Source organism: Manis pentadactyla, chromosome 4 (assembly GCF_030020395.1).
Source record: "Manis pentadactyla isolate mManPen7 chromosome 4, mManPen7.hap1, whole genome shotgun sequence".
Lineage (NCBI taxonomy): Eukaryota > Metazoa > Chordata > Mammalia > Pholidota > Manidae > Manis > Manis pentadactyla.
This window is the reverse complement of record NC_080022.1, coordinates 129197825-129268820: the sequence shown is the minus strand read 5'-3', so window position 1 is coordinate 129268820 and position 70996 is coordinate 129197825.

The window sequence follows — 70996 nt, the reverse complement described above, 5'->3', positions numbered from 1 at the left end:
GTTATCAGGTTATCTGTGACAGAGAAGTTCGGTTGTTAGGTCACCTCTTAAATCGAAGACTGATTGTTAGGTGATCTGTAATCAGTGGAAGGCTTGTGGTGAGCAGATCTCTGACAGAGAAGTCTTGTTAAGTCATGTCTGACAGAGAAACCTGTTTGTTACAGAGCTCTCACAGAGAAGCCTGATTGTTATGTGACCTCATAAGGAGAAGACTGGTTGTTAGGTGACCTCCAATAGAGAAGCCTGGTGGTGAGGTGACCTCCAAAAGAGAAGCCTGGTGGTTAGGTGACTTCTGACAGAGAAGGTAAGTTGTTACATTATCTCTGACAGAAATGTGAAGACTGGTTGGTTACTGACCTCACAAAGAGAAGCCTGGTTGTCAGTTGATCTCTAATAAGGAGAAACCTGGTAGTCATGTGATCCGTAATGAGGATAACCCTGGTAGGTTACCTCTGACCGAGAAGACTGATTGTTAGGTGACATCTGAGGGAAAAGCCTGCTTATCAGGTTTTCCCTGACAGAGAAGCATGGTTGCTCGTTCACCTCTTATAGGGAAGACAGAACGTTAGGTGACCTGTAATCAGTGGAAGGCTTCTTGTTAGATGACTTCTCACAGAGAAGTCTTCTCCGGTGACGTCTGAAGGAGAAACCTGTTTAATACAGAGCTCTTCCAGAGAATCCTGGTTGTTATGTGAACTCATAAAGAGAAGACTGATCATTGGGTGATCTCAAAAGGAGAAGCCTGTTTGATACGCGCTCTTACAGAAGCCTGGTTGTCTGGTTATCTGTGACAGAGAAGCATGGTTTTTACGTCACGTCTTAAAGGGAAGCTGTTTGGTAGGTGATCTGTAATCAGTGGAAGGCTTGTTGTTAGATGACCTCTGAGAAAGAGGTTTGTTAGGTGATGTGTGACTGAGAAACCTGTTTGTTAAAGAGCTCTTACAGAGAAGCCTGGGTGTTATGTGACCTCATAAATGGAAGGCTGGTTGTTTTGTGATCTAATAAGGGGAAGCATGTTTGTCAGCTGAGCTCATACAGAGAAGCCTGGTTGTTACGTGACCTCTGAAACAGAAGCCTTTTTGTTAGGTGGCTACTGATGGAGAAGCTTGATTGTTATGTAGTCTCTGACAGTGAAGACTTGTTGGTAGGTGACCTCATAAAGAAGGCTGGTTGTTCAGTGATCTCTCATAAGGCTTACAGAGAAGCCTAGTTGTTATGTGACCTCATAAAGGGAGAACTGGTTGTTGGGTGATCTAATAAGTAGCAGCCTGGTTGTTAAGTGACCTCTGAAAGAGAAGTCTACCTCACAGTCTTCTGACAGAGAAGACGGGTTGGTAAGTGACCTCACAAAGAGAAAACTTGCTGTTAAGTGATCTGTAATAAGGAGAAGCCTGTTTATTATGTGAGCCCTTCCAGAGACACTTGGATGTTATGTGACCTCATAAAGAGAAGACTGGTCGTTGGGTGATGTAAGAAGGAGAAGCCTGTTTATTATGTGAGCTCTTACAGAGACACTTGGATGTTATGTGACCTCATAAAGAGAAGACTGGCCATTGGGTGATGTAAGAAGGAGAAGCCTGTTTGTTACGAGAGCTCTGACAGAAAAGCCTGGTTGTTAGGTGGCTTCTGATGGAGACGGTTGGTTGTTATGTAATCTCTGACAGTGAAGACTGGTTGGTAGGTGACCTCATGAAGAGAAGCCTGGTTCTTCGGTTATCTCTAATAAGCATTAGAGTGAAGCTTGACTATAGAGAGGCCTTGTTGTTATGTGACCTCATTAAGAGGAGCCTGGTTGTTGGGTGATGTTATGAGGAGAAGCCCCTCTGTTAGGCGTGCTCTTACAGAAGCCTGGTTATCAGGTTATCTGTGACAGAGAAGTTCGGTTGTTAGGTCACCTCTTAAATCGAAGACTGATTGTTAGGTGATCTGTAATCAGTGGAAGGCTTGTGGTGAGCAGATCTCTGACAGAGAAGTCTTGTTAAGTCATGTCTGACAGAGAAACTTGTTTGTTACAGAGCTCTCACAGAGAAGCCTGATTGTTATGTGACCTCATAAGGAGAAGACTGGTTGTTAGGTGACCTCCAATAGAGAAGCCTGGTGGTGAGGTGACCTCCAAAAGAGAAGCCTGGTGGTTAGGTGACTTCTGACAGAGAAGGTAAGTTGTTACATTATCTCTGACAGAAATGTGAAGACTGGTTGGTTACTGACCTCACAAAGAGAAGCCTGGTTGTCAGTTGATCTCTAATAAGGAGAAACCTGGTAGTCATGTGATCCGTAATGAGGATAACCCTGGTAGGTTACCTCTGACCGAGAAGACTGATTGTTAGGTGACATCTGAGGGAGAAGCCTGCTTATCAGGTTTTCCCTGACAGAGAAGCATGGTTGCTCGTTCACCTCTTATAGGGAAGACAGAACGTTAGGTGACCTGTAATCAGTGGAAGGCTTCTTGTTAGATGACTTCTCACAGAGAAGTCTTCTCCGGTGACGTCTGAAGGAGAAACCTGTTTAATACAGAGCTCTTCCAGAGAATCCTGGTTGTTATGTGACCTCATAAAGAGAAGACTGATCGTTGGGTGATCTCAAAAGGAGAAGCCTGTTTGATACGCGCTCTTACAGAAGCCTGGTTGTCTGGTTATCTGTGACAGAGAAGCATGGTTTTTACGTCACGTCTTAAAGGGAAGCTGTTTGGTAAGTGATCTGTAATCAGTGGAAGGCTTGTTGTTAGATGACCTCTGAGAAAGAAGTTTGTTAGGTGAAGTGTGACTGAGAAACCTGTTTGTTAAAGAGCTCTTACAGAGAAGCCTGGGTGTTATGTGACCTCATAAATGGAAGGCTGGTTGTTTTGTGATCTCATAAGGGGGAGCATGTTTGTCAGCTGAGCTCATACAGAGAAGCCTGGTTGTTACGTGACCTCTGAAACAGAAGCCTGTTTGTTATGTGGCTACTGATGGAGAAGCTTGATTGTTATGTAGTCTCTGACAGTGAAGACTTGTTGGTAGGTGACCTCATAAAGAAGGCTGGTTGTTCAGTGATCTCTCATAAGGCTTACAGAGAAGCCTAGTTGTTATGTGACCTCATAAAGGGAGAACTGGTTGTTGGGTGATCTAATAAGTAGCAGCCTGGTTGTTAAGTGACCTCTGAAAGAGAAGTCTACCTCACAGACTTCTGACAGAGAAGACGGGTTGGTAAGTGACCTCACAAAGAGAAAAATTGCTGTTAAGTGATCTGTAATAAGGAGAAGCCTGTTTATTATGTGAGCCCTTCCAGAGACACTTGGATGTTATGTGACCTCATAAAGAGAAGACTGGTCGTTGGGTGATGTAAGAAGGAGAAGCCTGTTTATTATGTGAGCTCTTACAGAGACACTTGGATGTTATGTGACCTCATAAAGAGAAGACTGGCCATTGGGTGATGTAAGAAGGAGAAGCCTGTTTGTTACGAGAGCTCTGACAGAAAAGCCTGGTTGTTAGGTGGCTTCTGATGGAGACGGTTGGTTGTTATGTAATCTCTGACAGTGAAGACTGGTTGGTAGGTGACCTCATGAAGAGAAGCCTGGTTCTTCGGTTATCTCTAATAAGCATTAGAGTGAAGCTTGACTATAGAGAGGCCTTGTTGTTATGTGACCTCATTAAGAGGAGCCTGGTTGTTGGGTGATGTTATGAGGAGAAGCCCCTCTGTTAGGCGTGCTCTTACAGAAGCCTGGTTATCAGGTTATCTGTGACAGAGAAGTTCGGTTGTTAGGTCACCTCTTAAATCGAAGACTGATTGTTAGGTGATCTGTAATCAGTGGAAGGCTTGTGGTGAGCAGATCTCTGACAGAGAAGTCTTGTTAAGTCATGTCTGACAGAGAAACTTGTTTGTTACAGAGCTCTCACAGAGAAGCCTGATTGTTATGTGACCTCATAAGGAGAAGACTGGTTGTTAGGTGACCTCCAATAGAGAAGCCTGGTGGTGAGGTGACCTCCAAAAGAGAAGCCTGGTGGTTAGGTGACTTCTGACAGAGAAGGTAAGTTGTTACATTATCTCTGACAGAAATGTGAAGACTGGTTGGTTACTGACCTCACAAAGAGAAGCCTGGTTGTCAGTTGATCTCTAATAAGGAGAAACCTGGTAGTCATGTGATCCGTAATGAGGATAACCCTGGTAGGTTACCTCTGACCGAGAAGACTGATTGTTAGGTGACATCTGAGGGAGAAGCCTGCTTATCAGGTTTTCCCTGACAGAGAAGCATGGTTGCTCGTTCACCTCTTATAGGGAAGACAGAACGTTAGGTGACCTGTAATCAGTGGAAGGCTTCTTGTTAGATGACTTCTCACAGAGAAGTCTTCTCCGGTGACGTCTGAAGGAGAAACCTGTTTAATACAGAGCTCTTCCAGAGAATCCTGGTTGTTATGTGACCTCATAAAGAGAAGACTGATCGTTGGGTGATCTCAAAAGGAGAAGCCTGTTTGATACGCGCTCTTACAGAAGCCTGGTTGTCTGGTTATCTGTGACAGAGAAGCATGGTTTTTACGTCACGTCTTAAAGGGAAGCTGTTTGGTAAGTGATCTGTAATCAGTGGAAGGCTTGTTGTTAGATGACCTCTGAGAAAGAAGTTTGTTAGGTGAAGTGTGACTGAGAAACCTGTTTGTTAAAGAGCTCTTACAGAGAAGCCTGGGTGTTATGTGACCTCATAAATGGAAGGCTGGTTGTTTTGTGATCTCATAAGGGGGAGCATGTTTGTCAGCTGAGCTCATACAGAGAAGCCTGGTTGTTACGTGACCTCTGAAACAGAAGCCTGTTTGTTATGTGGCTACTGATGGAGAAGCTTGATTGTTATGTAGTCTCTGACAGTGAAGACTTGTTGGTAGGTGACCTCATAAAGAAGGCTGGTTGTTCAGTGATCTCTCATAAGGCTTACAGAGAAGCCTAGTTGTTATGTGACCTCATAAAGGGAGAACTGGTTGTTGGGTGATCTAATAGGTAGCAGCCTGGTTGTTAAGTGACCTCTGAAAGAGAAGTCTACCTCACAGTCTTCTGACAGAGAAGACGGGTTGGTAAGTGACCTCACAAAGAGAAAACTTGCTGTTAAGTGATCTGTAATAAGGAGAAGCCTGTTTATTATGTGAGCCCTTCCAGAGACACTTGGATGTTATGTGACCTCATAAAGAGGAGACTGGTCGTTGGGTGATGTAAGAAGGAGAAGCCTGTTTATTATGTGAGCTCTTACAGAGACACTTGGATGTTATGTGACCTCATAAAGAGAAGACTGGCCATTGGGTGATGTAAGAAGGAGAAGCCTGTTTGTTACGAGAGCTCTGACAGAAAAGCCTGGTTGTTAGGTGGCTTCTGATGGAGACGGTTGGTTGTTATGTAATCTCTGACAGTGAAGACTGGTTGGTAGGTGACCTCATGAAGAGAAGCCTGGTTCTTCGGTTATCTCTAATAAGCATTAGAGTGAAGCTTGACTATAGAGAGGCCTTGTTGTTATGTGACCTCATTAAGAGGAGCCTGGTTGTTGGGTGATGTTATGAGGAGAAGCCCCTCTGTTAGGCGTGCTCTTACAGAAGCCTGGTTATCAGGTTATCTGTGACAGAGAAGTTCGGTTGTTAGGTCACCTCTTAAATCGAAGACTGATTGTTAGGTGATCTGCAATCAGTTGAAGGCTTGTGGTGAGCAGATCTCTGACAGAGAAGTCTTGTTAAGTCATGTCTGACAGAGAAACCTGTTTGTTACAGAGCTCTCACAGAGAAGCCTGATTGTTATGTGACCTCATAAGGAGAAGACTGGTTGTTAGGTGACCTCCAATAGAGAAGCCTGGTGGTGAGGTGACCTCCAAAAGAGAAGCCTGGTGGTTAGGTGACTTCTGACAGAGAAGGTAAGTTGTTACATTATCTCTGACAGAAATGTGAAGACTGGTTGGTTACTGACCTCACAAAGAGAAGCCTGGTTGTCAGTTGATCTCTAATAAGGAGAAACCTGGTAGTCATGTGATCCGTAATGAGGATAACCCTGGTAGGTTACCTCTGACCGAGAAGACTGATTGTTAGGTGACATCTGAGGGAGAAGCCTGCTTATCAGGTTTTCCCTGACAGAGAAGCATGGTTGCTCGTTCACCTCTTATAGGGAAGACAGAATGTTAGGTGACCTGTAATCAGTGGAAGGCTTCTTGTTAGATGACTTCTCACAGAGAAGTCTTCTCCGGTGACGTCTGAAGGAGAAACCTGTTTAATACAGAGCTCTTCCAGAGAATCCTGGTTGTTATGTGACCTCATAAAGAGAAGACTGATCGTTGGGTGATCTCAAAAGGAGAAGCCTGTTTGACACGCGCTCTTACAGAAGCCTGGTTGTCTGGTTATCTGTGACAGAGAAGCATGGTTTTTACGTCACGTCTTAAAGGGAAGCTGTTTGGTAGGTGATCTGTAATCAGTGGAAGGCTTGTTGTTAGATGACCTCTGAGAAAGAAGTTTGTTAGGTGAAGTGTGACTGAGAAACCTGTTTGATAAAGAGCTCTTACAGAGAAGCCTGGGTGTTATGTGACCTCATAAATGGAAGGCTGGTTGTTTTGTGATCTAATAAGGGGAAGCATGTTTGTCAGCTGAGCTCATACAGAGAAGCCTGGTTGTTACGTGACCTCACAAACAGAAGCGTGTTTGTTATGTGGCTACTCATGGAGAAGCTTGATTGTTATGTAGTCTCTGACAGTGAAGACTTGTTGGTAGGTGACCTCATAAAGAAGGCTGGTTGTTCAGTGATCTCTCATAAGGCTTACAGAGAAGCCTAGTTGTTATGTGACCTCATAAAGGGAGAACTGGTTGTTGGGTGATCTAATAAGTAGCAGCCTGGTTGTTAAGTGACCTCTGAAAGAGAAGTCTACCTCACAGTCTTCTGACAGAGAAGACGGGTTGGTAAGTGACCTCACAAAGAGAAAACTTGCTGTTAAGTGATCTGTAATAAGGAGAAGCCTGTTTATTATGTGAGCCCTTCCAGGGACACTTGGATGTTATGTGACCTCATAAAGAGAAGACTGGTCGTTGGGTGATGTAAGAAGGAGAAGCCTGTTTATTATGTGAGCTCTTACAGAGACACTTGGATGTTATGTGACCTCATAAAGAGAAGACTGGCCATTGAATGATGTAAGAAGGAGAAGCCTGTTTGTTACGAGAGCTCTGACAGAAAAGCCTGGTTGATAGGTGGCTTCTGATGGAGACGGTTGGTTGTTATGTAATCTCTGACAGTGAAGACTGGTTGGTAGGTGACCTCATGAAGAGAAGCCTGGTTCTTCGGTTATCTCTAATAAGCATTAGAGTGAAGCTTGACTATAGAGAGGCCTTGTTGTTATGTGACCTCATTAAGAGGAGCCTGGTTGTTGGGTGATGTTATGAGGAGAAGCCCCTCTGTTAGGCGTGCTCTTACAGAAGCCTGGTTATCAGGTTATCTGTGACAGAGAAGTTCGGTTGTTAGGTCACCTCTTAAATCGAAGACTGATTGTTAGGTGATCTGTAATCAGTGGAAGGCTTGTGGTGAGCAGATCTCTGACAGAGAAGTCTTGTTCAGTCATGTCTGACAGAGAAACCTGTTTGTTACAGAGCTCTCACAGAGAAGCCTGATTGTTATGTGACCTCATAAGGAGAAGACTGGTTGTTAGGTGACCTCCAATAGAGAAGCCTGGTGGTGAGGTGACCTCCAAAAGAGAAGCCTGGTGGTTAGGTGACTTCTGACAGAGAAGGTAAGTTGTTACATTATCTCTGACAGAAATGTGAAGACTGGTTGGTTACTGACCTCACAAAGAGAAGCCTGGTTGTCAGTTGATCTCTAATAAGGAGAAACCTGGTAGTCATGTGATCCGTAATGAGGATAACCCTGGTAGGTTACCTCTGACCGAGAAGACTGATTGTTAGGTGACATCTGAGGGAGAAGCCTGCTTATCAGGTTTTCCCTGACAGAGAAGCATGGTTGCTCGTTCACCTCTTATAGGGAAGACAGAACGTTAGGTGACCTGTAATCAGTGGAAGGCTTCTTGTTAGATGACTTCTCACAGAGAAGTCTTCTCCGGTGACGTCTGAAGGAGAAACCTGTTTAATACAGAGCTCTTCCAGAGAATCCTGGTTGTTATGTGACCTCATAAAGAGAAGACTGATCGTTGGGTGATCTCAAAAGGAGAAGCCTGTTTGATACGCGCTCTTACAGAAGCCTGGTTGTCTGGTTATCTGTGACAGAGAAGCATGGTTTTTACGTCACGTCTTAAAGGGAAGCTGTTTGGTAGGTGATCTGTAATCAGTGGAAGGCTTGTTGTTAGATGACCTCTGAGAAAGAGGTTTGTTAGGTGATGTGTGACTGAGAAACCTGTTTGTTAAAGAGCTCTTACAGAGAAGCCTGGGTGTTATGTGACCTCATAAATGGAAAGCTGGTTGTTTTGTGATCTAATAAGGGGAAGCATGTTTGTCAGCTGAGCTCATACAGAGAAGCCTGGTTGTTACGTGACCTCTGAAACAGAAGCCTTTTTGTTAGGGGCTACTGATGGAGAAGCTTGATTGTTATGTAGTCTCTGACAGTGAAGACTTGTTGGTAGGTGACCTCATAAAGAAGGCTGGTTGTTCAGTGATCTCTCATAAGGCTTACAGAGAAGCCTAGTTGTTATGTGACCTCATAAAGGGAGAACTGGTTGTTGGGTGATCTAATAAGTAGCAGCCTGGTTGTTAAGTGACCTCTGAAAGAGAAGTCTACCTCACAGTCTTCTGACAGAGAAGACGGGTTGGTAAGTGACCTCACAAAGAGAAAACTTGCTGTTAAGTGATCTGTAATAAGGAGAAGCCTGTTTATTATGTGAGCCCTTCCAGAGACACTTGGATGTTATGTGACCTCATAAAGAGAAGACTGGTCGTTGGGTGATGTAAGAAGGAGAAGCCTGTTTATTATGTGAGCTCTTACAGAGACACTTGGATGTTATGTGACCTCATAAAGAGAAGACTGGCCATTGGGTGATGTAAGAAGGAGAAGCCTGTTTGTTACGAGAGCTCTGACAGAAAAGCCTGGTTGTTAGGTGGCTTCTGATGGAGACGGTTGGTTGTTATGTAATCTCTGACAGTGAAGACTGGTTGGTAGGTGACCTCATGAAGAGAAGCCTGGTTCTTCGGTTATCTCTAATAAGCATTAGAGTGAAGCTTGACTATAGAGAGGCCTTGTTGTTATGTGACCTCATTAAGAGGAGCCTGGTTGTTGGGTGATGTTATGAGGAGAAGCCCCTCTGTTAGGCGTGCTCTTACAGAAGCCTGGTTATCAGGTTATCTGTGACAGAGAAGTTCGGTTGTTAGGTCACCTCTTAAATCGAAGACTGATTGTTAGGTGATCTGTAATCAGTGGAAGGCTTGTGGTGAGCAGATCTCTGACAGAGAAGTCTTGTTAAGTCATGTCTGACAGAGAAACCTGTTTGTTACAGAGCTCTCACAGAGAAGCCTGATTGTTATGTGACCTCATAAGGAGAAGACTGGTTGTTAGGTGACCTCCAATAGAGAAGCCTGGTGGTGAGGTGACCTCCAAAAGAGAAGCCTGGTGGTTAGGTGACTTCTGACAGAGAAGGTAAGTTGTTACATTATCTCTGACAGAAATGTGAAGACTGGTTGGTTACTGACCTCACAAAGAGAAGCCTGGTTGTCAGTTGATCTCTAATAAGGAGAAACCTGGTAGTCATGTGATCCGTAATGAGGATAACCCTGGTAGGTTACCTCTGACCGAGAAGACTGATTGTTAGGTGACATCTGAGGGAGAAGCCTGCTTATCAGGTTTTCCCTGACAGAGAAGCATGGTTGCTCGTTCACCTCTTATAGGGAAGACAGAACGTTAGGTGACCTGTAATCAGTGGAAGGCTTCTTGTTAGATGACTTCTCACAGAGAAGTCTTCTCCGGTGACGTCTGAAGGAGAAACCTGTTTAATACAGAGCTCTTCCAGAGAATCCTGGTTGTTATGTGACCTCATAAAGAGAAGACTGATCGTTGGGTGATCTCAAAAGGAGAAGCCTGTTTGATACGCGCTCTTACAGAAGCCTGGTTGTCTGGTTATCTGTGACAGAGAAGCATGGTTTTTACGTCACGTCTTAAAGGGAAGCTGTTTGGTAGGGGATCTGTAATCAGTGGAAGGCTTGTTGTTAGATGACCTCTGAGAAAGAGGTTTGTTAGGTGATGTGTGACTGAGAAACCTGTTTGTTAAAGAGCTCTTACAGAGAAGCCTGGGTGTTATGTGACCTCATAAATGGAAAGCTGGTTGTTTTGTGATCTAATAAGGGGAAGCATGTTTGTCAGCTGAGCTCATACAGAGAAGCCTGGTTGTTACGTGACCTCTGAAACAGAAGCCTTTTTGTTAGGTGGCTACTGATGGAGAAGCTTGATTGTTATGTAGTCTCTGACAGTGAAGACTTGTTGGTAGGTGACCTCATAAAGAAGGCTGGTTGTTCAGTGATCTCTCATAAGGCTTACAGAGAAGCCTAGTTGTTATGTGACCTCATAAAGGGAGAACTGGTTGTTGGGTGATCTAATAAGTAGCAGCCTGGTTGTTAAGTGACCTCTGAAAGAGAAGTCTACCTCACAGTCTTCTGACAGAGAAGACGGGTTGGTAAGTGACCTCACAAAGAGAAAACTTGCTGTTAAGTGATCTGTAATAAGGAGAAGCCTGTTTATTATGTGAGCCCTTCCAGAGACACTTGGATGTTATGTGACCTCATAAAGAGAAGACTGGTCGTTGGGTGATGTAAGAAGGAGAAGCCTGTTTATTATGTGAGCTCTTACAGAGACACTTGGATGTTATGTGACCTCATAAAGAGAAGACTGGCCATTGGCTGATGTAAGAAGGAGAAGCCTGTTTGTTACGAGAGCTCTGACAGAAAAGCCTGGTTGTTAGGTGGCTTCTGATGGAGACGGTTGGTTGTTATGTAATCTCTGACAGTGAAGACTGGTTGGTAGGTGACCTCATGAAGAGAAGCCTGGTTCTTCGGTTATCTCTAATAAGCATTAGAGTGAAGCTTGACTATAGAGAGGCCTTGTTGTTATGTGACCTCATTAAGAGGAGCCTGGTTGTTGGGTGATGTTATGAGGAGAAGCCCCTCTGTTAGGCGTGCTCTTACAGAAGCCTGGTTATCAGGTTATCTGTGACAGAGAAGTTCGGTTGTTAGGTCACCTCTTAAATCGAAGACTGATTGTTAGGTGATCTGTAATCAGTGGAAGGCTTGTGGTGAGCAGATCTCTGACAGAGAAGTCTTGTTAAGTCATGTCTGACAGAGAAACCTGTTTGTTACAGAGCTCTCACAGAGAAGCCTGATTGTTATGTGACCTCATAAGGAGAAGACTGGTTGTTAGGTGACCTCCAATAGAGAAGCCTGGTGGTGAGGTGACCTCCAAAAGAGAAGCCTGGTGGTTAGGTGACTTCTGACAGAGAAGGTAAGTTGTTACATTATCTCTGACAGAAATGTGAAGACTGGTTGGTTACTGACCTCACAAAGAGAAGCCTGGTTGTCAGTTGATCTCTAATAAGGAGAAACCTGGTAGTCATGTGATCCGTAATGAGGATAACCCTGGTAGGTTACCTCTGACCGAGAAGACTGATTGTTAGGTGACATCTGAGGGAGAAGCCTGCTTATCAGGTTTTCCCTGACAGAGAAGCATGGTTGCTCGTTCACCTCTTATAGGGAAGACAGAACGTTAGGTGACCTGTAATCAGTGGAAGGCTTCTTGTTAGATGACTTCTCACAGAGAAGTCTTCTCCGGTGACGTCTGAAGGAGAAACCTGTTTAATACAGAGCTCTTCCAGAGAATCCTGGTTGTTATGAGACCTCATAAAGAGAAGACTGATCGTTGGGTGATCTCAAAAGGAGAAGCCTGTTTGATACGCGCTCTTACAGAAGCCTGGTTGTCTGGTTATCTGTGACAGAGAAGCATGGTTTTTACGTCACGTCTTAAAGGGAAGCTGTTTGGTAGGGGATCTGTAATCAGTGGAAGGCTTGTTGTTAGATGACCTCTGAGAAAGAGGTTTGTTAGGTGATATGTGACTGAGAAACCTGTTTGTTAAAGAGCTCTTACAGAGAAGCCTGGGTGTTATGTGACCTCATAAATGGAAGGCTGGTTGTTTTGTGATCTAATAAGGGGAAGCATGTTTGTCAGCTGAGCTCATACAGAGAAGCCTGGTTGTTACGTTACCTGTGAAACAGAAGACTGTTTGTTATGTGGCTACTCATGGAGAAGCTTGATTGTTATGTAGTCTCTGACAGTGAAGACTTGTTGGTAGGTGACCTCATAAAGAAGGCTGGTTGTTCAGTGATCTCTCATAAGGCTTACAGAGAAGCCTAGTTGTTATGTGACCTCATAAAGGGAGAACTGGTTGTTGGGTGATCTAATAAGTAGCAGCCTGGTTGTTAAGTGACCTCTGAAAGAGAAGTCTATCTCACAGTCTTCTGACAGAGAAGACGGGTTGGTAAGTGACCTCACAAAGAGAAAACTTGCTGTTAAGTGATCTGTAATAAGGAGAAGCCTGTTTATTATGTGAGCCCTTCCAGAGACACTTGGATGTTATGTGACCTCATAAAGAGGAGACTGGTCGTTGGGGGATGTAAGAAGGAGAAGCCTGTTTATTATGTGAGCTCTTACAGAGACACTTGGATGTTATGTGACCTCATAAAGAGAAGACTGGCCATTGGCTGATGTAAGAAGGAGAAGCCTGTTTGTTACGAGAGCTCTGACAGAAAAGCCTGGTTGTTAGGTGGCTTCTGATGGAGACGGTTGGTTGTTATGTAATCTCTGACAGTGAAGACTGGTTGGTAGGTGACCTCATGAAGAGAAGCCTGGTTCTTCGGTTATCTCTAATAAGCATTAGAGTGAAGCTTGACTATAGAGAGGCCTTGTTGTTATGTGACCTCATTAAGAGGAGCCTGGTTGTTGGGTGATGTTATGAGGAGAAGCCCCTCTGTTAGGCGTGCTCTTACAGAAGCCTGGTTATCAGGTTATCTGTGACAGAGAAGTTCGGTTGTTAGGTCACCTCTTAAATCGAAGACTGATTGTTAGGTGATCTGCAATCAGTGGAAGGCTTGTGGTGAGCAGATCTCTGACAGAGAAGTCTTGTTCAGTCATGTCTGACAGAGAAACCTGTTTGTTACAGAGCTCTCACAGAGAAGCCTGATTGTTATGTGACCTCATAAGGAGAAGACTGGTTGTTAGGTGACCTCCAATAGAGAAGCCTGGTGGTGAGGTGACCTCCAAAAGAGAAGCCTGGTGGTTAGGTGACTTCTGACAGAGAAGGTAAGTTGTTACATTATCTCTGACAGAAATGTGAAGACTGGTTGGTTACTGACCTCACAAAGAGAAGCCTGGTTGTCAGTTGATCTCTAATAAGGAGAAACCTGGTAGTCATGTGATCCGTAATGAGGATAACCCTGGTAGGTTACCTCTGACCGAGAAGACTGATTGTTAGGTGACATCTGAGGGAGAAGCCTGCTTATCAGGTTTTCCCTGACAGAGAAGCATGGTTGCTCGTTCACCTCTTATAGGGAAGACAGAACGTTAGGTGACCTGTAATCAGTGGAAGGCTTCTTGTTAGATGACTTCTCACAGAGAAGTCTTCTCCGGTGACGTCTGAAGGAGAAACCTGTTTAATACAGAGCTCTTCCAGAGAATCCTGGTTGTTATGTGACCTCATAAAGAGAAGACTGATCGTTGGGTGATCTCAAAAGGAGAAGCCTGTTTGATACGCGCTCTTACAGAAGCCTGGTTGTCTGGTTATCTGTGACAGAGAAGCATGGTTTTTACGTCACGTCTTAAAGGGAAGCTGTTTGGTAGGTGATCTGTAATCAGTGGAAGGCTTGTTGTTAGATGACCTCTGAGAAAGAAGTTTGTTAGGTGAAGTGTGACTGAGAAACCTGTCTGTTAAAGAGCTCTTACAGAGAAGCCTGGGTGTTATGTGACCTCATAAATGGAAGGCTGGTTGTTTTGTGATCTAATAAGGGGAAGCATGTTTGTCAGCTGAGCTCATACAGAGAAGCCTGGTTGTTATGTGACCTCTGAAACAGAAGCCTGTTTGTTATGTGGCTACTCATGGAGAAGCTTGATTGTTATGTAGTCTCTGACAGTGAAGACTTGTTGGTAGGTGACCTCATAAAGAAGGCTGGTTGTTCAGTGATCTCTCATAAGGCTTACAGAGAAGCCTAGTTGTTATGTGACCTCATAAAGGGAGAACTGGTTGTTGGGTGATCTAATAAGTAGCAGCCTGGTTGTTAAGTGACCTCTGAAAGAGAAGTCTACCTCACAGTCTTCTGACAGAGAAGACGGGTTGGTAAGTGACCTCACAAAGAGAAAACTTGCTGTTAAGTGATCTGTAATAAGGAGAAGCCTGTTTATTATGTGAGCCCTTCCAGAGACACTTGGATGTTATGTGACCTCATAAAGAGGAGACTGGTCGTTGGGGGATGTAAGAAGGAGAAGCCTGTTTATTATGTGAGCTCTTACAGAGACACTTGGATGTTATGTGACCTCATAAAGAGAAGACTGGCCATTGGGTGATGTAAGAAGGAGAAGCCTGTTTGTTACGAGAGCTCTGACAGAAAAGCCTGGTTGTTAGGTGGCTTCTGATGGAGACGGTTGGTTGTTATGTAATCTCTGACAGTGAAGACTGGTTGGTAGGTGACCTCATGAAGAGAAGCCTGGTTCTTCGGTTATCTCTAATAAGCATTAGAGTGAAGCTTGACTATAGAGAGGCCTTGTTGTTATGTGACCTCATTAAGAGGAGCCTGGTTGTTGGGTGATGTTATGAGGAGAAGCCCCTCTGTTAGGCGTGCTCTTACAGAAGCCTGGTTATCAGGTTATCTGTGACAGAGAAGTTCGGTTGTTAGGTCACCTCTTAAATCGAAGACTGATTGTTAGGTGATCTGTAATCAGTGGAAGGCTTGTGGTGAGCAGATCTCTGACAGAGAAGTCTTGTTAAGTCATGTCTGACAGAGAAACCTGTTTGTTACAGAGCTCTCACAGAGAAGCCTGATTGTTATGTGACCTCATAAGGAGAAGACTGGTTGTTAGGTGAACTCCAATAGAGAAGCCTGGTGGTGAGGTGACCTCCAAAAGAGAAGCCTGGTGGTTAGGTGACTTCTGACAGAGAAGGTAAGTTGTTACATTATCTCTGACAGAAATGTGAAGACTGGTTGGTTACTGACCTCACAAAGAGAAGCCTGGTTGTCAGTTGATCTCTAATAAGGAGAAACCTGGTAGTCATGTGATCCGTAATGAGGATAACCCTGGTAGGTTACCTCTGACCGAGAAGACTGATTGTTAGGTGACATCTGAGGGAGAAGCCTGCTTATCAGGTTTTCCCTGACAGAGAAGCATGGTTGCTCGTTCACCTCTTATAGGGAAGACAGAACGTTAGGTGACCTGTAATCAGTGGAAGGCTTCTTGTTAGATGACTTCTCACAGAGAAGTCTTCTCCGGTGACATCTGAAGGAGAAACCTGTTTAATACAGAGCTCTTCCAGAGAATCCTGGTTGTTATGTGACCTCATAAAGAGAAGACTGATCGTTGGGTGATCTCAAAAGGAGAAGCCTGTTTGATACGCGCTCTTACAGAAGCCTGGTTGTCTGGTTATCTGTGACAGAGAAGCATGGTTTTTACGTCACGTCTTAAAGGGAAGCTGTTTGGTAGGTGATCTGTAATCAGTGGAAGGCTTGTTGTTAGATGACCTCTGAGAAAGAAGTTTGTTAGGTGAAGTGTGACTGAGAAACCTGTCTGTTAAAGAGCTCTTACAGAGAAGCCTGGGTGTTATGTGACCTCATAAATGGAAGGCTGGTTGTTTTGTGATCTAATAAGGGGAAGCATGTTTGTCAGCTGAGCTCATACAGAGAAGCCTGGTTGTTACGTTACCTGTGAAACAGAAGCCTGTTTGTTATGTGGCTACTCATGGAGAAGCTTGATTGTTATGTAGTCTCTGACAGTGAAGACTTGTTGGTAGGTGACCTCATAAAGAAGGCTGGTTGTTCAGTGATCTCTCATAAGGCTTACAGAGAAGCCTAGTTGTTATGTGACCTCATAAAGGGAGAACTGGTTGTTGGGTGATCTAATAAGTAGCAGCCTGGTTGTTAAGTGACCTCTGAAAGAGAAGTCTACCTCACAGTCTTCTGACAGAGAAGACGGGTTGGTAAGTGACCTCACAAAGAGAAAACTTGCTGTTAAGTGATCTGTAATAAGGAGAAGCCTGTTTATTATGTGAGCCCTTCCAGAGACACTTGGATGTTATGTGACCTCATAAAGAGGAGACTGGTCGTTGGGGGATGTAAGAAGGAGAAGCCTGTTTATTATGTGAGCTCTTACAGAGACACTTGGATGTTATGTGACCTCATAAAGAGAAGACTGGCCATTGGGTGATGTAAGAAGGAGAAGCCTGTTTGTTACGAGAGCTCTGACAGAAAAGCCTGGTTGTTAGGTGGCTTCTGATGGAGACGGTTGGTTGTTATGTAATCTCTGACAGTGAAGACTGGTTGGTAGGTGACCTCATGAAGAGAAGCCTGGTTCTTCGGTTATCTCTAATAAGCATTAGAGTGAAGCTTGACTATAGAGAGGCCTTGTTGTTATGTGACCTCATTAAGAGGAGCCTGGTTGTTGGGTGATGTTATGAGGAGAAGCCCCTCTGTTAGGCGTGCTCTTACAGAAGCCTGGTTATCAGGTTATCTGTGACAGAGAAGTTCGGTTGTTAGGTCACCTCTTAAATCGAAGACTGATTGTTAGGTGATCTGTAATCAGTGGAAGGCTTGTGGTGAGCAGATCTCTGACAGAGAAGTCTTGTTAAGTCATGTCTGACAGAGAAACCTGTTTGTTACAGAGCTCTCACAGAGAAGCCTGATTGTTATGTGACCTCATAAGGAGAAGACTGGTTGTTAGGTGACCTCCAATAGAGAAGCCTGGTGGTGAGGTGACCTCCAAAAGAGAAGACTGGTGGTTAGGTGACTTCTGACAGAGAAGGTAAGTTGTTACATTATCTCTGACAGAAATGTGAAGACTGGTTGGTTACTGACCTCACAAAGAGAAGCCTGGTTGTCAGTTGATCTCTAATAAGGAGAAACCTGGTAGTCATGTGATCCGTAATGAGGATAACCCTGGTAGGTTACCTCTGACCGAGAAGACTGATTGTTAGGTGACATCTGAGGGAGAAGCCTGCTTATCAGGTTTTCCCTGACAGAGAAGCATGGTTGCTCGTTCACCTCTTATAGGGAAGACAGAACGTTAGGTGACCTGTAATCAGTGGAAGGCTTCTTGTTAGATGACTTCTCACAGAGAAGTCTTCTCCGGTGACGTCTGAAGGAGAAACCTGTTTAATACAGAGCTCTTCCAGAGAATCCTGGTTGTTATGTGACCTCATAAAGAGAAGACTGATCGTTGGGTGATCTCAAAAGGAGAAGCCTGTTTGATACGCGCTCTTACAGAAGCCTGGTTGTCTGGTTATCTGTGACAGAGAAGCATGGTTTTTACGTCACGTCTTAAAGGGAAGCTGTTTGGTAGGTGATCTGTAATCAGTGGAAGGCTTGTTGTTAGATGACCTCTGAGAAAGAAGTTTGTTAGGTGAAGTGTGACTGAGAAACCTGTCTGTTAAAGAGCTCTTACAGAGAAGCCTGGGTGTTATGTGACCTCATAAATGGAAGGCTGGTTGTTTTGTGATCTAATAAGGGGAAGCATGTTTGTCAGCTGAGCTCATACAGAGAAGCCTGGTTGTTACGTTACCTGTGAAACAGAAGCCTGTTTGTTATGTGGCTACTCATGGAGAAGCTTGATTGTTATGTAGTCTCTGACAGTGAAGACTTGTTGGTAGGTGACCTCATAAAGAAGGCTGGTTGTTCAGTGATCTCTCATAAGGCTTACAGAGAAGCCTAGTTGTTATGTGACCTCATAAAGGGAGAACTGGTTGTTGGGTGATCTAATAAGTAGCAGCCTGGTTGTTAAGTGACCTCTGAAAGAGAAGTCTACCTCACAGTCTTCTGACAGAGAAGACGGGTTGGTAAGTGACCTCACAAAGAGAAAACTTGCTGTTAAGTGATCTGTAATAAGGAGAAGCCTGTTTATTATGTGAGCCCTTCCAGAGACACTTGGATGTTATGTGACCTCATAAAGAGGAGACTGGTCGTTGGGGGATGTAAGAAGGAGAAGCCTGTTTATTATGTGAGCTCTTACAGAGACACTTGGATGTTATGTGACCTCATAAAGAGAAGACTGGCCATTGGGTGATGTAAGAAGGAGAAGCCTGTTTGTTACGAGAGCTCTGACAGAAAAGCCTGGTTGTTAGGTGGCTTCTGATGGAGACGGTTGGTTGTTATGTAATCTCTGACAGTGAAGACTGGTTGGTAGGTGACCTCATGAAGAGAAGCCTGGTTCTTCGGTTATCTCTAATAAGCATTAGAGTGAAGCTTGACTATAGAGAGGCCTTGTTGTTATGTGACCTCATTAAGAGGAGCCTGGTTGTTGGGTGATGTTATGAGAAGCCCCTCTGTTAGGCGTGCTCTTACAGAAGCCTGGTTATCAGGTTATCTGTGACAGAGAAGTTCGGTTGTTAGGTCACCTCTTAAATCGAAGACTGATTGTTAGGTGATCTGTAATCAGTGGAAGGCTTGTGGTGAGCAGATCTCTGACAGAGAAGTCTTGTTAAGTCATGTCTGACAGAGAAACCTGTTTGTTACAGAGCTCTCACAGAGAAGCCTGATTGTTATGTGACCTCATAAGGAGAAGACTGGTTGTTAGGTGACCTCCAATAGAGAAGCCTGGTGGTGAGGTGACCTCCAAAAGAGAAGACTGGTGGTTAGGTGACTTCTGACAGAGAAGGTAAGTTGTTACATTATCTCTGACAGAAATGTGAAGACTGGTTGGTTACTGACCTCACAAAGAGAAGCCTGGTTGTCAGTTGATCTCTAATAAGGAGAAACCTGGTAGTCATGTGATCCGTAATGAGGATAACCCTGGTAGGTTACCTCTGACCGAGAAGACTGATTGTTAGGTGACATCTGAGGGAGAAGCCTGCTTATCAGGTTTTCCCTGACAGAGAAGCATGGTTGCTCGTTCACCTCTTATAGGGAAGACAGAACGTTAGGTGACCTGTAATCAGTGGAAGGCTTCTTGTTAGATGACTTCTCACAGAGAAGTCTTCTCCGGTGACGTCTGAAGGAGAAACCTGTTTAATACAGAGCTCTTCCAGAGAATCCTGGTTGTTATGTGACCTCATAAAGAGAAGACTGATCGTTGGGTGATCTCAAAAGGAGAAGCCTGTTTGATACGCGCTCTTACAGAAGCCTGGTTGTCTGGTTATCTGTGACAGAGAAGCATGGTTTTTACGTCATGTCTTAAAGGGAAGCTGTTTGCTAGGTGATCTGTAATCAGTGGAAGGCTTGTTGTTAGATGACCTCTGAGAAAGAAGTTTGTTAGGTGAAGTGTGACTGAGAAACCTGTCTGTTAAAGAGCTCTTACAGAGAAGCCTGGGTGTTATGTGACCTCATAAATGGAAGGCTGGTTGTTTTGTGATCTAATAAGGGGAAGCATGTTTGTCAGCTGAGCTCATACAGAGAAGCCTGGTTGTTACGTTACCTGTGAAACAGAAGCCTGTTTGTTATGTGGCTACTCATGGAGAAGCTTGATTGTTATGTAGTCTCTGACAGTGAAGACTTGTTGGTAGGTGACCTCATAAAGAAGGCTGGTTGTTCAGTGATCTCTCATAAGGCTTACAGAGAAGCCTAGTTGTTATGTGACCTCATAAAGGGAGAACTGGTTGTTGGGTGATCTAATAAGTAGCAGCCTGGTTGTTAAGTGACCTCTGAAAGAGAAGTCTACCTCACAGTCTTCTGACAGAGAAGACGGGTTGGTAAGTGACCTCACAAAGAGAAAACTTGCTGTTAAGTGATCTGTAATAAGGAGAAGCCTGTTTATTATGTGAGCCCTTCCAGAGACACTTGGATGTTATGTGACCTCATAAAGAGGAGACTGGTCGTTGGGGGATGTAAGAAGGAGAAGCCTGTTTATTATGTGAGCTCTTACAGAGACACTTGGATGTTATGTGACCTCATAAAGAGAAGACTGGCCATTGGGTGATGTAAGAAGGAGAAGCCTGTTTGTTACGAGAGCTCTGACAGAAAAGCCTGGTTGTTAGGTGGCTTCTGATGGAGACGGTTGGTTGTTATGTAATCTCTGACAGTGAAGACTGGTTGGTAGGTGACCTCATGAAGAGAAGCCTGGTTCTTCGGTTATCTCTAATAAGCATTAGAGTGAAGCTTGACTATAGAGAGGCCTTGTTGTTATGTGACCTCATTAAGAGGAGCCTGGTTGTTGGGTGATGTTATGAGGAGAAGCCCCTCTGTTAGGCGTGCTCTTACAGAAGCCTGGTTATCAGGTTATCTGTGACAGAGAAGTTCGGTTGTTAGGTCACCTCTTAAATCGAAGACTGATTGTTAGGTGATCTGTAATCAGTGGAAGGCTTGTGGTGAGCAGATCTCTGACAGAGAAGTCTTGTTAAGTCATGTCTGACAGAGAAACCTGTTTGTTACAGAGCTCTCACAGAGAAGCCTGATTGTTATGTGACCTCATAAGGAGAAGACTGGTTGTTAGGTGACCTCCAATAGAGAAGCCTGGTGGTGAGGTGACCTCCAAAAGAGAAGACTGGTGGTTAGGTGACTTCTGACAGAGAAGGTAAGTTGTTACATTATCTCTGACAGAAATGTGAAGACTGGTTGGTTACTGACCTCACAAAGAGAAGCCTGGTTGTCAGTTGATCTCTAATAAGGAGAAACCTGGTAGTCATGTGATCCGTAATGAGGATAACCCTGGTAGGTTACCTCTGACCGAGAAGACTGATTGTTAGGTGACATCTGAGGGAGAAGCCTGCTTATCAGGTTTTCCCTGACAGAGAAGCATGGTTGCTCGTTCACCTCTTATAGGGAAGACAGAACGTTAGGTGACCTGTAATCAGTGGAAGGCTTCTTGTTAGATGACTTCTCACAGAGAAGTCTTCTCCGGTGACGTCTGAAGGAGAAACCTGTTTAATACAGAGCTCTTCCAGAGAATCCTGGTTGTTATGTGACCTCATAAAGAGAAGACTGATCGTTGGGTGATCTCAAAAGGAGAAGCCTGTTTGATACGCGCTCTTACAGAAGCCTGGTTGTCTGGTTATCTGTGACAGAGAAGCATGGTTTTTACGTCACGTCTTAAAGGGAAGCTGTTTGGTAGGTGATCTGTAATCAGTGGAAGGCTTGTTGTTAGATGACCTCTGAGAAAGAAGTTTGTTAGGTGAAGTGTGACTGAGAAACCTGTCTGTTAAAGAGCTCTTACAGAGAAGCCTGGGTGTTATGTGACCTCATAAATGGAAGGCTGGTTGTTTTGTGATCTAATAAGGGGAAGCATGTTTGTCAGCTGAGCTCATACAGAGAAGCCTGGTTGTTACGTTACCTGTGAAACAGAAGCCTGTTTGTTATGTGGCTACTCATGGAGAAGCTTGATTGTTATGTAGTCTCTGACAGTGAAGACTTGTTGGTAGGTGACCTCATAAAGAAGGCTGGTTGTTCAGTGATCTCTCATAAGGCTTACAGAGAAGCCTAGTTGTTATGTGACCTCATAAAGGGAGAACTGGTTGTTGGGTGATCTAATAAGTAGCAGCCTGGTTGTTAAGTGACCTCTGAAAGAGAAGTCTACCTCACAGTCTTCTGACAGAGAAGACGGGTTGGTAAGTGACCTCACAAAGAGAAAACTTGCTGTTAAGTGATCTGTAATAAGGAGAAGCCTGTTTATTATGTGAGCCCTTCCAGAGACACTTGGATGTTATGTGACCTCATAAAGAGGAGACTGGTCGTTGGGGGATGTAAGAAGGAGAAGCCTGTTTATTATGTGAGCTCTTACAGAGACACTTGGATGTTATGTGACCTCATAAAGAGAAGACTGGCCATTGGGTGATGTAAGAAGGAGAAGCCTGTTTGTTACGAGAGCTCTGACAGAAAAGCCTGGTTGTTAGGTGGCTTCTGATGGAGACGGTTGGTTGTTATGTAATCTCTGACAGTGAAGACTGGTTGGTAGGTGACCTCATGAAGAGAAGCCTGGTTCTTCGGTTATCTCTAATAAGCATTAGAGTGAAGCTTGACTATAGAGAGGCCTTGTTGTTATGTGACCTCATTAAGAGGAGCCTGGTTGTTGGGTGATGTTATGAGGAGAAGCCCCTCTGTTAGGCGTGCTCTTACAGAAGCCTGGTTATCAGGTTATCTGTGACAGAGAAGTTCGGTTGTTAGGTCACCTCTTAAATCGAAGACTGATTGTTAGGTGATCTGTAATCAGTGGAAGGCTTGTGGTGAGCAGATCTCTGACAGAGAAGTCTTGTTAAGTCATGTCTGACAGAGAAACCTGTTTGTTACAGAGCTCTCACAGAGAAGCCTGATTGTTATGTGACCTCATAAGGAGAAGACTGGTTGTTAGGTGACCTCCAATAGAGAAGCCTGGTGGTGAGGTGACCTTCAAAAGAGAAGCCTGGTGGTTAGGTGACTTCTGACAGAGAAGGTAAGTTGTTACATTATCTCTGACAGAAATGTGAAGACTGGTTGGTTACTGACCTCACAAAGAGAAGCCTGGTTGTCAGTTGATCTCTAATAAGGAGAAACCTGGTAGTCATGTGATCCGTAATGAGGATAACCCTGGTAGGTTACCTCTGACCGAGAAGACTGATTGTTAGGTGACATCTGAGGGAGAAGCCTGCTTATCAGGTTTTCCCTGACAGAGAAGCATGGTTGCTCGTTCACCTCTTATAGGGAAGACAGAACGTTAGGTGACCTGTAATCAGTGGAAGGCTTCTTGTTAGATGACTTCTCACAGAGAAGTCTTCTCCGGTGACGTCTGAAGGAGAAACCTGTTTAATACAGAGCTCTTCCAGAGAATCCTGGTTGTTATGTGACCTCATAAAGAGAAGACTGATCGTTGGGTGATCTCAAAAGGAGAAGCCTGTTTGATACGCGCTCTTACAGAAGCCTGGTTGTCTGGTTATCTGTGACAGAGAAGCATGGTTTTTACGTCACGTCTTAAAGGGAAGCTGTTTGGTAGGGGATCTGTAATCAGTGGAAGGCTTGTTGTTAGATGACCTCTGAGAAAGAGGTTTGTTAGGTGATATGTGACTGAGAAACCTGTCTGTTAAAGAGCTCTTACAGAGAAGCCTGGGTGTTATGTGACCTCATAAATGGAAGGCTGGTTGTTTTGTGATCTAATAAGGGGAAGCATGTTTGTCAGCTGAGCTCATACAGAGAAGCCTGGTTGTTACGTTACCTGTGAAAAAGAAGACTGTTTGTTATGTGGCTACTCATGGAGAAGCTTGATTGTTATGTAGTCTCTGACAGTGAAGACTTGTTGGTAGGTGACCTCATAAAGAAGGCTGGTTGTTCAGTGATCTCTCATAAGGCTTACAGAGAAGCCTAGTTGTTATGTGACCTCATAAAGGGAGAACTGGTTGTTGGGTGATCTAATAAGTAGCAGCCTGGTTGTTAAGTGACCTCTGAAAGAGAAGTCTACCTCACAGTCTTCTGACAGAGAAGACGGGTTGGTAAGTGACCTCACAAAGAGAAAACTTGCTGTTAAGTGATCTGTAATAAGGAGAAGCCTGTTTATTATGTGAGCCCTTCCAGAGACACTTGGATGTTATGTGACCTCATAAAGAGGAGACTGGTCGTTGGGGGATGTAAGAAGGAGAAGCCTGTTTATTATGTGAGCTCTTACAGAGACACTTGGATGTTATGTGACCTCATAAAGAGAAGACTGGCCATTGGCTGATGTAAGAAGGAGAAGCCTGTTTGTTACGAGAGCTCTAACAGAAAAGCCTGGTTGTTAGGTGGCTTCTGATGGAGACGGTTGGTTGTTATGTAATCTCTGACAGTGAAGACTGGTTGGTAGGTGACCTCATGAAGAGAAGCCTGGTTCTTCGGTTATCTCTAATAAGCATTAGAGTGAAGCTTGACTATAGAGAGGCCTTGTTGTTATGTGACCTCATTAAGAGGAGCCTGGTTGTTGGGTGATGTTATGAGGAGAAGCCCCTCTGTTAGGCGTGCTCTTACAGAAGCCTGGTTATCAGGTTATCTGTGACAGAGAAGTTCGGTTGTTAGGTCACCTCTTAAATCGAAGACTGATTGTTAGGTGATCTGCAATCAGTGGAAGGCTTGTGGTGAGCAGATCTCTGACAGAGAAGTCTTGTTCAGTCATGTCTGACAGAGAAACCTGTTTGTTACAGAGCTCTCACAGAGAAGCCTGATTGTTATGTGACCTCATAAGGAGAAGACTGGTTGTTAGGTGACCTCCAATAGAGAAGCCTGGTGGTGAGGTGACCTTCAAAAGAGAAGCCTGGTGGTTAGGTGACTTCTGACAGAGAAGGTAAGTTGTTACATTATCTCTGACAGAAATGTGAAGACTGGTTGGTTACTGACCTCACAAAGAGAAGCCTGGTTGTCAGTTGATCTCTAATAAGGAGAAACCTGGTAGTCATGTGATCCGTAATGAGGATAACCCTGGTAGGTTACCTCTGACCGAGAAGACTGATTGTTAGGTGACATCTGAGGGAGAAGCCTGCTTATCAGGTTTTCCCTGACAGAGAAGCATGGTTGCTCGTTCACCTCTTATAGGGAAGACAGAACGTTAGGTGACCTGTAATCAGTGGAAGGCTTCTTGTTAGATGACTTCTCACAGAGAAGTCTTCTCCGGTGACGTCTGAAGGAGAAACCTGTTTAATACAGAGCTCTTCCAGAGAATCCTGGTTGTTATGTGACCTCATAAAGAGAAGACTGATCGTTGGGTGATCTCAAAAGGAGAAGCCTGTTTGATACGCGCTCTTACAGAAGCCTGGTTGTCTGGTTATCTGTGACAGAGAAGCATGGTTTTTACGTCACGTCTTAAAGGGAAGCTGTTTGGTAGGTGATCTGTAATCAGTGGAAGGCTTGTTGTTAGATGACCTCTGAGAAAGAAGTTTGTTAGGTGAAGTGTGACTGAGAAACCTGTCTGTTAAAGAGCTCTTACAGAGAAGCCTGGGTGTTATGTGACCTCATAAATGGAAGGCTGGTTGTTTTGTGATCTAATAAGGGGAAGCATGTTTGTCAGCTGAGCTCATACAGAGAAGCCTGGTTGTTACGTTACCTGTGAAACAGAAGCCTGTTTGTTATGTGGCTACTCATGGAGAAGCTTGATTGTTATGTAGTCTCTGACAGTGAAGACTTGTTGGTAGGTGACCTCATAAAGAAGGCTGGTTGTTCAGTGATCTCTCATAAGGCTTACAGAGAAGCCTAGTTGTTATGTGACCTCATAAAGGGAGAACTGGTTGTTGGGTGATCTAATAAGTAGCAGCCTGGTTGTTAAGTGACCTCTGAAAGAGAAGTCTACCTCACAGTCTTCTGACAGAGAAGACGGGTTGGTAAGTGACCTCACAAAGAGAAAACTTGCTGTTAAGTGATCTGTAATAAGGAGAAGCCTGTTTATTATGTGAGCCCTTCCAGAGACACTTGGATGTTATGTGACCTCATAAAGAGAAGACTGGTCGTTGGGTGATGTAAGAAGGAGAAGCCTGTTTATTATGTGAGCTCTTACAGAGACACTTGGATGTTATGTGACCTCATAAAGAGAAGACTGGCCATTGGGTGATGTAAGAAGGAGAAGCCTGTTTGTTACGAGAGCTCTGACAGAAAAGCCTGGTTGTTAGGTGGCTTCTGATGGAGACGGTTGGTTGTTATGTAATCTCTGACAGTGAAGACTGGTTGGTAGGTGACCTCATGAAGAGAAGCCTGGTTCTTCGGTTATCTCTAATAAGCATTAGAGTGAAGCTTGACTATAGAGAGGCCTTGTTGTTATGTGACCTCATTAAGAGGAGCCTGGTTGTTGGGTGATGTTATGAGGAGAAGCCCCTCTGTTAGGCGTGCTCTTACAGAAGCCTGGTTATCAGGTTATCTGTGACAGAGAAGTTCGGTTGTTAGGTCACCTCTTAAATCGAAGACTGATTGTTAGGTGATCTGTAATCAGTGGAAGGCTTGTGGTGAGCAGATCTCTGACAGAGAAGTCTTGTTAAGTCATGTCTGACAGAGAAACCTGTTTGTTACAGAGCTCTCACAGAGAAGCCTGATTGTTATGTGACCTCATAAGGAGAAGACTGGTTGTTAGGTGACCTCCAATAGAGAAGCCTGGTGGTGAGGTGACCTCCAAAAGAGAAGCCTGGTGGTTAGGTGACTTCTGACAGAGAAGGTAAGTTGTTACATTATCTCTGACAGAAATGTGAAGACTGGTTGGTTACTGACCTCACAAAGAGAAGCCTGGTTGTCAGTTGATCTCTAATAAGGAGAAACCTGGTAGTCATGTGATCCGTAATGAGGATAACCCTGGTAGGTTACCTCTGACCGAGAAGACTGATTGTTAGGTGACATCTGAGGGAGAAGCCTGCTTATCAGGTTTTCCCTGACAGAGAAGCATGGTTGCTCGTTCACCTCTTATAGGGAAGACAGAACGTTAGGTGACCTGTAATCAGTGGAAGGCTTCTTGTTAGATGACTTCTCACAGAGAAGTCTTCTCCGGTGACGTCTGAAGGAGAAACCTGTTTAATACAGAGCTCTTCCAGAGAATCCTGGTTGTTATGTGACCTCATAAAGAGAAGACTGATCGTTGGGTGATCTCAAAAGGAGAAGCCTGTTTGATACGCGCTCTTACAGAAGCCTGGTTGTCTGGTTATCTGTGACAGAGAAGCATGGTTTTTACGTCACGTCTTAAAGGGAAGCTGTTTGGTAGGTGATCTGTAATCAGTGGAAGGCTTGTTGTTAGATGACCTCTGAGAAAGAGGTTTGTTAGGTGATGTGTGACTGAGAAACCTGTTTGTTAAAGAGCTCTTACAGAGAAGCCTGGTTGTTATGTGACCTCATAAATGGAAGGCTGGTTGTTTTGTGATCTAATAAGGGGAAGCATGTTTGTCAGCTGAGCTCATACAGAGAAGCCTGGTTGTTACGTGACCTCTGAAACAGAAGCCTTTTTGTTAGGTGGCTACTGATGGAGAAGCTTGATTGTTATGTAGTCTCTGACAGTGAAGACTTGTTGGTAGGTGACCTCATAAAGAAGGCTGGTTGTTCAGTGATCTCTCATAAGGCTTACAGAGAAGCCTAGTTGTTATGTGACCTCATAAAGGGAGAACTGGTTGTTGGGTGATCTAATAAGTAGCAGCCTGGTTGTTAAGTGACCTCTGAAAGAGAAGTCTACCTCACAGTCTTCTGACAGAGAAGACGGGTTGGTAAGTGACCTCACAAAGAGAAAACTTGCTGTTAAGTGATCTGTAATAAGGAGAAGCCTGTTTATTATGTGAGCCCTTCCAGAGACACTTGGATGTTATGTGACCTCATAAAGAGAAGACTGGTCATTGGGTGATGTAAGAAGGAGAAGCCTGTTTATTATGTGAGCTCTTACAGAGACACTTGGATGTTATGTGACCTCATAAAGAGAAGACTGGCCATTGGGTGATGTAAGAAGGAGAAGCCTGTTTGTTACGAGAGCTCTGACAGAAAAGCCTGGTTGTTAGGTGGCTTCTGATGGAGACGGTTGGTTGTTATGTAATCTCTGACAGTGAAGACTGGTTGGTAGGTGACCTCATGAAGAGAAGCCTGGTTCTTCGGTTATCTCTAATAAGCATTAGAGTGAAGCTTGACTATAGAGAGGCCTTGTTGTTATGTGACCTCATTAAGAGGAGCCTGGTTGTTGGGTGATGTTATGAGGAGAAGCCCCTCTGTTAGGCGTGCTCTTACAGAAGCCTGGTTATCAGGTTATCTGTGACAGAGAAGTTCGGTTGTTAGGTCACCTCTTAAATCGAAGACTGATTGTTAGGTGATCTGTAATCAGTGGAAGGCTTGTGGTGAGCAGATCTCTGACAGAGAAGTCTTGTTAAGTCATGTCTGACAGAGAAACCTGTTTGTTACAGAGCTCTCACAGAGAAGCCTGATTGTTATGTGACCTCATAAGGAGAAGACTGGTTGTTAGGTGACCTCCAATAGAGAAGCCTGGTGGTGAGGTGACCTCCAAAAGAGAAGCCTAGTGGTTAGGTGACTTCTGACAGAGAAGGTAAGTTGTTACATTATCTCTGACAGAAATGTGAAGACTGGTTGGTTACTGACCTCACAAAGAGAAGCCTGGTTGTCAGTTGATCTCTAATAAGGAGAAACCTGGTAGTCATGTGATCCGTAATGAGGATAACCCTGGTAGGTTACCTCTGACCGAGAAGACTGATTGTTAGGTGACATCTGAGGGAGAAGCCTGCTTATCAGGTTTTCCCTGACAGAGAAGCATGGTTGCTCGTTCACCTCTTATAGGGAAGACAGAACGTTAGGTGACCTGTAATCAGTGGAAGGCTTCTTGTTAGATGACTTCTCACAGAGAAGTCTTCTCCGGTGACGTCTGAAGGAGAAACCTGTTTAATACAGAGCTCTTCCAGAGAATCCTGGTTGTTATGTGACCTCATAAAGAGAAGACTGATCGTTGGGTGATCTCAAAAGGAGAAGCCTGTTTGATACGCGCTCTTACAGAAGCCTGGTTGTCTGGTTATCTGTGACAGAGAAGCATGGTTTTTACGTCACGTCTTAAAGGGAAGCTGTTTGGTAGGTGATCTGTAATCAGTGGAAGGCTTGTTGTTAGATGACCTCTGAGAAAGAGGTTTGTTAGGTGATGTGTGACTGAGAAACCTGTTTGTTAAAGAGCTCTTACAGAGAAGCCTGGGTGTTATGTGACCTCATAAATGGAAAGCTGGTTGTTTTGTGATCTAATAAGGGGAAGCATGTTTGTCAGCTGAGCTCATACAGAGAAGCCTGGTTGTTACGTGACCTCTGAAACAGAAGCCTTTTTGTTAGGTGGCTACTGATGGAGAAGCTTGATTGTTATGTAGTCTCTGACAGTGAAGACTTGTTGGTAGGTGACCTCATAAAGAAGGCTGGTTGTTCAGTGATCTCTCATAAGGCTTACAGAGAAGCCTAGTTGTTATGTGACCTCATAAAGGGAGAACTGGTTGTTGGGTGATCTAATAAGTAGCAGCCTGGTTGTTAAGTGACCTCTGAAAGAGAAGTCTACCTCACAGTCTTCTGACAGAGAAGACGGGTTGGTAAGTGACCTCACAAAGAGAAAACTTGCTGTTAAGTGATCTGTAATAAGGAGAAGCCTGTTTATTATGTGAGCCCTTCCAGAGACACTTGGATGTTATGTGACCTCATAAAGAGAAGACTGGTCGTTGGGTGATGTAAGAAGGAGAAGCCTGTTTATTATGTGAGCTCTTACAGAGACACTTGGATGTTATGTGACCTCATAAAGAGAAGACTGGCCATTGGCTGATGTAAGAAGGAGAAGCCTGTTTGTTACGAGAGCTCTGACAGAAAAGCCTGGTTGTTAGGTGGCTTCTGATGGAGACGGTTGGTTGTTATGTAATCTCTGACAGTGAAGACTGGTTGGTAGGTGACCTCATGAAGAGAAGCCTGGTTCTTCGGTTATCTCTAATAAGCATTAGAGTGAAGCTTGACTATAGAGAGGCCTTGTTGTTATGTGACCTCATTAAGAGGAGCCTGGTTGTTGGGTGATGTTATGAGGAGAAGCCCCTCTGTTAGGCGTGCTCTTACAGAAGCCTGGTTATCAGGTTATCTGTGACAGAGAAGTTCGGTTGTTAGGTCACCTCTTAAATCGAAGACTGATTGTTAGGTGATCTGTAATCAGTGGAAGGCTTGTGGTGAGCAGATCTCTGACAGAGAAGTCTTGTTAAGTCATGTCTGACAGAGAAACCTGTTTGTTACAGAGCTCTCACAGAGAAGCCTGATTGTTATGTGACCTCATAAGGAGAAGACTGGTTGTTAGGTGACCTCCAATAGAGAAGCCTGGTGGTGAGGTGACCTCCAAAAGAGAAGCCTGGTGGTTAGGTGACTTCTGACAGAGAAGGTAAGTTGTTACATTATCTCTGACAGAAATGTGAAGACTGGTTGGTTACTGACCTCACAAAGAGAAGCCTGGTTGTCAGTTGATCTCTAATAAGGAGAAACCTGGTAGTCATGTGATCCGTAATGAGGATAACCCTGGTAGGTTACCTCTGACCGAGAAGACTGATTGTTAGGTGACATCTGAGGGAGAAGCCTGCTTATCAGGTTTTCCCTGACAGAGAAGCATGGTTGCTCGTTCACCTCTTATAGGGAAGACAGAACGTTAGGTGACCTGTAATCAGTGGAAGGCTTCTTGTTAGATGACTTCTCACAGAGAAGTCTTCTCCGGTGACGTCTGAAGGAGAAACCTGTTTAATACAGAGCTCTTCCAGAGAATCCTGGTTGTTATGAGACCTCATAAAGAGAAGACTGATCGTTGGGTGATCTCAAAAGGAGAAGCCTGTTTGATACGCGCTCTTACAGAAGCCTGGTTGTCTGGTTATCTGTGACAGAGAAGCATGGTTTTTACGTCACGTCTTAAAGGGAAGCTGTTTGGTAGGGGATCTGTAATCAGTGGAAGGCTTGTTGTTAGATGACCTCTGAGAAAGAGGTTTGTTAGGTGATATGTGACTGAGAAACCTGTCTGTTAAAGAGCTCTTACAGAGAAGCCTGGGTGTTATGTGACCTCATAAATGGAAGGCTGGTTGTTTTGTGATCTAATAAGGGGAAGCATGTTTGTCAGCTGAGCTCATACAGAGAAGCCTGGTTGTTACGTTACCTGTGAAACAGAAGACTGTTTGTTATGTGGCTACTCATGGAGAAGCTTGATTGTTATGTAGTCTCTGACAGTGAAGACTTGTTGGTAGGTGACCTCATAAAGAAGGCTGGTTGTTCAGTGATCTCTCATAAGGCTTACAGAGAAGCCTAGTTGTTATGTGACCTCATAAAGGGAGAACTGGTTGTTGGGTGATCTAATAAGTAGCAGCCTGGTTGTTAAGTGACCTCTGAAAGAGAAGTCTATCTCACAGTCTTCTGACAGAGAAGACGGGTTGGTAAGTGACCTCACAAAGAGAAAACTTGCTGTTAAGTGATCTGTAATAAGGAGAAGCCTGTTTATTATGTGAGCCCTTCCAGAGACACTTGGATGTTATGTGACCTCATAAAGAGGAGACTGGTCGTTGGGGGATGTAAGAAGGAGAAGCCTGTTTATTATGTGAGCTCTTACAGAGACACTTGGATGTTATGTGACCTCATAAAGAGAAGACTGGCCATTGGCTGATGTAAGAAGGAGAAGCCTGTTTGTTACGAGAGCTCTGACAGAAAAGCCTGGTTGTTAGGTGGCTTCTGATGGAGACGGTTGGTTGTTATGTAATCTCTGACAGTGAAGACTGGTTGGTAGGTGACCTCATGAAGAGAAGCCTGGTTCTTCGGTTATCTCTAATAAGCATTAGAGTGAAGCTTGACTATAGAGAGGCCTTGTTGTTATGTGACCTCATTAAGAGGAGCCTGGTTGTTGGGTGATGTTATGAGGAGAAGCCCCTCTGTTAGGCGTGCTCTTACAGAAGCCTGGTTATCAGGTTATCTGTGACAGAGAAGTTCGGTTGTTAGGTCACCTCTTAAATCGAAGACTGATTGTTAGGTGATCTGCAATCAGTGGAAGGCTTGTGGTGAGCAGATCTCTGACAGAGAAGTCTTGTTCAGTCATGTCTGACAGAGAAACCTGTTTGTTACAGAGCTCTCACAGAGAAGCCTGATTGTTATGTGACCTCATAAGGAGAAGACTGGTTGTTAGGTGACCTCCAATAGAGAAGCCTGGTGGTGAGGTGACCTCCAAAAGAGAAGCCTGGTGGTTAGGTGACTTCTGACAGAGAAGGTAAGTTGTTACATTATCTCTGACAGAAATGTGAAGACTGGTTGGTTACTGACCTCACAAAGAGAAGCCTGGTTGTCAGTTGATCTCTAATAAGGAGAAACCTGGTAGTCATGTGATCCGTAATGAGGATAACCCTGGTAGGTTACCTCTGACCGAGAAGACTGATTGTTAGGTGACATCTGAGGGAGAAGCCTGCTTATCAGGTTTTCCCTGACAGAGAAGCATGGTTGCTCGTTCACCTCTTATAGGGAAGACAGAACGTTAGGTGACCTGTAATCAGTGGAAGGCTTCTTGTTAGATGACTTCTCACAGAGAAGTCTTCTCCGGTGACGTCTGAAGGAGAAACCTGTTTAATACAGAGCTCTTCCAGAGAATCCTGGTTGTTATGTGACCTCATAAAGAGAAGACTGATCGTTGGGTGATCTCAAAAGGAGAAGCCTGTTTGATACGCGCTCTTACAGAAGCCTGGTTGTCTGGTTATCTGTGACAGAGAAGCATGGTTTTTACGTCACGTCTTAAAGGGAAGCTGTTTGGTAGGTGATCTGTAATCAGTGGAAGGCTTGTTGTTAGATGACCTCTGAGAAAGAAGTTTGTTAGGTGAAGTGTGACTGAGAAACCTGTCTGTTAAAGAGCTCTTACAGAGAAGCCTGGGTGTTATGTGACCTCATAAATGGAAGGCTGGTTGTTTTGTGATCTAATAAGGGGAAGCATGTTTGTCAGCTGAGCTCATACAGAGAAGCCTGGTTGTTATGTGACCTCTGAAACAGAAGCCTGTTTGTTATGTGGCTACTCATGGAGAAGCTTGATTGTTATGTAGTCTCTGACAGTGAAGACTTGTTGGTAGGTGACCTCATAAAGAAGGCTGGTTGTTCAGTGATCTCTCATAAGGCTTACAGAGAAGCCTAGTTGTTATGTGACCTCATAAAGGGAGAACTGGTTGTTGGGTGATCTAATAAGTAGCAGCCTGGTTGTTAAGTGACCTCTGAAAGAGAAGTCTACCTCACAGTCTTCTGACAGAGAAGACGGGTTGGTAAGTGACCTCACAAAGAGAAAACTTGCTGTTAAGTGATCTGTAATAAGGAGAAGCCTGTTTATTATGTGAGCCCTTCCAGAGACACTTGGATGTTATGTGACCTCATAAAGAGGAGACTGGTCGTTGGGGGATGTAAGAAGGAGAAGCCTGTTTATTATGTGAGCTCTTACAGAGACACTTGGATGTTATGTGACCTCATAAAGAGAAGACTGGCCATTGGGTGATGTAAGAAGGAGAAGCCTGTTTGTTACGAGAGCTCTGACAGAAAAGCCTGGTTGTTAGGTGGCTTCTGATGGAGACGGTTGGTTGTTATGTAATCTCTGACAGTGAAGACTGGTTGGTAGGTGACCTCATGAAGAGAAGCCTGGTTCTTCGGTTATCTCTAATAAGCATTAGAGTGAAGCTTGACTATAGAGAGGCCTTGTTGTTATGTGACCTCATTAAGAGGAGCCTGGTTGTTGGGTGATGTTATGAGGAGAAGCCCCTCTGTTAGGCGTGCTCTTACAGAAGCCTGGTTATCAGGTTATCTGTGACAGAGAAGTTCGGTTGTTAGGTCACCTCTTAAATCGAAGACTGATTGTTAGGTGATCTGTAATCAGTGGAAGGCTTGTGGTGAGCAGATCTCTGACAGAGAAGTCTTGTTAAGTCATGTCTGACAGAGAAACCTGTTTGTTACAGAGCTCTCACAGAGAAGCCTGATTGTTATGTGACCTCATAAGGAGAAGACTGGTTGTTAGGTGAACTCCAATAGAGAAGCCTGGTGGTGAGGTGACCTCCAAAAGAGAAGCCTGGTGGTTAGGTGACTTCTGACAGAGAAGGTAAGTTGTTACATTATCTCTGACAGAAATGTGAAGACTGGTTGGTTACTGACCTCACAAAGAGAAGCCTGGTTGTCAGTTGATCTCTAATAAGGAGAAACCTGGTAGTCATGTGATCCGTAATGAGGATAACCCTGGTAGGTTACCTCTGACCGAGAAGACTGATTGTTAGGTGACATCTGAGGGAGAAGCCTGCTTATCAGGTTTTCCCTGACAGAGAAGCATGGTTGCTCGTTCACCTCTTATAGGGAAGACAGAACGTTAGGTGACCTGTAATCAGTGGAAGGCTTCTTGTTAGATGACTTCTCACAGAGAAGTCTTCTCCGGTGACATCTGAAGGAGAAACCTGTTTAATACAGAGCTCTTCCAGAGAATCCTGGTTGTTATGTGACCTCATAAAGAGAAGACTGATCGTTGGGTGATCTCAAAAGGAGAAGCCTGTTTGATACGCGCTCTTACAGAAGCCTGGTTGTCTGGTTATCTGTGACAGAGAAGCATGGTTTTTACGTCACGTCTTAAAGGGAAGCTGTTTGGTAGGTGATCTGTAATCAGTGGAAGGCTTGTTGTTAGATGACCTCTGAGAAAGAAGTTTGTTAGGTGAAGTGTGACTGAGAAACCTGTCTGTTAAAGAGCTCTTACAGAGAAGCCTGGGTGTTATGTGACCTCATAAATGGAAGGCTGGTTGTTTTGTGATCTAATAAGGGGAAGCATGTTTGTCAGCTGAGCTCATACAGAGAAGCCTGGTTGTTACGTTACCTGTGAAACAGAAGCCTGTTTGTTATGTGGCTACTCATGGAGAAGCTTGATTGTTATGTAGTCTCTGACAGTGAAGACTTGTTGGTAGGTGACCTCATAAAGAAGGCTGGTTGTTCAGTGATCTCTCATAAGGCTTACAGAGAAGCCTAGTTGTTATGTGACCTCATAAAGGGAGAACTGGTTGTTGGGTGATCTAATAAGTAGCAGCCTGGTTGTTAAGTGACCTCTGAAAGAGAAGTCTACCTCACAGTCTTCTGACAGAGAAGACGGGTTGGTAAGTGACCTCACAAAGAGAAAACTTGCTGTTAAGTGATCTGTAATAAGGAGAAGCCTGTTTATTATGTGAGCCCTTCCAGAGACACTTGGATGTTATGTGACCTCATAAAGAGGAGACTGGTCGTTGGGGGATGTAAGAAGGAGAAGCCTGTTTATTATGTGAGCTCTTACAGAGACACTTGGATGTTATGTGACCTCATAAAGAGAAGACTGGCCATTGGGTGATGTAAGAAGGAGAAGCCTGTTTGTTACGAGAGCTCTGACAGAAAAGCCTGGTTGTTAGGTGGCTTCTGATGGAGACGGTTGGTTGTTATGTAATCTCTGACAGTGAAGACTGGTTGGTAGGTGACCTCATGAAGAGAAGCCTGGTTCTTCGGTTATCTCTAATAAGCATTAGAGTGAAGCTTGACTATAGAGAGGCCTTGTTGTTATGTGACCTCATTAAGAGGAGCCTGGTTGTTGGGTGATGTTATGAGGAGAAGCCCCTCTGTTAGGCGTGCTCTTACAGAAGCCTGGTTATCAGGTTATCTGTGACAGAGAAGTTCGGTTGTTAGGTCACCTCTTAAATCGAAGACTGATTGTTAGGTGATCTGTAATCAGTGGAAGGCTTGTGGTGAGCAGATCTCTGACAGAGAAGTCTTGTTAAGTCATGTCTGACAGAGAAACCTGTTTGTTACAGAGCTCTCACAGAGAAGCCTGATTGTTATGTGACCTCATAAGGAGAAGACTGGTTGTTAGGTGACCTCCAATAGAGAAGCCTGGTGGTGAGGTGACCTCCAAAAGAGAAGACTGGTGGTTAGGTGACTTCTGACAGAGAAGGTAAGTTGTTACATTATCTCTGACAGAAATGTGAAGACTGGTTGGTTACTGACCTCACAAAGAGAAGCCTGGTTGTCAGTTGATCTCTAATAAGGAGAAACCTGGTAGTCATGTGATCCGTAATGAGGATAACCCTGGTAGGTTACCTCTGACCGAGAAGACTGATTGTTAGGTGACATCTGAGGGAGAAGCCTGCTTATCAGGTTTTCCCTGACAGAGAAGCATGGTTGCTCGTTCACCTCTTATAGGGAAGACAGAACGTTAGGTGACCTGTAATCAGTGGAAGGCTTCTTGTTAGATGACTTCTCACAGAGAAGTCTTCTCCGGTGACGTCTGAAGGAGAAACCTGTTTAATACAGAGCTCTTCCAGAGAATCCTGGTTGTTATGTGACCTCATAAAGAGAAGACTGATCGTTGGGTGATCTCAAAAGGAGAAGCCTGTTTGATACGCGCTCTTACAGAAGCCTGGTTGTCTGGTTATCTGTGACAGAGAAGCATGGTTTTTACGTCACGTCTTAAAGGGAAGCTGTTTGGTAGGTGATCTGTAATCAGTGGAAGGCTTGTTGTTAGATGACCTCTGAGAAAGAAGTTTGTTAGGTGAAGTGTGACTGAGAAACCTGTCTGTTAAAGAGCTCTTACAGAGAAGCCTGGGTGTTATGTGACCTCATAAATGGAAGGCTGGTTGTTTTGTGATCTAATAAGGGGAAGCATGTTTGTCAGCTGAGCTCATACAGAGAAGCCTGGTTGTTACGTTACCTGTGAAACAGAAGCCTGTTTGTTATGTGGCTACTCATGGAGAAGCTTGATTGTTATGTAGTCTCTGACAGTGAAGACTTGTTGGTAGGTGACCTCATAAAGAAGGCTGGTTGTTCAGTGATCTCTCATAAGGCTTACAGAGAAGCCTAGTTGTTATGTGACCTCATAAAGGGAGAACTGGTTGTTGGGTGATCTAATAAGTAGCAGCCTGGTTGTTAAGTGACCTCTGAAAGAGAAGTCTACCTCACAGTCTTCTGACAGAGAAGACGGGTTGGTAAGTGACCTCACAAAGAGAAAACTTGCTGTTAAGTGATCTGTAATAAGGAGAAGCCTGTTTATTATGTGAGCCCTTCCAGAGACACTTGGATGTTATGTGACCTCATAAAGAGGAGACTGGTCGTTGGGGGATGTAAGAAGGAGAAGCCTGTTTATTATGTGAGCTCTTACAGAGACACTTGGATGTTATGTGACCTCATAAAGAGAAGACTGGCCATTGGGTGATGTAAGAAGGAGAAGCCTGTTTGTTACGAGAGCTCTGACAGAAAAGCCTGGTTGTTAGGTGGCTTCTGATGGAGACGGTTGGTTGTTATGTAATCTCTGACAGTGAAGACTGGTTGGTAGGTGACCTCATGAAGAGAAGCCTGGTTCTTCGGTTATCTCTAATAAGCATTAGAGTGAAGCTTGACTATAGAGAGGCCTTGTTGTTATGTGACCTCATTAAGAGGAGCCTGGTTGTTGGGTGATGTTATGAGAAGCCCCTCTGTTAGGCGTGCTCTTACAGAAGCCTGGTTATCAGGTTATCTGTGACAGAGAAGTTCGGTTGTTAGGTCACCTCTTAAATCGAAGACTGATTGTTAGGTGATCTGTAATCAGTGGAAGGCTTGTGGTGAGCAGATCTCTGACAGAGAAGTCTTGTTAAGTCATGTCTGACAGAGAAACCTGTTTGTTACAGAGCTCTCACAGAGAAGCCTGATTGTTATGTGACCTCATAAGGAGAAGACTGGTTGTTAGGTGACCTCCAATAGAGAAGCCTGGTGGTGAGGTGACCTCCAAAAGAGAAGACTGGTGGTTAGGTGACTTCTGACAGAGAAGGTAAGTTGTTACATTATCTCTGACAGAAATGTGAAGACTGGTTGGTTACTGACCTCACAAAGAGAAGCCTGGTTGTCAGTTGATCTCTAATAAGGAGAAACCTGGTAGTCATGTGATCCGTAATGAGGATAACCCTGGTAGGTTACCTCTGACCGAGAAGACTGATTGTTAGGTGACATCTGAGGGAGAAGCCTGCTTATCAGGTTTTCCCTGACAGAGAAGCATGGTTGCTCGTTCACCTCTTATAGGGAAGACAGAACGTTAGGTGACCTGTAATCAGTGGAAGGCTTCTTGTTAGATGACTTCTCACAGAGAAGTCTTCTCCGGTGACGTCTGAAGGAGAAACCTGTTTAATACAGAGCTCTTCCAGAGAATCCTGGTTGTTATGTGACCTCATAAAGAGAAGACTGATCGTTGGGTGATCTCAAAAGGAGAAGCCTGTTTGATACGCGCTCTTACAGAAGCCTGGTTGTCTGGTTATCTGTGACAGAGAAGCATGGTTTTTACGTCATGTCTTAAAGGGAAGCTGTTTGCTAGGTGATCTGTAATCAGTGGAAGGCTTGTTGTTAGATGACCTCTGAGAAAGAAGTTTGTTAGGTGAAGTGTGACTGAGAAACCTGTCTGTTAAAGAGCTCTTACAGAGAAGCCTGGGTGTTATGTGACCTCATAAATGGAAGGCTGGTTGTTTTGTGATCTAATAAGGGGAAGCATGTTTGTCAGCTGAGCTCATACAGAGAAGCCTGGTTGTTACGTTACCTGTGAAACAGAAGCCTGTTTGTTATGTGGCTACTCATGGAGAAGCTTGATTGTTATGTAGTCTCTGACAGTGAAGACTTGTTGGTAGGTGACCTCATAAAGAAGGCTGGTTGTTCAGTGATCTCTCATAAGGCTTACAGAGAAGCCTAGTTGTTATGTGACCTCATAAAGGGAGAACTGGTTGTTGGGTGATCTAATAAGTAGCAGCCTGGTTGTTAAGTGACCTCTGAAAGAGAAGTCTACCTCACAGTCTTCTGACAGAGAAGACGGGTTGGTAAGTGACCTCACAAAGAGAAAACTTGCTGTTAAGTGATCTGTAATAAGGAGAAGCCTGTTTATTATGTGAGCCCTTCCAGAGACACTTGGATGTTATGTGACCTCATAAAGAGGAGACTGGTCGTTGGGGGATGTAAGAAGGAGAAGCCTGTTTATTATGTGAGCTCTTACAGAGACACTTGGATGTTATGTGACCTCATAAAGAGAAGACTGGCCATTGGGTGATGTAAGAAGGAGAAGCCTGTTTGTTACGAGAGCTCTGACAGAAAAGCCTGGTTGTTAGGTGGCTTCTGATGGAGACGGTTGGTTGTTATGTAATCTCTGACAGTGAAGACTGGTTGGTAGGTGACCTCATGAAGAGAAGCCTGGTTCTTCGGTTATCTCTAATAAGCATTAGAGTGAAGCTTGACTATAGAGAGGCCTTGTTGTTATGTGACCTCATTAAGAGGAGCCTGGTTGTTGGGTGATGTTATGAGGAGAAGCCCCTCTGTTAGGCGTGCTCTTACAGAAGCCTGGTTATCAGGTTATCTGTGACAGAGAAGTTCGGTTGTTAGGTCACCTCTTAAATCGAAGACTGATTGTTAGGTGATCTGTAATCAGTGGAAGGCTTGTGGTGAGCAGATCTCTGACAGAGAAGTCTTGTTAAGTCATGTCTGACAGAGAAACCTGTTTGTTACAGAGCTCTCACAGAGAAGCCTGATTGTTATGTGACCTCATAAGGAGAAGACTGGTTGTTAGGTGACCTCCAATAGAGAAGCCTGGTGGTGAGGTGACCTCCAAAAGAGAAGACTGGTGGTTAGGTGACTTCTGACAGAGAAGGTAAGTTGTTACATTATCTCTGACAGAAATGTGAAGACTGGTTGGTTACTGACCTCACAAAGAGAAGCCTGGTTGTCAGTTGATCTCTAATAAGGAGAAACCTGGTAGTCATGTGATCCGTAATGAGGATAACCCTGGTAGGTTACCTCTGACCGAGAAGACTGATTGTTAGGTGACATCTGAGGGAGAAGCCTGCTTATCAGGTTTTCCCTGACAGAGAAGCATGGTTGCTCGTTCACCTCTTATAGGGAAGACAGAACGTTAGGTGACCTGTAATCAGTGGAAGGCTTCTTGTTAGATGACTTCTCACAGAGAAGTCTTCTCCGGTGACGTCTGAAGGAGAAACCTGTTTAATACAGAGCTCTTCCAGAGAATCCTGGTTGTTATGTGACCTCATAAAGAGAAGACTGATCGTTGGGTGATCTCAAAAGGAGAAGCCTGTTTGATACGCGCTCTTACAGAAGCCTGGTTGTCTGGTTATCTGTGACAGAGAAGCATGGTTTTTACGTCACGTCTTAAAGGGAAGCTGTTTGGTAGGTGATCTGTAATCAGTGGAAGGCTTGTTGTTAGATGACCTCTGAGAAAGAAGTTTGTTAGGTGAAGTGTGACTGAGAAACCTGTCTGTTAAAGAGCTCTTACAGAGAAGCCTGGGTGTTATGTGACCTCATAAATGGAAGGCTGGTTGTTTTGTGATCTAATAAGGGGAAGCATGTTTGTCAGCTGAGCTCATACAGAGAAGCCTGGTTGTTACGTTACCTGTGAAACAGAAGCCTGTTTGTTATGTGGCTACTCATGGAGAAGCTTGATTGTTATGTAGTCTCTGACAGTGAAGACTTGTTGGTAGGTGACCTCATAAAGAAGGCTGGTTGTTCAGTGATCTCTCATAAGGCTTACAGAGAAGCCTAGTTGTTATGTGACCTCATAAAGGGAGAACTGGTTGTTGGGTGATCTAATAAGTAGCAGCCTGGTTGTTAAGTGACCTCTGAAAGAGAAGTCTACCTCACAGTCTTCTGACAGAGAAGACGGGTTGGTAAGTGACCTCACAAAGAGAAAACTTGCTGTTAAGTGATCTGTAATAAGGAGAAGCCTGTTTATTATGTGAGCCCTTCCAGAGACACTTGGATGTTATGTGACCTCATAAAGAGGAGACTGGTCGTTGGGGGATGTAAGAAGGAGAAGCCTGTTTATTATGTGAGCTCTTACAGAGACACTTGGATGTTATGTGACCTCATAAAGAGAAGACTGGCCATTGGGTGATGTAAGAAGGAGAAGCCTGTTTGTTACGAGAGCTCTGACAGAAAAGCCTGGTTGTTAGGTGGCTTCTGATGGAGACGGTTGGTTGTTATGTAATCTCTGACAGTGAAGACTGGTTGGTAGGTGACCTCATGAAGAGAAGCCTGGTTCTTCGGTTATCTCTAATAAGCATTAGAGTGAAGCTTGACTATAGAGAGGCCTTGTTGTTATGTGACCTCATTAAGAGGAGCCTGGTTGTTGGGTGATGTTATGAGGAGAAGCCCCTCTGTTAGGCGTGCTCTTACAGAAGCCTGGTTATCAGGTTATCTGTGACAGAGAAGTTCGGTTGTTAGGTCACCTCTTAAATCGAAGACTGATTGTTAGGTGATCTGTAATCAGTGGAAGGCTTGTGGTGAGCAGATCTCTGACAGAGAAGTCTTGTTAAGTCATGTCTGACAGAGAAACCTGTTTGTTACAGAGCTCTCACAGAGAAGCCTGATTGTTATGTGACCTCATAAGGAGAAGACTGGTTGTTAGGTGACCTCCAATAGAGAAGCCTGGTGGTGAGGTGACCTTCAAAAGAGAAGCCTGGTGGTTAGGTGACTTCTGACAGAGAAGGTAAGTTGTTACATTATCTCTGACAGAAATGTGAAGACTGGTTGGTTACTGACCTCACAAAGAGAAGCCTGGTTGTCAGTTGATCTCTAATAAGGAGAAACCTGGTAGTCATGTGATCCGTAATGAGGATAACCCTGGTAGGTTACCTCTGACCGAGAAGACTGATTGTTAGGTGACATCTGAGGGAGAAGCCTGCTTATCAGGTTTTCCCTGACAGAGAAGCATGGTTGCTCGTTCACCTCTTATAGGGAAGACAGAACGTTAGGTGACCTGTAATCAGTGGAAGGCTTCTTGTTAGATGACTTCTCACAGAGAAGTCTTCTCCGGTGACGTCTGAAGGAGAAACCTGTTTAATACAGAGCTCTTCCAGAGAATCCTGGTTGTTATGAGACCTCATAAAGAGAAGACTGATCGTTGGGTGATCTCAAAAGGAGAAGCCTGTTTGATACGCGCTCTTACAGAAGCCTGGTTGTCTGGTTATCTGTGACAGAGAAGCATGGTTTTTACGTCACGTCTTAAAGGGAAGCTGTTTGGTAGGGGATCTGTAATCAGTGGAAGGCTTGTTGTTAGATGACCTCTGAGAAAGAGGTTTGTTAGGTGATATGTGACTGAGAAACCTGTCTGTTAAAGAGCTCTTACAGAGAAGCCTGGGTGTTATGTGACCTCATAAATGGAAGGCTGGTTGTTTTGTGATCTAATAAGGGGAAGCATGTTTGTCAGCTGAGCTCATACAGAGAAGCCTGGTTGTTACGTTACCTGTGAAAAAGAAGACTGTTTGTTATGTGGCTACTCATGGAGAAGCTTGATTGTTATGTAGTCTCTGACAGTGAAGACTTGTTGGTAGGTGACCTCATAAAGAAGGCTGGTTGTTCAGTGATCTCTCATAAGGCTTACAGAGAAGCCTAGTTGTTATGTGACCTCATAAAGGGAGAACTGGTTGTTGGGTGATCTAATAAGTAGCAGCCTGGTTGTTAAGTGACCTCTGAAAGAGAAGTCTACCTCACAGTCTTCTGACAGAGAAGACGGGTTGGTAAGTGACCTCACAAAGAGAAAACTTGCTGTTAAGTGATCTGTAATAAGGAGAAGCCTGTTTATTATGTGAGCCCTTCCAGAGACACTTGGATGTTATGTGACCTCATAAAGAGAAGACTGGTCGTTGGGGGATGTAAGAAGGAGAAGCCTGTTTATTATGTGAGCTCTTACAGAGACACTTGGATGTTATGTGACCTCATAAAGAGAAGACTGGGCATTGGCTGATGTAAGAAGGAGAAGCCTGTTTGTTACGAGAGCTCTAACAGAAAAGCCTGGTTGTTAGGTGGCTTCTGATGGAGACGGTTGGTTGTTATGTAATCTCTGACAGTGAAGACTGGTTGGTAGGTGACCTCATGAAGAGAAGCCTGGTTCTTCGGTTATCTCTAATAAGCATTAGAGTGAAGCTTGACTATAGAGAGGCCTTGTTGTTATGTGACCTCATTAAGAGGAGCCTGGTTGTTGGGTGATGTTATGAGGAGAAGCCCCTCTGTTAGGCGTGCTCTTACAGAAGCCTGGTTATCAGGTTATCTGTGACAGAGAAGTTCGGTTGTTAGGTCACCTCTTAAATCGAAGACTGATTGTTAGGTGATCTGCAATCAGTGGAAGGCTTGTGGTGAGCAGATCTCTGACAGAGAAGTCTTGTTCAGTCATGTCTGACAGAGAAACCTGTTTGTTACAGAGCTCTCACAGAGAAGCCTGATTGTTATGTGACCTCATAAGGAGAAGACTGGTTGTTAGGTGACCTCCAATAGAGAAGCCTGGTGGTGAGGTGACCTTCAAAAGAGAAGCCTGGTGGTTAGGTGACTTCTGACAGAGAAGGTAAGTTGTTACATTATCTCTGACAGAAATGTGAAGACTGGTTGGTTACTGACCTCACAAAGAGAAGCCTGGTTGTCAGTTGATCTCTAATAAGGAGAAACCTGGTAGTCATGTGATCCGTAATGAGGATAACCCTGGTAGGTTACCTCTGACCGAGAAGACTGATTGTTAGGTGACATCTGAGGGAGAAGCCTGCTTATCAGGTTTTCCCTGACAGAGAAGCATGGTTGCTCGTTCACCTCTTATAGGGAAGACAGAACGTTAGGTGACCTGTAATCAGTGGAAGGCTTCTTGTTAGATGACTTCTCACAGAGAAGTCTTCTCCGGTGACGTCTGAAGGAGAAACCTGTTTAATACAGAGCTCTTCCAGAGAATCCTGGTTGTTATGTGACCTCATAAAGAGAAGACTGATCGTTGGGTGATCTCAAAAGGAGAAGCCTGTTTGATACGCGCTCTTACAGAAGCCTGGTTGTCTGGTTATCTGTGACAGAGAAGCATGGTTTTTACGTCACGTCTTAAAGGGAAGCTGTTTGGTAGGTGATCTGTAATCAGTGGAAGGCTTGTTGTTAGATGACCTCTGAGAAAGAAGTTTGTTAGGTGAAGTGTGACTGAGAAACCTGTCTGTTAAAGAGCTCTTACAGAGAAGCCTGGGTGTTATGTGACCTCATAAATGGAAGGCTGGTTGTTTTGTGATCTAATAAGGGGAAGCATGTTTGTCAGCTGAGCTCATACAGAGAAGCCTGGTTGTTACGTTACCTGTGAAACAGAAGCCTGTTTGTTATGTGGCTACTCATGGAGAAGCTTGATTGTTATGTAGTCTCTGACAGTGAAGACTTGTTGGTAGGTGACCTCATAAAGAAGGCTGGTTGTTCAGTGATCTCTCATAAGGCTTACAGAGAAGCCTAGTTGTTATGTGACCTCATAAAGGGAGAACTGGTTGTTGGGTGATCTAATAAGTAGCAGCCTGGTTGTTAAGTGACCTCTGAAAGAGAAGTCTACCTCACAGTCTTCTGACAGAGAAGACGGGTTGGTAAGTGACCTCACAAAGAGAAAACTTGCTGTTAAGTGATCTGTAATAAGGAGAAGCCTGTTTATTATGTGAGCCCTTCCAGAGACACTTGGATGTTATGTGACCTCATAAAGAGGAGACTGGTCGTTGGGGGATGTAAGAAGGAGAAGCCTGTTTATTATGTGAGCTCTTACAGAGACACTTGGATGTTATGTGACCTCATAAAGAGAAGACTGGCCATTGGGTGATGTAAGAAGGAGAAGCCTGTTTGTTACGAGAGCTCTGACAGAAAAGCCTGGTTGTTAGGTGGCTTCTGATGGAGACGGTTGGTTGTTATGTAATCTCTGACAGTGAAGACTGGTTGGTAGGTGACCTCATGAAGAGAAGCCTGGTTCTTCGGTTATCTCTAATAAGCATTAGAGTGAAGCTTGACTATAGAGAGGCCTTGTTGTTATGTGACCTCATTAAGAGGAGCCTGGTTGTTGGGTGATGTTATGAGGAGAAGCCCCTCTGTTAGGCGTGCTCTTACAGAAGCCTGGTTATCAGGTTATCTGTGACAGAGAAGTTCGGTTGTTAGGTCACCTCTTAAATCGAAGACTGATTGTTAGGTGATCTGCAATCAGTGGAAGGCTTGTGGTGAGCAGATCTCTGACAGAGAAGTCTTGTTCAGTCATGTCTGACAGAGAAACCTGTTTGTTACAGAGCTCTCACAGAGAAGCCTGATTGTTATGTGACCTCATAAGGAGAAGACTGGTTGTTAGGTGACCTCCAATAGAGAAGCCTGGTGGTGAGGTGACCTCCAAAAGAGAAGCCTGGTGGTTAGGTGACTTCTGACAGAGAAGGTAAGTTGTTACATTATCTCTGACAGAAATGTGAAGACTGGTTGGTTACTGACCTCACAAAGAGAAGCCTGGTTGTCAGTTGATCTCTAATAAGGAGAAACCTGGTAGTCATGTGATCCGTAATGAGGATAACCCTGGTAGGTTACCTCTGACCGAGAAGACTGATTGTTAGGTGACATCTGAGGGAGAAGCCTGCTTATCAGGTTTTCCCTGACAGAGAAGCATGGTTGCTCGTTCACCTCTTATAGGGAAGACAGAACGTTAGGTGACCTGTAATCAGTGGAAGGCTTCTTGTTAGATGACTTCTCACAGAGAAGTCTTCTCCGGTGACGTCTGAAGGAGAAACCTGTTTAATACAGAGCTCTTCCAGAGAATCCTGGTTGTTATGTGACCTCATAAAGAGAAGACTGATCGTTGGGTGATCTCAAAAGGAGAAGCCTGTTTGATACGCGCTCTTACAGAAGCCTGGTTGTCTGGTTATCTGTGACAGAGAAGCATGGTTTTTACGTCACGTCTTAAAGGGAAGCTGTTTGGTAGGTGATCTGTAATCAGTGGAAGGCTTGTTGTTAGATGACCTCTGAGAAAGAAGTTTGTTAGGTGAAGTGTGACTGAGAAACCTGTCTGTTAAAGAGCTCTTACAGAGAAGCCTGGGTGTTATGTGACCTCATAAATGGAAGGCTGGTTGTTTTGTGATCTAATAAGGGGAAGCATGTTTGTCAGCTGAGCTCATACAGAGAAGCCTGGTTGTTACGTTACCTGTGAAACAGAAGCCTGTTTGTTATGTGGCTACTCATGGAGAAGCTTGATTGTTATGTAGTCTCTGACAGTGAAGACTTGTTGGTAGGTGACCTCATAAAGAAGGCTGGTTGTTCAGTGATCTCTCATAAGGCTTACAGAGAAGCCTAGTTGTTATGTGACCTCATAAAGGGAGAACTGGTTGTTGGGTGATCTAATAAGTAGCAGCCTGGTTGTTAAGTGACCTCTGAAAGAGAAGTCTACCTCACAGTCTTCTGACAGAGAAGACGGGTTGGTAAGTGACCTCACAAAGAGAAAACTTGCTGTTAAGTGATCTGTAATAAGGAGAAGCCTGTTTATTATGTGAGCCCTTCCAGAGACACTTGGATGTTATGTGACCTCATAAAGAGGAGACTGGTCGTTGGGGGATGTAAGAAGGAGAAGCCTGTTTATTATGTGAACTCTTACAGAGACACTTGGATGTTATGTGACCTCATAAAGAGAAGACTGGCCATTGGGTGATGTAAGAAGGAGAAGCCTGTTTGTTACGAGAGCTCTGACAGAAAAGCCTGGTTGTTAGGTGGCTTCTGATGGAGACGGTTGGTTGTTATGTAATCTCTGACAGTGAAGACTGGTTGGTAGGTGACCTCATGAAGAGAAGCCTGGTTCTTCGGTTATCTCTAATAAGCATTAGAGTGAAGCTTGACTATAGAGAGGCCTTGTTGTTATGTGACCTCATTAAGAGGAGCCTGGTTGTTGGGTGATGTTATGAGGAGAAGCCCCTCTGTTAGGCGTGCTCTTACAGAAGCCTGGTTATCAGGTTATCTGTGACAGAGAAGTTCGGTTGTTAGGTCACCTCTTAAATCGAAGACTGATTGTTAGGTGATCTGCAATCAGTGGAAGGCTTGTGGTGAGCAGATCTCTGACAGAGAAGTCTTGTTCAGTCATGTCTGACAGAGAAACCTGTTTGTTACAGAGCTCTCACAGAGAAGCCTGATTGTTATGTGACCTCATAAGGAGAAGACTGGTTGTTAGGTGACCTCCAATAGAGAAGCCTGGTGGTGAGGTGACCTCCAAAAGAGAAGCCTGGTGGTTAGGTGACTTCTGACAGAGAAGGTAAGTTGTTACATTATCTCTGACAGAAATGTGAAGACTGGTTGGTTACTGACCTCACAAAGAGAAGCCTGGTTGTCAGTTGATCTCTAATAAGGAGAAACCTGGTAGTCATGTGATCCGTAATGAGGATAACCCTGGTAGGTTACCTCTGACCGAGAAGACTGATTGTTAGGTGACATCTGAGGGAGAAGCCTGCTTATCAGGTTTTCCCTGACAGAGAAGCATGGTTGCTCGTTCACCTCTTATAGGGAAGACAGAACGTTAGGTGACCTGTAATCAGTGGAAGGCTTCTTGTTAGATGACTTCTCACAGAGAAGTCTTCTCCGGTGACGTCTGAAGGAGAAACCTGTTTAATACAGAGCTCTTCCAGAGAATCCTGGTTGTTATGTGACCTCATAAAGAGAAGACTGATCGTTGGGTGATCTCAAAAGGAGAAGCCTGTTTGATACGCGCTCTTACAGAAGCCTGGTTGTCTGGTTATCTGTGACAGAGAAGCATGGTTTTTACGTCACGTCTTAAAGGGAAGCTGTTTGGTAGGTGATCTGTAATCAGTGGAAGGCTTGTTGTTAGATGACCTCTGAGAAAGAAGTTTGTTAGGTGAAGTGTGACTGAGAAACCTGTCTGTTAAAGAGCTCTTACAGAGAAGCCTGGGTGTTATGTGACCTCATAAATGGAAGGCTGGTTGTTTTGTGATCTAATAAGGGGAAGCATGTTTGTCAGCTGAGCTCATACAGAGAAGCCTGGTTGTTACGTTACCTGTGAAACAGAAGCCTGTTTGTTATGTGGCTACTCATGGAGAAGCTTGATTGTTATGTAGTCTCTGACAGTGAAGACTTGTTGGTAGGTGACCTCATAAAGAAGGCTGGTTGTTCAGTGATCTCTCATAAGGCTTACAGAGAAGCCTAGTTGTTATGTGACCTCATAAAGGGAGAACTGGTTGTTGGGTGATCTAATAAGTAGCAGCCTGGTTGTTAAGTGACCTCTGAAAGAGAAGTCTACCTCACAGTCTTCTGACAGAGAAGACGGGTTGGTAAGTGACCTCACAAAGAGAAAACTTGCTGTTAAGTGATCTGTAATAAGGAGAAGCCTGTTTATTATGTGAGCCCTTCCAGAGACACTTGGATGTTATGTGACCTCATAAAGAGGAGACTGGTCGTTGGGGGATGTAAGAAGGAGAAGCCTGTTTATTATGTGAGCTCTTACAGAGACACTTGGATGTTATGTGACCTCATAAAGAGAAGACTGGCCATTGGGTGATGTAAGAAGGAGAAGCCTGTTTGTTACGAGAGCTCTGACAGAAAAGCCTGGTTGTTAGGTGGCTTCTGATGGAGACGGTTGGTTGTTATGTAATCTCTGACAGTGAAGACTGGTTGGTAGGTGACCTCATGAAGAGAAGCCTGGTTCTTCGGTTATCTCTAATAAGCATTAGAGTGAAGCTTGACTATAGAGAGGCCTTGTTGTTATGTGACCTCATTAAGAGGAGCCTGGTTGTTGGGTGATGTTATGAGGAGAAGCCCCTCTGTTAGGCGTGCTCTTACAGAAGCCTGGTTATCAGGTTATCTGTGACAGAGAAGTTCGGTTGTTAGGTCACCTCTTAAATCGAAGACTGATTGTTAGGTGATCTGTAATCAGTGGAAGGCTTGTGGTGAGCAGATCTCTGACAGAGAAGTCTTGTTAAGTCATGTCTGACAGAGAAACCTGTTTGTTACAGAGCTCTCACAGAGAAGCCTGATTGTTATGTGACCTCATAAGGAGAAGACTGGTTGTTAGGTGACCTCCAATAGAGAAGCCTGGTGGTGAGGTGACCTCCAAAAGAGAAGCCTGGTGGTTAGGTGACTTCTGACAGAGAAGGTAAGTTGTTACATTATCTCTGACAGAAATGTGAAGACTGGTTGGTTACTGACCTCACAAAGAGAAGCCTGGTTGTCAGTTGATCTCTAATAAGGAGAAACCTGGTAGTCATGTGATCCGTAATGAGGATAACCCTGGTAGGTTACCTCTGACCGAGAAGACTGATTGTTAGGTGACATCTGAGGGAGAAGCCTGCTTATCAGGTTTTCCCTGACAGAGAAGCATGGTTGCTCGTTCACCTCTTATAGGGAAGACAGAACGTTAGGTGACCTGTAATCAGTGGAAGGCTTCTTGTTAGATGACTTCTCACAGAGAAGTCTTCTCCGGTGACGTCTGAAGGAGAAACCTGTTTAATACAGAGCTCTTCCAGAGAATCCTGGTTGTTATGTGACCTCATAAAGAGAAGACTGATCGTTGGGTGATCTCAAAAGGAGAAGCCTGTTTGATACGCGCTCTTACAGAAGCCTGGTTGTCTGGTTATCTGTGACAGAGAAGCATGGTTTTTACGTCACGTCTTAAAGGGAAGCTGTTTGGTAGGTGATCTGTAATCAGTGGAAGGCTTGTTGTTAGATGACCTCTGAGAAAGAAGTTTGTTAGGTGAAGTGTGACTGAGAAACCTGTCTGTTAAAGAGCTCTTACAGAGAAGCCTGGGTGTTATGTGACCTCATAAATGGAAGGCTGGTTGTTTTGTGATCTAATAAGGGGAAGCATGTTTGTCAGCTGAGCTCATACAGAGAAGCCTGGTTGTTACGTTACCTGTGAAACAGAAGCCTGTTTGTTATGTGGCTACTCATGGAGAAGCTTGATTGTTATGTAGTCTCTGACAGTGAAGACTTGTTGGTAGGTGACCTCATAAAGAAGGCTGGTTGTTCAGTGATCTCTCATAAGGCTTACAGAGAAGCCTAGTTGTTATGTGACCTCATAAAGGGAGAACTGGTTGTTGGGTGATCTAATAAGTAGCAGCCTGGTTGTTAAGTGACCTCTGAAAGAGAAGTCTACCTCACAGTCTTCTGACAGAGAAGACGGGTTGGTAAGTGACCTCACAAAGAGAAAACTTGCTGTTAAGTGATCTGTAATAAGGAGAAGCCTGTTTATTATGTGAGCCCTTCCAGAGACACTTGGATGTTATGTGACCTCATAAAGAGGAGACTGGTCGTTGGGGGATGTAAGAAGGAGAAGCCTGTTTATTATGTGAGCTCTTACAGAGACACTTGGATGTTATGTGACCTCATAAAGAGAAGACTGGCCATTGGGTGATGTAAGAAGGAGAAGCCTGTTTGTTACGAGAGCTCTGACAGAAAAGCCTGGTTGTTAGGTGGCTTCTGATGGAGACGGTTGGTTGTTATGTAATCTCTGACAGTGAAGACTGGTTGGTAGGTGACCTCATGAAGAGAAGCCTGGTTCTTCGGTTATCTCTAATAAGCATTAGAGTGAAGCTTGACTATAGAGAGGCCTTGTTGTTATGTGACCTCATTAAGAGGAGCCTGGTTGTTGGGTGATGTTATGAGGAGAAGCCCCTCTGTTAGGCGTGCTCTTACAGAAGCCTGGTTATCAGGTTATCTGTGACAGAGAAGTTCGGTTGTTAGGTCACCTCTTAAATCGAAGACTGATTGTTAGGTGATCTGTAATCAGTGGAAGGCTTGTGGTGAGCAGATCTCTGACAGAGAAGTCTTGTTAAGTCATGTCTGACAGAGAAACCTGTTTGTTACAGAGCTCTCACAGAGAAGCCTGATTGTTATGTGACCTCATAAGGAGAAGACTGGTTGTTAGGTGACCTCCAATAGAGAAGCCTGGTGGTGAGGTGACCTCCAAAAGAGAAGCCTGGTGGTTAGGTGACTTCTGACAGAGAAGGTAAGTTGTTACATTATCTCTGACAGAAATGTGAAGACTGGTTGGTTACTGACCTCACAAAGAGAAGCCTGGTTGTCAGTTGATCTCTAATAAGGAGAAACCTGGTAGTCATGTGATCCGTAATGAGGATAACCCTGGTAGGTTACCTCTGACCGAGAAGACTGATTGTTAGGTGACATCTGAGGGAGAAGCCTGCTTATCAGGTTTTCCCTGACAGAGAAGCATGGTTGCTCGTTCACCTCTTATAGGGAAGACAGAACGTTAGGTGACCTGTAATCAGTGGAAGGCTTCTTGTTAGATGACTTCTCACAGAGAAGTCTTCTCCGGTGACGTCTGAAGGAGAAACCTGTTTAATACAGAGCTCTTCCAGAGAATCCTGGTTGTTATGTGACCTCATAAAGAGAAGACTGATCGTTGGGTGATCTCAAAAGGAGAAGCCTGTTTGATACGCGCTCTTACAGAAGCCTGGTTGTCTGGTTATCTGTGACAGAGAAGCATGGTTTTTACGTCACGTCTTAAAGGGAAGCTGTTTGCTAGGTGATCTGTAATCAGTGGAAGGCTTGTTGTTAGATGACCTCTGAGAAAGAAGTTTGTTAGGTGATGTGTGACTGAGAATCCTGTTTGTTAAAGAGCTCTTACAGAGAAGCCTGGGTGTTATGTGACCTCTTAAATGGAAGGATGGTTGTTTTGTGATCTAATAAGGGGATGCATGTTTGTCAGCTGAGCTCATACAGAGAAGCCTGGTTGTTACGTGACCTCACAAACAGAAGCCTGTTTGTTAGGTGGCTACTGATGGAGAAGCTTGATTGTTATGTAGTCTCTGACAGTGAAGACTTGTTGGTAGGTGACCTCATAAAGAAGGCTGGTTGTTCAGTGATCTCTCATAAGGCTTACAGAGAAGCCTAGTTGTTATGTGACCTCATAAAGGGAGAACTGGTTGTTGGGTGATCTAATAAGTAGCAGCCTGGTTGTTAAGTGACCTCTGAAAGAGAAGTCTACCTCACAGTCTTCTGACAGAGAAGACGGGTTGGTAAGTGACCTCACAAAGAGAAAACTTGCTGTTAAGTGATCTGTAATAAGGAGAAGCCTGTTTATTATGTGAGCCCTTCCAGAGACACTTGGATGTTATGTGACCTCATAAAGAGGAGACTGGTCGTTGGGTGATGTAAGAAGGAGAAGCCTGTTTATTATGTGAGCTCTTACAGAGACACTTGGATGTTATGTGACCTCATAAAGAGAAGACTGGCCATTGGCTGATGTAAGAAGGAGAAGCCTGTTTGTTACGAGAGCTCTGACAGAAAAGCCTGGTTGTTAGGTGGCTTCTGATGGAGACGGTTGGTTGTTATGTAATCTCTGACAGTGAAGACTGGTTGGTAGGTGACCTCATGAAGAGAAGCCTGGTTCTTCGGTTATCTCTAATAAGCATTAGAGTGAAGCTTGACTATAGAGAGGCCTTGTTGTTATGTGACCTCATTAAGAGGAGCCTGGTTGTTGGGTGATGTTATGAGGAGAAGACCCTCTGTTAGGCGTGCTCTTACAGAAGCCTGGTTATCAGGTTATCTGTGACAGAGAAGTTCGGTTGTTAGGTCACCTCTTAAATCGAAGACTGATTGTTAGGTGATCTGTAATCAGTGGAAGGCTTGTGGTGAGCAGATCTCTGACAGAGAAGTCTTGTTAAGTCATGTCTGACAGAGAAACCTGTTTGTTACAGAGCTCTCACAGAGAAGCCTGATTGTTATGTGACCTCATAAGGAGAAGACTGGTTGTTAGGTGACCTCCAATAGAGAAGCCTGGTGGTGAGGTGACCTCCAAAAGAGAAGCCTGGTGGTTAGGTGACTTCTGACAGAGAAGGTAAGTTGTTACATTATCTCTGACAGAAATGTGAAGACTGGTTGGTTACTGACCTCACAAAGAGAAGCCTGGTTGTCAGTTGATCTCTAATAAGGAGAAACCTGGTAGTCATGTGATCCGTAATGAGGATAACCCTGGTAGGTTACCTCTGACCGAGAAGACTGATTGTTAGGTGACATCTGAGGGAGAAGCCTGCTTATCAGGTTTTCCCTGACAGAGAAGCATGGTTGCTCGTTCACCTCTTATAGGGAAGACAGAACGTTAGGTGACCTGTAATCAGTGGAAGGCTTCTTGTTAGATGACTTCTCACAGAGAAGTCTTCTCCGGTGACGTCTGAAGGAGAAACCTGTTTAATACAGAGCTCTTCCAGAGAATCCTGGTTGTTATGTGACCTCATAAAGAGAAGACTGATCGTTGGGTGATCTCAAAAGGAGAAGCCTGTTTGATACGCGCTCTTACAGAAGCCTGGTTGTCTGGTTATCTGTGACAGAGAAGCATGGTTTTTACGTCACGTCTTAAAGGGAAGCTGTTTGGTAGGTGATCTGTAATCAGTGGAAGGCTTGTTGTTAGATGACCTCTGAGAAAGAGGTTTGTTAGGTGATGTGTGACTGAGAAACCTGTTTGTTAAAGAGCTCTTACAGAGAAGCATGGGTGTTATGTGACCTCATAAATGAAAGGCTGGTTGTTTTGTGATCTAATAAGGGGAAGCATGTTTGTCAGCTGAGCTCATACAGAGAAGCCTGGTTGTTATGTGACCTCTGAAACAGAAGCCTGTTTGTTAGGTGGCTACTGATGGAGAAGCTTGATTGTTATGTAGTCTCTGACAGTGAAGACTTGTTGGTAGGTGACCTCATAAAGAAGGCTGGTTGTTCAGTGATCTCTCATAAGGCTTACAGAGAAGCCTATTTGTTATGTGACCTCATAAAGGGAGAACTGGTTGTTGGGTGATCTAATAAGTAGCAGCCTGGTTGTTAAGTGACCTCTGAAAGAGAAGTCTACCTCACAGTCTTCTGACAGAGAAGACGGGTTGGTAAGTGACCTCACAAAGAGAAAACTTGCTGTTAAGTGATCTGTAATAAGGAGAAGCCTGTTTATTATGTGAGCCCTTCCAGAGACACTTGGATGTTATGTGACCTCATAAAGAGGAGACTGGTCGTTGGGTGATGTAAGAAGGAGAAGCCTGTTTATTATGTGAGCTCTTACAGAGACACTTGGATGTTATGTGACCTCATAAAGAGAAGACTGACCAATGGGTGATATAAGAAGGAGAAGCCTGTTTGTTACGAGAGCTCTGACAGAAAAGCCTGGTTGTTAGGTGGCTTCTGATGGAGACGGTTGGTTGTTATGTAATCTCTGACAGTGAAGACTGGTTGGTAGGTGACCTCATGAAGAGAAGCCTGGTTCTTCGGTTATCTCTAATAAGCATTAGAGTGAAGCTTGACTATAGAGAGGCCTTGTTGTTATGTGACCTCATTAAGAGGAGCCTGGTTGTTGGGTGACGTTATGAGGAGAAGCCCCTCTGTTAGGCGTGCTCTTACAGAAGCCTGGTTATCAGGTTATCTGTGACAGAGAAGTTCGGTTGTTAGGTCACCTCTTAAATCGAAGACTGATTGTTAGGTGATCTGTAATCAGTGGAAGGCTTGTGGTGAGCAGATCTCTGACAGAGAAGTCTTGTTAAGTCATGTCTGACAGAGAAACCTGTTTGTTACAGAGCTCTCACAGAGAAGCCTGATTGTTATGTGACCTCATAAGGAGAAGACTGGTTGTTAGGTGACCTCCAATAGAGAAGCCTGGTGGTGAGGTGACCTCCAAAAGAGAAGCCTGGTGGTTAGGTGACTTCTGACAGAGAAGGTAAGTTGTTACATTATCTCTGACAGAAATGTGAAGACTGGTTGGTTACTGACCTCACAAAGAGAAGCCTGGTTGTCAGTTGATCTCTAATAAGGAGAAACCTGGTAGTCATGTGATCCGTAATGAGGATAACCCTGGTAGGTTACCTCTGACCGAGAAGACTGATTGTTAGGTGACATCTGAGGGAGAAGCCTGCTTATCAGGTTTTCCCTGACAGAGAAGCATGGTTGCTCGTTCACCTCTTATAGGGAAGACAGAACGTTAGGTGACCTGTAATCAGTGGAAGGCTTCTTGTTAGATGACTTCTCACAGAGAAGTCTTCTCCGGTGACGTCTGAAGGAGAAACCTGTTTAATACAGAGCTCTTCCAGAGAATCCTGGTTGTTATGTGACCTCATAAAGAGAAGACTGATCGTTGGGTGATCTCAAAAGGAGAAGCCTGTTTGATACGCGCTCTTACAGAAGCCTGGTTGTCTGGTTATCTGTGACAGAGAAGCATGGTTTTTACGTCACGTCTTAAAGGGAAGCTGTTTGGTAGGTGATCTGTAATCAGTGGAAGGCTTGTTGTTAGATGACCTCTGAGAAAGAGGTTTGTTAGGTGATGTGTGACTGAGAAACCTGTTTGTTAAAGAGCTCTTACAGAGAAGCCTGGGTGTTATGTGACCTCATAAATGGAAGGCTGGTTGTTTTGTGATCTAATAAGGGGAAGCATGTTTGTCAGCTGAGCTCATACAGAGAAGCCTGGTTGTTACGTTACCTGTGAAACAGAAGCCTGTTTGTTATGTGGCTACTCATGGAGAAGCTTGATTGTTATGTAGTCTCTGACAGTGAAGACTTGTTGGTAGGTGACCTCATAAAGAAGGCTGGTTGTTCAGTGATCTCTCATAAGGCTTACAGAGAAGCCTAGTTGTTATGTGACCTCATAAAGGGAGAACTGGTTGTTGGGTGATCTAATAAGTAGCAGCCTGGTTGTTAAGTGACCTCTGAAAGAGAAGTCTACCTCACAGTCTTCTGACAGAGAAGACGGGTTGGTAAGTGACCTCACAAAGAGAAAACTTGCTGTTAAGTGATCTGTAATAAGGAGAAGCCTGTTTATTATGTGAGCCCTTCCAGAGACACTTGGATGTTATGTGACCTCATAAAGAGAAGACTGGTCGTTGGGTGATGTAAGAAGGAGAAGCCTGTTTATTATGTGAGCTCTTACAGAGACACTTGGATGTTATGTGACCTCATAAAGAGAAGACTGGCCATTGGGTGATGTAAGAAGGAGAAGCCTGTTTGTTACGAGAGCTCTGACAGAAAAGCCTGGTTGTTAGGTGGCTTCTGATGGAGACGGTTGGTTGTTATGTAATCTCTGACAGTGAAGACTGGTTGGTAGGTGACCTCATGAAGAGAAGCCTGGTTCTTCGGTTATCTCTAATAAGCATTAGAGTGAAGCTTGACTATAGAGAGGCCTTGTTGTTATGTGACCTCATTAAGAGGAGCCTGGTTGTTGGGTGATGTTATGAGGAGAAGCCCCTCTGTTAGGCGTGCTCTTACAGAAGCCTGGTTATCAGGTTATCTGTGACAGAGAAGTTCGGTTGTTAGGTCACCTCTTAAATCGAAGACTGATTGTTAGGTGATCTGTAATCAGTGGAAGGCTTGTGGTGAGCAGATCTCTGACAGAGAAGTCTTGTTAAGTCATGTCTGACAGAGAAACCTGTTTGTTACAGAGCTCTCACAGAGAAGCCTGATTGTTATGTGACCTCATAAGGAGAAGACTGGTTGTTAGGTGACCTCCAATAGAGAAGCCTGGTGGTGAGGTGACCTTCAAAAGAGAAGCCTGGTGGTTAGGTGACTTCTGACAGAGAAGGTAAGTTGTTACATTATCTCTGACAGAAATGTGAAGACTGGTTGGTTACTGACCTCACAAAGAGAAGCCTGGTTGTCAGTTGATCTCTAATAAGGAGAAACCTGGTAGTCATGTGATCCGTAATGAGGATAACCCTGGTAGGTTACCTCTGACCGAGAAGACTGATTGTTAGGTGACATCTGAGGGAGAAGCCTGCTTATCAGGTTTTCCCTGACAGAGAAGCATGGTTGCTCGTTCACCTCTTATAGGGAAGACAGAACGTTAGGTGACCTGTAATCAGTGGAAGGCTTCTTGTTAGATGACTTCTCACAGAGAAGTCTTCTCCGGTGACGTCTGAAGTAGAAACCTGTTTAATACAGAGCTCTTCCAGAGAATCCTGGTTGTTATGTGACCTCATAAAGAGAAGACTGATCGTTGGGTGATCTCAAAAGGAGAAGCCTGTTTGATACGCGCTCTTACAGAAGCCTGGTTGTCTGGTTATCTGTGACAGAGAAGCATGGTTTTTACGTCACGTCTTAAAGGGAAGCTGTTTGGTAGGTGATCTGTAATCAGTGGAAGGCTTGTTGTTAGATGACCTCTGAGAAAGAAGTTTGTTAGGTGAAGTGTGACTGAGAAACCTGTTTGTTAAAGAGCTCTTACAGAGAAGCCTGGGTGTTATGTGACCTCATAAATGGAAGGCTGGTTCTTTTGTGATCTAATAAGGGGAAGCATGTTTGTCAGCTGAGCTCATACAGAGAAGCCTGGTTGTTACGTGACCTCTGAAACAGAAGCCTGTTTGTTATGTGGCTACTGATGGAGAAGCTTGATTTTTATGTAGTCTCTGACAGTGAAGACTTGTTGGTAGGTGACCTCATAAAGAAGGCTGGTTGTTCAGTGATCTCTCATAAGGCTTACAGAGAAGCCTAGTTGTTATGTGACCTCATAAAGGGAGAACTGGTTGTTGGGTGATCTAATAAGTAGCAGCCTGGTTGTTAAGTGACCTCTGAAAGAGAAGTCTACCTCACAGTCTTCTGACAGAGAAGACGGGTTGGTAAGTGACCTCACAAAGAGAAAACTTGCTGTTAAGTGATCTGTAATAAGGAGAAGCCTGTTTATTATGTGAGCCCTTCCAGAGACACTTGGATGTTATGTGACCTCATAAAGAGGAGACTGGTCGTTGGGTGATGTAAGAAGGAGAAGCCTGTTTATTATGTGAGCTCTTACAGAGACACTTGGATGTTATGTGACCTCATAAAGAGAAGACTGGCCATTGGGTGATGTAAGAAGGAGAAGCCTGTTTGTTACGAGAGCTCTGACAGAAAAGCCTGGTTGTTAGGTGGCTTCTGATGGAGACGGTTGGTTGTTATGTAATCTCTGACAGTGAAGACTGGTTGGTAGGTGACCTCATGAAGAGAAGCCTGGTTCTTCGGTTATCTCTAATAAGCATTAGAGTGAAGCTTGACTATAGAGAGGCCTTGTTGTTATGTGACCTCATTAAGAGGAGCCTGGTTGTAGGGTGACGTTATGAGGAGAAGCCCCTCTGTTAGGCGTGCTCTTACAGAAGCCTGGTTATCAGGTTATCTGTGACAGAGAAGTTCGGTTGTTAGGTCACCTCTTAAATCGAAGACTGATTGTTAGGTGGTCTGCAATCAGTGGAAGGCTTGTGGTGAGCAGATCTCTGACAGAGAAGTCTTGTTAAGTCATGTCTGACAGAGAAACCTGTTTGTTACAGAGCTCTCACAGAGAAGCCTGATTGTTATGTGACCTCATAAGGAGAAGACTGGTTGTTAGGTGACCTCCAATAGAGAAGCCTGGTGGTGAGGTGACCTCCAAAAGAGAAGCCTGGTGGTTAGGTGACTTCTGACAGAGAAGGTAAGTTGTTACATTATCTCTGACAGAAATGTGAAGACTGGTTGGTTACTGACCTCACAAAGAGAAGCCTGGTTGTCAGTTGATCTCTAATAAGGAGAAACCTGGTAGTCATGTGATCCGTAATGAGGATAACCCTGGTAGGTTACCTCTGACCGAGAAGACTGATTGTTAGGTGACATCTGAGGGAGAAGCCTGCTTATCAGGTTTTCCCTGACAGAGAAGCATGGTTGCTCGTTCACCTCTTATAGGGAAGACAGAACGTTAGGTGACCTGTAATCAGTGGAAGGCTTCTTGTTAGATGACTTCTCACAGAGAAGTCTTCTCCGGTGACGTCTGAAGGAGAAACCTGTTTAATACAGAGCTCTTCCAGAGAATCCTGGTTGTTATGTGACCTCATAAAGAGAAGACTGATCGTTGGGTGATCTCAAAAGGAGAAGCCTGTTTGATACGCGCTCTTACAGAAGCCTGGTTGTCTGGTTATCTGTGACAGAGAAGCATGGTTTTTACGTCACGTCTTAAAGGGAAGCTGTTTGGTAGGTGATCTGTAATCAGTGGAAGGCTTGTTGTTAGATGACCTCTGAGAAAGAAGTTTGTTAGGTGAAGTGTGACTGAGAAACCTGTTTGTTAAAGAGCTCTTACAGAGAAGCCTGGGTGTTATGTGACCTCATAAATGGAAGGCTGGTTGTTTTGTGATCTAATAAGGGGGAGCATGTTTGTCAGCTGAGCTCATACAGAGAAACCTGGTTGTTATGTGACCTCTGAAACAGAAGCCTGTTTGTTAGGTGGCTACTGATGGAGAAGCTTGATTGTTATGTAGTCTCTGACAGTGAAGACTTGTTGGTAGGTGACCTCATAAAGAAGGCTGGTTGTTCAGTGATCTCTCATAAGGCTTACAGAGAAGCCTAGTTGTTATGTGACCTCATAAAGGGAGAACTGGTTGTTGGGTGATCTAATAAGTAGCAGCCTGGTTGTTAAGTGACCTCTGAAAGAGAAGTCTACCTCACAGTCTTCTGACAGAGAAGACGGGTTGGTAAGTGACCTCACAAAGAGAAAACTTGCTGTTAAGTGATCTGTAATAAGGAGAAGCCTGTTTATTATGTGAGCCCTTCCAGAGACACTTGGATGTTATGTGACCTCATAAAGAGGAGACTGGTCGTTGGGTGATGTAAGAAGGAGAAGCCTGTTTATTATGTGAGCTCTTACAGAGACACTTGGATGTTATGTGACCTCATAAAGAGAAGACTGGCCATTGGGTGATGTAAGAAGGAGAAGCCTGTTTGTTACGAGAGCTCTGACAGAAAAGCCTGGTTGTTAGGTGGCTTCTGATGGAGACGGTTGGTTGTTATGTAATCTCTGACAGTGAAGACTGGTTGGTAGGTGACCTCATGAAGAGAAGCCTGGTTCTTCGGTTATCTCTAATAAGCATTAGAGTGAAGCTTGACTATAGAGAGGCCTTGTTGTTATGTGACCTCATTAAGAGGAGCCTGGTTGTTGGGTGACGTTATGAGGAGAAGCCCCTCTGTTAGGCGTGCTCTTACAGAAGCCTGGTTATCAGGTTATCTGTGACAGAGAAGTTCGGTTGTTAGGTCACCTCTTAAATCGAAGACTGATTGTTAGGTGATCTGTAATCAGTGGAAGGCTTGTGGTGAGCAGATCTCTGACAGAGAAGTCTTGTTAAGTCATGTCTGACAGAGAAACCTGTTTGTTACAGAGCTCTCACAGAGAAGCCTGATTGTTATGTGACCTCATAAGGAGAAGACTGGTTGTTAGGTGACCTCCAATAGAGAAGCCTGGTGGTGAGGTGACCTTCAAAAGAGAAGCCTGGGGGTTAGGTGACTTCTGACAGAGAAGGTAAGTTGTTACATTATCTCTGACAGAAATGTGAAGACTGGTTGGTTACTGACCTCACAAAGAGAAGCCTGGTTGTCAGTTGATCTCTAATAAGGAGAAACCTGGTAGTCATGTGATCCGTAATGAGGATAACCCTGGTAGGTTACCTCTGACAGAGAAGACTGATTGTTAGGTGACATCTGAGTGAGAAGCCTGCTTATCAGGTTTTCCCTGACAGAGAAGCATGGTTGCTCGTTCACCTCTTATAGGGAAGACAGAACGTTAGGTGACCTGTAATCAGTGGAAGGCTTCTTGTTAGATGACTTCTCACAGAGAAGTCTTCTCCGGTGACGTCTGAAGTAGAAACCTGTTTAATACAGAGCTCTTCCAGAGAATCCTGGTTGTTATGTGACCTCATAAAGAGAAGACTGATCGTTGGGTGATCTCAAAAGGAGAAGCCTGTTTGATACGCGCTCTTACAGAAGCCTGGTTGTCTGGTTATCTGTGACAGAGAAGCATGGTTTTTACGTCACGTCTTAAAGGGAAGCTGTTTGGTAGGTGATCTGTAATCAGTGGAAGGCTTGTTGTTAGATGACCTCTGAGAAAGAAGTTTGTTAGGTGAAGTGTGACTGAGAAACCTGTTTGTTAAAGAGCTCTTACAGAGAAGCCTGGGTGTTATGTGACCTCATAAATGGAAGGCTGGTTCTTTTGTGATCTAATAAGGGGAAGCATGTTTGTCAGCTGAGCTCATACAGAGAAGCCTGGTTGTTACGTGACCTCTGAAACAGAAGCCTGTTTGTTATGTGGCTACTGATGGAGAAGCTTGATTTTTATGTAGTCTCTGACAGTGAAGACTTGTTGGTAGGTGACCTCATAAAGAAGGCTGGTTGTTCAGTGATCTCTCATAAGGCTTACAGAGAAGCCTAGTTGTTATGTGACCTCATAAAGGGAGAACTGGTTGTTGGGTGATCTAATAAGTAGCAGCCTGGTTGTTAAGTGACCTCTGAAAGAGAAGTCTACCTCACAGTCTTCTGACAGAGAAGACGGGTTGGTAAGTGACCTCACAAAGAGAAAACTTGCTGTTAAGTGATCTGTAATAAGGAGAAGCCTGTTTATTATGTGAGCCCTTCCAGAGACACTTGGATGTTATGTGACCTCATAAAGAGGAGACTGGTCGTTGGGGGATGTAAGAAGGAGAAGCCTGTTTATTATGTGAGCTCTTACAGAGACACTTGGATGTTATGTGACCTCATAAAGAGAAGACTGGCCATTGGGTGATGTAAGAAGGAGAAGCCTGTTTGTTACGAGAGCTCTGACAGAAAAGCCTGGTTGTTAGGTGGCTTCTGATGGAGACGGTTGGTTGTTATGTAATCTCTGACAGTGAAGACTGGTTGGTAGGTGACCTCATGAAGAGAAGCCTGGTTCTTCGGTTATCTCTAATAAGCATTAGAGTGAAGCTTGACTATAGAGAGGCCTTGTTGTTATGTGACCTCATTAAGAGGAGCCTGGTTGTTGGGTGACGTTATGAGGAGAAGCCCCTCTGTTAGGCGTGCTCTTACAGAAGCCTGGTTATCAGGTTATCTGTGACAGAGAAGTTCGGTTGTTAGGTCACCTCTTAAATCGAAGACTGATTGTTAGGTGATCTGTAATCAGTGGAAGGCTTGTGGTGAGCAGATCTCTGACAGAGAAGTCTTGTTAAGTCATGTCTGACAGAGAAACCTGTTTGTTACAGAGCTCTCACAGAGAAGCCTGATTGTTATGTGACCTCATAAGGAGAAGACTGGTTGTTAGGTGACCTCCAATAGAGAAGCCTGGTGGTGAGGTGACCTCCAAAAGAGAAGCCTGGTGGTTAGGTGACTTCTGACAGAGAAGGTAAGTTGTTACATTATCTCTGACAGAAATGTGAAGACTGGTTGGTTACTGACCTCACAAAGAGAAGCCTGGTTGTCAGTTGATCTCTAATAAGGAGAAACCTGGTAGTCATGTGATCCGTAATGAGGATAACCCTGGTAGGTTACCTCTGACCGAGAAGACTGATTGTTAGGTGACATCTGAGGGAGAAGCCTGCTTATCAGGTTTTCCCTGACAGAGAAGCATGGTTGCTCGTTCACCTCTTATAGGGAAGACAGAACGTTAGGTGACCTGTAATCAGTGGAAGGCTTCTTGTTAGATGACTTCTCACAGAGAAGTCTTCTCCGGTGACGTCTGAAGGAGAAACCTGTTTAATACAGAGCTCTTCCAGAGAATCCTGGTTGTTATGTGACCTCATAAAGAGAAGACTGATCGTTGGGTGATCTCAAAAGGAGAAGCCTGTTTGATACGCGCTCTTACAGAAGCCTGGTTGTCTGGTTATCTGTGACAGAGAAGCATGGTTTTTACGTCACGTCTTAAAGGGAAGCTGTTTGGTAGGTGATCTGTAATCAGTGGAAGGCTTGTTGTTAGATGACCTCTGAGAAAGAGGTTTGTTAGGTGATGTGTGACTGAGAAACCTGTTTGTTAAAGAGCTCTTACAGAGAAGCCTGGGTGTTATGTGACCTCATAAATGGAAAGCTGGTTGTTTTGTGATCTAATAAGGGGAAGCATGTTTGTCAGCTGAGCTCATACAGAGAAGCCTGGTTGTTACGTGACCTCTGAAACAGAAGCCTTTTTGTTAGGTGGCTACTGATGGAGAAGCTTGATTGTTATGTAGTCTCTGACAGTGAAGACTTGTTGGTAGGTGACCTCATAAAGAAGGCTGGTTGTTCAGTGATCTCTCATAAGGCTTACAGAGAAGCCTAGTTGTTATGTGACCTCATAAAGGGAGAACTGGTTGTTGGGTGATCTAATAAGTAGCAGCCTGGTTGTTAAGTGACCTCTGAAAGAGAAGTCTACCTCACAGTCTTCTGACAGAGAAGACGGGTTGGTAAGTGACCTCACAAAGAGAAAACTTGCTGTTAAGTGATCTGTAATAAGGAGAAGCCTGTTTATTATGTGAGCCCTTCCAGAGACACTTGGATGTTATGTGACCTCATAAAGAGAAGACTGGTCGTTGGGTGATGTAAGAAGGAGAAGCCTGTTTATTATGTGAGCTCTTACAGAGACACTTGGATGTTATGTGACCTCATAAAGAGAAGACTGGCCATTGGGTGATGTAAGAAGGAGAAGCCTGTTTGTTACGAGAGCTCTGACAGAAAAGCCTGGTTGTTAGGTGGCTTCTGATGGAGACGGTTGGTTGTTATGTAATCTCTGACAGTGAAGACTGGTTGGTAGGTGACCTCATGAAGAGAAGCCTGGTTCTTCGGTTATCTCTAATAAGCATTAGAGTGAAGCTTGACTATAGAGAGGCCTTGTTGTTATGTGACCTCATTAAGAGGAGCCTGGTTGTTGGGTGATGTTATGAGGAGAAGCCCCTCTGTTAGGCGTGCTCTTACAGAAGCCTGGTTATCAGGTTATCTGTGACAGAGAAGTTCGGTTGTTAGGTCACCTCTTAAATCGAAGACTGATTGTTAGGTGATCTGTAATCAGTGGAAGGCTTGTGGTGAGCAGATCTCTGACAGAGAAGTCTTGTTAAGTCATGTCTGACAGAGAAACCTGTTTGTTACAGAGCTCTCACAGAGAAGCCTGATTGTTATGTGACCTCATAAGGAGAAGACTGGTTGTTAGGTGACCTCCAATAGAGAAGCCTGGTGGTGAGGTGACCTCCAAAAGAGAAGCCTGGTGGTTAGGTGACTTCTGACAGAGAAGGTAAGTTGTTACATTATCTCTGACAGAAATGTGAAAACTGGTTGGTTACTGACCTCACAAAGAGAAGCCTGGTTGTCAGTTGATCTCTAATAAGGAGAAACCTGGTAGTCATGTGATCCGTAATGAGGATAACCCTGGTAGGTTACCTCTGACCGAGAAGACTGATTGTTAGGTGACATCTGAGGGAGAAGCCTGCTTATCAGGTTTTCCCTGACAGAGAAGCATGGTTGCTCGTTCACCTCTTATAGGGAAGACAGAACGTTAGGTGACCTGTAATCAGTGGAAGGCTTCTTGTTAGATGACTTCTCACAGAGAAGTCTTCTCCGGTGACGTCTGAAGGAGAAACCTGTTTAATACAGAGCTCTTCCAGAGAATCCTGGTTGTTATGTGACCTCATAAAGAGAAGACTGATCGTTGGGTGATCTCAAAAGGAGAAGCCTGTTTGATACGCGCTCTTACAGAAGCCTGGTTGTCTGGTTATCTGTGACAGAGAAGCATGGTTTTTACGTCACGTCTTAAAGGGAAGCTGTTTGGTAGGTGATCTGTAATCAGTGGAAGGCTTGTTGTTAGATGACCTCTGAGAAAGAGGTTTGTTAGGTGATGTGTGACTGAGAAACCTGTTTGTTAAAGAGCTCTTACAGAGAAGCCTGGGTGTTATGTGACCTCATAAATGGAAAGCTGGTTGTTTTGTGATCTAATAAGGGGAAGCATGTTTGTCAGCTGAGCTCATACAGAGAAGCCTGGTTGTTACGTGACCTCTGAAACAGAAGCCTTTTTGTTAGGTGGCTACTGATGGAGAAGCTTGATTGTTATGTAGTCTCTGACAGTGAAGACTTGTTGGTAGGTGACCTCATAAAGAAGGCTGGTTGTTCAGTGATCTCTCATAAGGCTTACAGAGAAGCCTAGTTGTTATGTGACCTCATAAAGGGAGAACTGGTTGTTGGGTGATCTAATAAGTAGCAGCCTGGTTGTTAAGTGACCTCTGAAAGAGAAGTCTACCTCACAGTCTTCTGACAGAGAAGACGGGTTGGTAAGTGACCTCACAAAGAGAAAACTTGCTGTTAAGTGATCTGTAATAAGGAGAAGCCTGTTTATTATGTGAGCCCTTCCAGAGACACTTGGATGTTATGTGACCTCATAAAGAGGAGACTGGTCGTTGGGTGATGTAAGAAGGAGAAGCCTGTTTATTATGTGAGCTCTTACAGAGACACTTGGATGTTATGTGACCTCATAAAGAGAAGACTGGCCATTGGGTGATGTAAGAAGGAGAAGCCTGTTTGTTACGAGAGCTCTGACAGAAAAGCCTGGTTGTTAGGTGGCTTCTGATGGAGACGGTTGGTTGTTATGTAATCTCTGACAGTGAAGACTGGTTGGTAGGTGACCTCATGAAGAGAAGCCTGGTTCTTCGGTTATCTCTAATAAGCATTAGAGTGAAGCTTGACTATAGAGAGGCCTTGTTGTTATGTGACCTCATTAAGAGGAGCCTGGTTGTTGGGTGACGTTATGAGGAGAAGCCCCTCTGTTAGGCGTGCTCTTACAGAAGCCTGGTTATCAGGTTATCTGTGACAGAGAAGTTCGGTTGTTAGGTCACCTCTTAAATCGAAGACTGATTGTTAGGTGATCTGTAATCAGTGGAAGGCTTGTGGTGAGCAGATCTCTGACAGAGAAGTCTTGTTAAGTCATGTCTGACAGAGAAACCTGTTTGTTACAGAGCTCTCACAGAGAAGCCTGATTGTTATGTGACCTCATAAGGAGAAGACTGGTTGTTAGGTGACCTCCAATAGAGAAGCCTGGTGGTGAGGTGACCTCCAAAAGAGAAGCCTGGTGGTTAGGTGACTTCTGACAGAGAAGGTAAGTTGTTACATTATCTCTGACAGAAATGTGAAGACTGGTTGGTTACTGACCTCACAAAGAGAAGCCTGGTTGTCAGTTGATCTCTAATAAGGAGAAACCTGGTAGTCATGTGATCCGTAATGAGGATAACCCTGGTAGGTTACCTCTGACCGAGAAGACTGATTGTTAGGTGACATCTGAGGGAGAAGCCTGCTTATCAGGTTTTCCCTGACAGAGAAGCATGGTTGCTCGTTCACCTCTTATAGGGAAGACAGAACGTTAGGTGACCTGTAATCAGTGGAAGGCTTCTTGTTAGATGACTTCTCACAGAGAAGTCTTCTCCGGTGACGTCTGAAGGAGAAACCTGTTTAATACAGAGCTCTTCCAGAGAATCCTGGTTGTTATGTGACCTCATAAAGAGAAGACTGATCGTTGGGTGATCTCAAAAGGAGAAGCCTGTTTGATACGCGCTCTTACAGAAGCCTGGTTGTCTGGTTATCTGTGACAGAGAAGCATGGTTTTTACGTCACGTCTTAAAGGGAAGCTGTTTGGTAGGTGATCTGTAATCAGTGGAAGGCTTGTTGTTAGATGACCTCTGAGAAAGAGGTTTGTTAGGTGATGTGTGACTGAGAAACCTGTTTGTTAAAGAGCTCTTACAGAGAAGCCTGGGTGTTATGTGACCTCATAAATGGAAAGCTGGTTGTTTTGTGATCTAATAAGGGGAAGCATGTTTGTCAGCTGAGCTCATACAGAGAAGCCTGGTTGTTACGTGACCTCTGAAACAGAAGCCTTTTTGTTAGGTGGCTACTGATGGAGAAGCTTGATTGTTATGTAGTCTCTGACAGTGAAGACTTGTTGGTAGGTGACCTCATAAAGAAGGCTGGTTGTTCAGTGATCTCTCATAAGGCTTACAGAGAAGCCTAGTTGTTATGTGACCTCATAAAGGGAGAACTGGTTGTTGGGTGATCTAATAAGTAGCAGCCTGGTTGTTAAGTGACCTCTGAAAGAGAAGTCTACCTCACAGTCTTCTGACAGAGAAGACGGGTTGGTAAGTGACCTCACAAAGAGAAAACTTGCTGTTAAGTGATCTGTAATAAGGAGAAGCCTGTTTATTATGTGAGCCCTTCCAGAGACACTTGGATGTTATGTGACCTCATAAAGAGAAGACTGGTCGTTGGGTGATGTAAGAAGGAGAAGCCTGTTTATTATGTGAGCTCTTACAGAGACACTTGGATGTTATGTGACCTCATAAAGAGAAGACTGGCCATTGGGTGATGTAAGAAGGAGAAGCCTGTTTGTTACGAGAGCTCTGACAGAAAAGCCTGGTTGTTAGGTGGCTTCTGATGGAGACGGTTGGTTGTTATGTAATCTCTGACAGTGAAGACTGGTTGGTAGGTGACCTCATGAAGAGAAGCCTGGTTCTTCGGTTATCTCTAATAAGCATTAGAGTGAAGCTTGACTATAGAGAGGCCTTGTTGTTATGTGACCTCATTAAGAGGAGCCTGGTTGTTGGGTGATGTTATGAGGAGAAGCCCCTCTGTTAGGCGTGCTCTTACAGAAGCCTGGTTATCAGGTTATCTGTGACAGAGAAGTTCGGTTGTTAGGTCACCTCTTAAATCGAAGACTGATTGTTAGGTGATCTGTAATCAGTGGAAGGCTTGTGGTGAGCAGATCTCTGACAGAGAAGTCTTGTTAAGTCATGTCTGACAGAGAAACCTGTTTGTTACAGAGCTCTCACAGAGAAGCCTGATTGTTATGTGACCTCATAAGGAGAAGACTGGTTGTTAGGTGACCTCCAATAGAGAAGCCTGGTGGTGAGGTGACCTCCAAAAGAGAAGCCTGGTGGTTAGGTGACTTCTGACAGAGAAGGTAAGTTGTTACATTATCTCTGACAGAAATGTGAAAACTGGTTGGTTACTGACCTCACAAAGAGAAGCCTGGTTGTCAGTTGATCTCTAATAAGGAGAAACCTGGTAGTCATGTGATCCGTAATGAGGATAACCCTGGTAGGTTACCTCTGACCGAGAAGACTGATTGTTAGGTGACATCTGAGGGAGAAGCCTGCTTATCAGGTTTTCCCTGACAGAGAAGCATGGTTGCTCGTTCACCTCTTATAGGGAAGACAGAACGTTAGGTGACCTGTAATCAGTGGAAGGCTTCTTGTTAGATGACTTCTCACAGAGAAGTCTTCTCCGGTGACGTCTGAAGGAGAAACCTGTTTAATACAGAGCTCTTCCAGAGAATCCTGGTTGTTATGTGACCTCATAAAGAGAAGACTGATCGTTGGGTGATCTCAAAAGGAGAAGCCTGTTTGATACGCGCTCTTACAGAAGCCTGGTTGTCTGGTTATCTGTGACAGAGAAGCATGGTTTTTACGTCACGTCTTAAAGGGAAGCTGTTTGGTAGGTGATCTGTAATCAGTGGAAGGCTTGTTGTTAGATGACCTCTGAGAAAGAGGTTTGTTAGGTGATGTGTGACTGAGAAACCTGTTTGTTAAAGAGCTCTTACAGAGAAGCCTGGGTGTTATGTGACCTCATAAATGGAAAGCTGGTTGTTTTGTGATCTAATAAGGGGAAGCATGTTTGTCAGCTGAGCTCATACAGAGAAGCCTGGTTGTTACGTGACCTCTGAAACAGAAGCCTTTTTGTTAGGTGGCTACTGATGGAGAAGCTTGATTGTTATGTAGTCTCTGACAGTGAAGACTTGTTGGTAGGTGACCTCATAAAGAAGGCTGGTTGTTCAGTGATCTCTCATAAGGCTTACAGAGAAGCCTAGTTGTTATGTGACCTCATAAAGGGAGAACTGGTTGTTGGGTGATCTAATAAGTAGCAGCCTGGTTGTTAAGTGACCTCTGAAAGAGAAGTCTACCTCACAGTCTTCTGACAGAGAAGACGGGTTGGTAAGTGACCTCACAAAGAGAAAACTTGCTGTTAAGTGATCTGTAATAAGGAGAAGCCTGTTTATTATGTGAGCCCTTCCAGAGACACTTGTATGTTATGTGACCTCATAAAGAGGAGACTGGTCGTTGGGTGATGTAAGAAGGAGAAGCCTGTTTATTATGTGAGCTCTTACAGAGACACTTGGATGTTATGTGACCTCATAAAGAGAAGACTGGCCATTGGGTGATGTAAGAAGGAGAAGCCTGTTTGTTACGAGAGCTCTGACAGAAAAGCCTGGTTGTTAGGTGGCTTCTGATGGAGACGGTTGGTTGTTATGTAATCTCTGACAGTGAAGACTGGTTGGTAGGTGACCTCATGAAGAGAAGCCTGGTTCTTCGGTTATCTCTAATAAGCATTAGAGTGAAGCTTGACTATAGAGAGGCCTTGTTGTTATGTGACCTCATTAAGAGGAGCCTGGTTGTAGGGTGACGTTATGAGGAGAAGCCCCTCTGTTAGGCGTGCTCTTACAGAAGCCTGGTTATCAGGTTATCTGTGACAGAGAAGTTCGGTTGTTAGGTCACCTCTTAAATCGAAGACTGATTGTTAGGTGGTCTGCAATCAGTGGAAGGCTTGTGGTGAGCAGATCTCTGACAGAGAAGTCTTGTTAAGTCATGTCTGACAGAGAAACCTGTTTGTTACAGAGCTCTCACAGAGAAGCCTGATTGTTATGTGACCTCATAAGGAGAAGACTGGTTGTTAGGTGACCTCCAATAGAGAAGCCTGGTGGTGAGGTGACCTCCAAAAGAGAAGCCTGGTGGTTAGGTAACTTCTGACAGAGAAGGTAAGTTGTTACATTATCTCTGACAGAAATGTGAAGACTGGTTGGTTACTGACCTCACAAAGAGAAGCCTGGTTGTCAGTTGATCTCTAATAAGGAGAAACCTGGTAGTCATGTGATCCGTAATGAGGATAACCCTGGTAGGTTACCTCTGACCGAGAAGACTGATTGTTAGGTGACATCTGAGGGAGAAGCCTGCTTATCAGGTTTTCCCTGACAGAGAAGCATGGTTGCTCGTTCACCTCTTATAGGGAAGACAGAACGTTAGGTGACCTGTAATCAGTGGAAGGCTTCTTGTTAGATGACTTCTCACAGAGAAGTCTTCTCCGGTGACGTCTGAAGGAGAAACCTGTTTAATACAGAGCTCTTCCAGAGAATCCTGGTTGTTATGTGACCTCATAAAGAGAAGACTGATCGTTGGGTGATCTCAAAAGGAGAAGCCTGTTTGATACGCGCTCTTACAGAAGCCTGGTTGTCTGGTTATCTGTGACAGAGAAGCATGGTTTTTACGTCACGTCTTAAAGGGAAGCTGTTTGGTAGGTGATCTGTAATCAGTGGAAGGCTTGTTGTTAGATGACCTCTGAGAAAGAAGTTTGTTAGGTGAAGTGTGACTGAGAAACCTGTTTGTTAAAGAGCTCTTACAGAGAAGCCTGGGTGTTATGTGACCTCATAAATGGAAGGCTGGTTGTTTTGTGATCTAATAAGGGGGAGCATGTTTGTCAGCTGAGCTCATACAGAGAAACCTGGTTGTTATGTGACCTCTGAAACAGAAGCCTGTTTGTTAGGTGGCTACTGATGGAGAAGCTTGATTGTTATGTAGTCTCTGACAGTGAAGACTTGTTGGTAGGTGACCTCATAAAGAAGGCTGGTTGTTCAGTGATCTCTCATAAGGCTTACAGAGAAGCCTAGTTGTTATGTGACCTCATAAAGGGAGAACTGGTTGTTGGGTGATCTAATAAGTAGCAGCCTGGTTGTTAAGTGACCTCTGAAAGAGAAGTCTACCTCACAGTCTTCTGACAGAGAAGACGGGTTGGTAAGTGACCTCACAAAGAGAAAACTTGCTGTTAAGTGATCTGTAATAAGGAGAAGCCTGTTTATTATGTGAGCCCTTCCAGAGACACTTGGATGTTATGTGACCTCATAAAGAGGAGACTGGTCGTTGGGTGATGTAAGAAGGAGAAGCCTGTTTATTATGTGAGCTCTTACAGAGACACTTGGATGTTATGTGACCTCATAAAGAGAAGACTGGCCATTGGGTGATGTAAGAAGGAGAAGCCTGTTTGTTACGAGAGCTCTGACAGAAAAGCCTGGTTGTTAGGTGGCTTCTGATGGAGACGGTTGGTTGTTATGTAATCTCTGACAGTGAAGACTGGTTGGTAGGTGACCTCATGAAGAGAAGCCTGGTTCTTCGGTTATCTCTAATAAGCATTAGAGTGAAGCTTGACTATAGAGAGGCCTTGTTGTTATGTGACCTCATTAAGAGGAGCCTGGTTGTTGGGGTGACGTTATGAGGAGAAGCCCACTCTGTTAGGCGTGCTCTTACAGAAGCCTGGTTATCAGGTTATCTGTGACAGAGAAGTTCGGTTGTTAGGTCACCTCTTAAATCGAAGACTGATTGTTAGGTGATCTGTAATCAGTGGAAGGCTTGTGGTGAGCAGATCTCTGACAGAGAAGTCTTGTTAAGTCATGTCTGACAGAGAAACCTGTTTGTTACAGAGCTCTCACAGAGAAGCCTGATTGTTATGTGACCTCATAAGGAGAAGACTGGTTGTTAGGTGACCTCCAATAGAGAAGCCTGGTGGTGAGGTGACCTTCAAAAGAGAAGCCTGGGGGTTAGGTGACTTCTGACAGAGAAGGTAAGTTGTTACATTATCTCTGACAGAAATGTGAAGACTGGTTGGTTACTGACCTCACAAAGAGAAGCCTGGTTGTCAGTTGATCTCTAATAAGGAGAACACCTGGTAGTCATGTGATCCGTAATGAGGATAACCCTGGTAGGTTACCTCTGACCGAGAAGACTGATTGTTAGGTGACATCTGAGGGAGAAAGCCTGCTTATCAGGTTTTCCCTGACAGAGAAGCATGGTTGCTCGTTCACCTCTTATAGGGAAGACAGAACGTTAGGTGACCTGTAATCAGTGGAAGGCTTCTTGTTAGATGACTTCTCACAGAGAAGTCTTCTCCGGTGACGTCTGAAGTAGAAACCTGTTTAATAC